The 57,216-nt window shown below is 40.6% G+C and overlaps 1 protein-coding gene across 1 annotated transcript; it reads right to left on the bottom strand.

Annotated features, from left to right (window-relative positions):
- Positions 1-21,099: 21,099 nt before the first annotated feature.
- On the bottom strand, positions 21,100-50,876 carry smad3a (SMAD family member 3a). The gene is made up of 8 exons (XM_006793887.3): positions 50,188-50,876; positions 28,865-29,058; positions 28,396-28,530; positions 27,087-27,212; positions 26,031-26,243; positions 25,689-25,826; positions 24,707-24,851; positions 21,100-23,632 (listed from the first exon to the last, which is right to left on the bottom strand). Exons 1-8 carry the CDS (start codon positions 50,388-50,390, stop codon positions 23,509-23,511), a joined length of 1,278 nt encoding a protein of 425 aa, XP_006793950.1. The 5' UTR covers positions 50,391-50,876; the 3' UTR covers positions 21,100-23,508.
- Between the last annotated feature and the right edge of the window lie 6,340 nt (positions 50,877-57,216).

Genomic DNA, 57,216 nt, shown 5'->3' with positions numbered 1-57,216 from the left:
ATATAAAGACCGACGCATTGAACTAAGCAATGAAAGTAACAAAGGAAATAAATGCTACGATGAAAATTATAAATTCATTGGTTTGGTTTTGTGCTCACACTGAATAATACCTCTAAGTGCCTTTATTGTCTGTGTATGAGCGATTGAAAGCTCAGTAATTAATTTAATTTTCAAAAATAGTCTCTAACCTGACTTATGACCTGCCACGATTGGAAAACATTTCTTAGTAGAATCAAATCAAATTCATATTAACATGTTATTGTGCTAACAGTATGTGCACTGGCAACATGTCAAGTGGGCCATCGTCACTCACATATACTAGTCGTTCACAGCAGATGACAAACCCAATACTGTGGTGAATCAGTGGAAAGCTGTAGTGACGTTGTTGTGTTTGCTGGCCCTTCCTGCCAGGTGACTAATGCATTACTGCCTGTAACATAAAAATTAATAAACATCTTTAATTTTATTTGACTGGGGACAAAGTAGGATGCATTAACTGTGCTGGAGGTGGTTAAATATATTATATCTGAATGTAGCTTCATAATTCTTTTGCTAAGTAAATACAATAAGAATACAATGAAGCTGAAATTTGTTCTCAGGGTTTTATTAGTCTTCATATTTTCTCATTTCACTATCATTTTTATTGACAGTCTTTGTGTTTCATCCAGATATTAGTACAACTTTTCTGAACCATATCTGATTATTTTATGAATTCTATTGTTCTACTAATTCTATGCAATAACTATGACTATAAATATCAGGTTATAGTTGTGGCACACATGCACTGTGTGTCACACATTTTTTCCTGTGCAAAACTGAAAAATAACAAATAAAAATAACTAGCAAAAAAAGAGAAAAACATTATTACTATGTACATATACTGCTGAGTTATTTTCTTTGTGGTAATTTTCATCATATTTGCCAAAGTCTGCAAAGCTTGTGATTCTTTGGTAACTCTTAAATTTCACAAATGGTCATAGCATTACACAGGCTAATAAAAAGCGGTCCCTTTGCATGCATATGATGCAATCCAGACTTTAGAAAAGTGCACGTCCTTGAGAGCCAGCAAAAATGTGGGACATAGTCTCTAGAAGTGGGACGGAGGGGACAAGCAATACAAATGCTGTGCTGTCCCACATAAAGAGGGACGTCTGCTCTGTTATTGTGAGTGAAAGTGTTCAGTGTTACCATCCTTAAAAACATTTCTGTGTGTTTTCTGGCCCATCGTGGCTTCCGAAGTGCAAAGGGGAGATTCATGTGTAAAAATAAATATGTACGATTGCTGTCTTGCACAATCGTACATATACTAGTTATGCATTTATTGCTTCTGGATTACTGCATTCTTACTGATTCCTTAGTATCAGGATGTCCAAAAAACTCCCTGAAAAACATTCAATTGATCCAAAACGCTGCAGCAAGAGTCCTGACAGGGTAAAAGGTCCTCAATAACTAGAGAGCTTCTCGTCCCTGAGCCTGGTTCTGCCAGAGGTTTCTTCCTGTTAAAAGGACGTTTTTTCTTTCCACTGTCACCAAACTTGCTCATATGGGGTTGTTTGATAGTTGGGGGTTTCTCTCTATTATAGTAGAGTCTTTATCTTATAATGTAAAGTGCTTTGGGTGATTGTTGTTGTGATTTGGCATTGTATGAGTAAAATTGCATTGAAATGAAATAAGGTGAACAAAAGAGGATAGCATTCACACTCTTAATTATTTATCACTTACATCTTTTTTTTTAACTATATCCCGCTAGTACATTTTGTAATAGGTCTCTGATGACTGTTAGCCTGCTGCCTGCTGTCCTTACTGTAAACTGATTTGCAATATTTTTTTTATCATATTTACAGTTTGATAGGTATAACACCAGGTACAGTACGCCCTGTGGTACTACTGCTACCAGCAGATTTGTGTTTGTTTGTTTGGGGGGGTTTGGCTCATGAAAGGAATATAATCTTTCTGTTGAGATAAGATCTGTGTTTGTGTGTGTTTCTGTGTGTGTGTGTAAGTCCCGCATGGTAATAAACAGCTGGCTGGAAACAAGAGCACAGATTTGAGCTCAGTTTCTTATAAAACGCAAGACAGATTATACCACTGCTATGCTTGCCAGTAATTTGCACTTTTTTTTCCAGGAAGACTATTTCAGGCCGTTAGGATCAGCCGTCCAGTTGAACAGCTGAGCAAACACTTTCAATGGCTCATTGACTGATGAGCTTCCTTGCATTTTTTTTTCTTTTGCAGGTGAAACTCAGAGATGCTTCTTGGATACATGTGATCGCATACATACGGTAAAGTAAGTCGATCTGTAAGCTTAAATCAGTGCTCAGTAACACAGATTCATTTTGTACCATTCACCATAACAGATGAAATCCACTGAAGATGTTTGAACTAAGCCTAAATTAGTACAAAAAATGACTATAATTATGCCGCTGAGAAAATATTTAAATATTTTATGGGTAATAGCAATAAGACTGTCCTTGATCTGCAAAGAATGCCCACAAAGAACCTTAAAATATCTGACTGCCTGTTTCATGTTTTCACCAAAAAATAAAAAATACAGAGATTCTTTCATTTCCAAAGTTGTATTTGGTGGGCATTTAATAACCTCAGCTGTTTCCTCATATACTTAATGAAAGTTTGGAGACATTTAATATTTAATGTCTGATAGAGTCTTTCAGATGATCAAGGATACATCCAAAATGTGTTTTTTTTTCCAGGGAAATACATGAGTGTTTATCAGCCACTGCTGTAGCCATCATCATTGTTGGGTTAAATCTGCGTGCGTGAGCGCGAACGCGTGTGCCTGTGTGTGTAGATGCGTGCGCTCGTCCACACAGCCTCATTGTGGGTTACAACAAAGCCCTGGAAATACAACCTCCAGGGGTCTTACCTGGATGTGGGGGGCCCCCACTTTTTCATTAAAAATTGCAATCCTGCAGCTGAGGCTCCGTTACACCACAATGTGCCAGAACTATGCAAGGGCAAACATATGCGACCTGGACCCAACCTTCAAATGTGCCCCAATAGATGGATCTTTTGCTCTTCTCTATTTTACAACAAGTTTGAATGCAAATTGATGCAGACCGCTTCCAAAGAATCTGTGGGACATGTGGGGGGTATTGTTGTTGGCCTTGCCGTGCTGTTTTCACAAGCGCTTCTTTAAGTATTGAAAAGTCTTCCTGTTTAAACGGATACTAGAATTTACAAATTTGTGAAGAGGGGTTACAGGTCTTTTTCCCCCCCTGAAAATCATGCTTAACAATAACTAGGAAAACCGTACAATAAGAATAACACCTATGATATTCTTTTTTTTTTTCTTTGCTGTTTAATTGCAACATATCTTTTGTCTCTTTCTCTCCATGTTATGTGCAATAAACCTTGGATCAGTCCATTCCCTGGATTATCATTATGATTTTGCTGGGAATGTGAGAGCAAGGTATTGAGGGCTGGTAATTGAAGTGTCTGAGACCAACCTGCTCTATTGAGATTTGAGAGCAAAGTAGCAATGTAATTACAGGTCATAAGTTGAGCACCTCGGAACCGCAGCGGGTGCGGGCAGAGCTGAGCCTGTCAACCACTCTGACATGCACAAGTATACACACACACACACGCACACACACACACACGCACACTTTTTTCACTCAAAATCAAGTAACATTACAGCGCGTGTTGTACGACCATCCACAGAGCATGGCTGCATAGTCCCAAAGCAGGAATTAGAGTTTTTCAATGGGTGCAGCCTTCAAGTTCTTCCATATAATACTGCCCCCCAGTGGCAAAATGAGAAACTACTAATGCACAGAGTGTTATGAGGTTCAACTGAAAGGGTGCTTGCTAATTAGTAGGACCTTACCCAAGAGTTACCCAAGAAAATAAAATGGTTCAATATTCATTTAAAAAAAAAAAATTAAAAATGCATTTTACATTCTGTAGATTAACCAAATTGTAAGATGAGTGATTCTGAAAGAGTAAGTGGTTTGTAATTGATTCAGACACATCCTCTCTTTGGCGAGACCGGCCCGGGGTGAGTCCAGCATTGCGCACCGTGCACCCCCCTCCATCCCCCTTCGCTTGAGTCATTTGTTATCACCTCATGGCTGCACTGGGCAATTGGCCGAGCTCCTCCAGGGTCGAAGGGTCAAGCCTTTAAAAGGGAATTACTTCATTGACACAATAAGAGATGACATTTTATTTGACATCTTACCACCACTTCACCCTCCCCCCCACCCCTCACTAACATCCAGCCCCCATCCTGCATCCTAACTGCTCCCCGGGGAGCACTGGATCTGTGTGAATGTGTGCAGGCTGGCTGGTGCATCCTTGTTCAGTCATTTTTTGCTTGTTTTTACTCTTCCAACAGAATCCATTGGATCATGTTTTTGTTTTGTTTTTTTACTGAAAAGCCTCTGATATTCTGACCTAATTTTAATCATAATCTGAACATCCCAATAGAAATTAATATTAACATGTATCTGTGATTTCAGGTATCATACCTGTATCTAGTGTTTTCAATCCATTCTGCTATGCCTGCGCTTGTGTCACTGCATCCCTGTCAGGTGTATTTAGAATGAATAGACTGCAGATGTTACTTAGGATTCAGGCAGAGTCCTGAGGCCTCAGTTTGTGTGTGTTTATGTGAAAGAGAGAGAGAGACAGTGAGTGAGCGAGTGAATGATTGACACCAGACACGTGTGTTGCACTCAGGGGGATCGGTAGGGGCCACGCAGCCAGTCTGGCAGGTCATTATCAGTGTGTCATGCAGTGGCATGACGGCTACTTCCTCTGAGACAAAACACACAACACACACCAACTCCTTTCCCTGAGTCACTGAGGAGTGCCTATCCAAGCCAATCGATTGGGCGATCAATTGGGGACCAACTGGCAATCCCCTGCAATCAATATGCCCCTTGTTGCATGGCTCCAGAAATGCCACAATGGCTGTGGCACTTAATTAAGTTGTTAATTGCTGTGTTAAGCTTTCTCAGGTACCTTCCCCAGACAGTAATTGAGAGTGGCTGGACAATTCGGCTATCGGCAGCACTTTGCTAAATTTAATCACAAATCCAAGTAACGACAGAGGGTGTAATAGAAAGAGCCAAACAGCAGCAATGGTGTCAGTACAGCAGAGTCAGTGCAGCCTGTTGCAGTCTGACTTCTGTAGGGAAAACATAATGCGGGACTGTTTCCATTGAACATGCTGTTAATTGCACAATGCAGACATCTGGATGATATCATGCAGCTGTGTCAGCACACGCCAGTCAGCATTCTTAGGGATGATTTGGTTTGTTGTGCGCAAAAAAGGCAGAGACTCTCCACAGAGTAGATAAAATGTAGGTTATTTCAAACATTTCTAAACGCTAAGCCTCAATAAAACTTCTATCTCTGATGTTTAATTTTAAGATGCCTCCCAGGTAATATGATCAAGAGTGAGAGCCCTTTACAAGTGTGAAAGATCCAGCGCGATTCGAGCTCTCAAAACACAGTCGGTCTCCTCACACTCTCATGTTAATATTGCAAGCATGTTTACAGCCTGATTACAAAAAATGTTGGGTTTTTTTTTACCTCTACGTAAACTCTGTTAGTTTATCCTATTATTGAAATTATATGGGGGTAAATCCTTAAACACTTAAAGCTGGGATATCAAACTCATTTAACATCATGGGCAACATACAGCACACCGCTCTGAGGTGAGCCAGAACAGAGAAACTCTCCTTTTCTGTCCGCATGAAGACATTTACATTTAACAGAAAAGAGTAGAGTTAGAGTTAAAAGTCAAAAGTCCTCCTTGCCCTCCTTCACATTTTCCAAAGTGGTGCACTGGGTTGGATTGGAGTCTTTGCCGGGCCGATTCTGGCCCCCAGGCCATGTGTTTGGCATCCCTGTCTTAAAGTAAAAGGCTGCCAGTTTCTTAACTTAACTTTCAACTTGTGACCTCATCATCTACATGTAAACAGGGTCTCAGTTACCCACACCGATGGAATCAGTTTTAAGCTAAAATGTTGTTAATGCATCTCCCACCAACGCAGTTTTGGAAAGTTGAATAGGTTGTTTTTGCTTGTTGCAGTCTCTTTTGTTGCTGCAGAGGTTGACAGCTGAACAGGATCCAGGCTCTACATGTTATTGCTGCCATTTTCAAAAGTTTGGAGTCATTAGTGTGATTCCCTTTCATGAGTTTACAACGTTAAAACAAAATAAACTGAAAACCAGTGTTGGTCAAGTTACTTGAAAATAGTAATTAGTTACTAATTAATGATTACTTCTCCAGTTACTTTACTGATTACTTATTTTCAAAAGTAATTAGTTACCCTATTACTTAGTTACTTTTTAACAACATGATACACAAGCTGAATAGTTACAAATCAATATTGTATTTTTTCTGCATAATCCATCATATAAAATCAAATAATCAAATGAAAAATTCTCTTTTTAAAAACTTGTTTTATTAGTTTTAATCTTTTAACTGTATGCACATTACATCAAGCAAAAATGAAATTATGTGCAACAGTCTTTGATTGAAGAAATTGTTTAACAGTTAAACCTATTTTCTGCATATTCCAGCATATAAAATAAAATAATATTTTTTGTTTACACTCACTCTTTCAAATAGATGCAAGTAAAAAACAGCAAAAAATAAATAAAATCAAAGATTCAGCAGCACTAAGTCCTGTCAGTTATCTAATTTCTCTTTTTAATAGTAATCTGTTACTTTACTCATTACCTGAAAAAAGTGATTATATTACAGTAACGCAACATTATATTTGAAAAAAAGAAATCTAACCCGACCAGTTTACTGACCAGCTAAGGTTTTTTAGACTCCAGTATTATGCAGGGATATATGCTGAAGTGTGGAGTTGCTCAGATCAAACAGAGGGAATCTGCATTTGAATGTCCTTTACAGTAATTATACAATATCAGATGCTCCTGGTAACACACTAGGTCTACTTTAGAGAAACACCTTTCACCTGTTTTCTGTGTGTGCTGGGGTTTTTTTTTTTTTTTTCACAAAAGTGAACTAATTTAATACAATATTGATGTTCCTGCAAGAGTTCTGTGATAAAATAAAACACTCAACCCCCCACGCAGGCCTTTATCCCTCACCACGTGCTTAAACTGCCTCCAACCAGTGTGGGGTTTCAAGGGAGTCAGCCCACTGCTGACTGGCACTTTTATGGTGTTATTAGCACATATCCCACTGTCTCGCCGCCTTTTGTAGCCTAATCCCATTATGTTCAGCACTCAAATGGAATTCAGATGGAATGGTGTCGTCCATTTTAAGAAACGACTCCAAGCGCAGCGGGCGTCTCCGTTCTTATCCCGCTTTGCTGGGAAATTAGAGCTGCACAGGCAGGAGCCTAAAGCGTATCAAATCATCATTACCAAAGAGGAGCTTTAACCTCACACAAAGTGCAAACATTTCTCACTTCTGGAGAGAGAGAGAGACCTGGAAAGTGCTGCCGCACAGCTCCTCGGAGATTTGGTAAGGCGTGCTGGGGCGTAGTGGAGCAGGAAAAGTGGAAGCAGTGCTATGACAATGAGAAACAACCACTGCAGCTTTAGGCTCTGTGAACAGGCTTGCCATTGATTAAAACAGCAAGGTGTGCAATAAAGTGCAAGGCAAAGTGTTGCCTTCCATATGGACCCCCGGACCCTTAGGCTCTGGCCACCAATTGGGCCTTTCTGTCTGCTGCTGTTCCCCCTTTCCTCCTTTCTGCTTCCCCTTCTCTATCCCTCGGTCCCCAGATGGTAAAAACAATTTTCCAGCCCTCTGTCTCTCTCCTCTGCTGCCCGCCACTCTGCAGCCACAAAGGGCCCTGGCCGTGATTCAACCGTTTACTCCAGTAATTAACAGCACCCATACCACAACAATTACAGTCACTAGGCTACTACACTCCAGATATACACTCTCTCACACACACACACAGTCTTAACTGTGTCACAGTGAAGGGAAGGTAATAGCTGGAAGGTGTAAAAATAAAATCAAAATAGTATTAACCAAAAAAAAAAAAAAAAAAGGTGAGAACAACATGCTGGCACTACAGCAATGATTACCTCATAATTAGACGAGACAAAGCTCTCCCCCTGTCTAGTGGCAAAATGCTGTAATTACTGGCATGACAGAAAATCAAAGGCTACTTTGTAAGCAGCAGGAAAAATTAACATTTTAGGCCCCGGAGCTGCATGTCCTGATTAGAAACGTATTAAATCAATGCATTGCTAACTGCCGGACATAAATACGTCCCCTCCTGAAGGGGCCTATAATTGCGAGAGGAGGAATAAAAAAAAGAAAAAAAGTGGGGTTCAATTTCACAGGGATGTGGCATTAATTGTAATGGCAGTATTATGTGGCAAATGTACACCGCCTTTGTTATAAGATGCTGCACTTAAAGCAGCGATTTTCTCAAATGTGTTTTTAGGTTGAAGATCAAAGTGTGTTTTACATAAATTGGTGGAGGGCCCCCACCCGACCCCAGATGCGGTGCCCCGTTCACAATATTACAGCGCACCAAAGCAATAGCATTTTTCCTCTAAATCCAATCTGTTCAGGGCCATCAGGATACTGTACTTTGCTTCATTCTTGGAATCTAATTGATTACGGCCTTTGTTTGATTTTATAGAAATGCCGTACGTAGGCTGGGTACAGGTCCATATCTTTCTCTTTGCAATGACATTTCCTGGAGTTTGACGCGTTTTAATGTGTTTTGTTCCTTTCTGTCAGGCCCTGCAGGATAACTGTGTAAAAAAAAAAATCAGTGACAAAAACTCAATATAAAGCCAGGTCTAGCAATACAATACAATACTAATTCGTGAGCTGTAGTTATGCTTTTATACTTTTTCCTTAACAAACTTTTTGATTTGTTAACATAATGTTTGCTTAATATGAAAAATTTGAAAGCCCGTTCGTTGCTAAATTATGATCTCGGGGTATATTTTGTCATTTTCAATAATTAATTTAACACAGTTCATTAGGCTAAACATTGAAATTGGAGGATAAAAACAGTATTGATCCTATCACGTTATTATTATCGATTCAGTACCAATAGCAGCATTAGTATCAATAATAGGATGGATCCACCCACCTTTATTGCTCAACCCTCCAACATAAAAGTCAGCTCCTGGGCTGTGACCCAGTTAGTTCCTGCTCCTGTTTAAACTGATAAAAGCTGCTATGGTGGGAATGCTGATCCCTACCATCTTTAACATCCCCGCGATGGTCTTCTTGGGAATACATCTAATTACTTCACATCTGTATTTATTTGATCCACGTGGAATTCTTCCTTCTGTCACCAGTGCTGAGCTGTGCCAGCTTGGGCTAACAGTGATTCATCTAAGTGACACTTCTGGCACGGAGTCACATCAACCAAGCTCCAAAATCAATAGGGGAAACACGGGGGTGACGGGGAGGAGGAACTTTTTCCCTTCTTCCTCTTTTTCTTCTTCTTCTTCTCAGCAAAACTGTCATACATAAAAATCAAGCATCGTAAATAAAGCAGTCTTGCGCTTGCAGGTTTGCTGAATCAGAATGGTAGCTGAAGGGGGGAAAAAACCCACACACTACACAACAAAGAAACACAACTGCGACACATTTTGGGAACTTCGGTTCACAGCTCAGGATGTAGCAGATGTGTCGGTTTCACGTGCAGGAGCAGCCTCTGGTGACCTCTGTTGTACACAGACAGCAAGTGAACTGCAAACAGTTGGAGTCCTGAGCAATGGAGCAGCTACTCTAAAGCACTCCGAAACAAAGCTGCATAATTAAGATATCCGAATGTTTAGAAAATACGAAGTGCTCCATATGGCCCCACAAAACATGTGTGCACATAATCCAAATTAACGATTAAAAATGGCCTGTTTTAAGTTAATTGATAATTGCTCTCATTAATAGGTTGAATGCAGTCTGAAGTCCACTAGCAGCCTCTAGAGTTTGCAGTGTTCTTTACACCGCATAAGATAAGGCCAACCCTGAGAGTTCCACATAAAGGAGCAAAACGAGCATACATTTGTCTAACTTGTCATTATATTAAATGTTAACAGTGCCCATTGTGTGACCGTGTTTTATATGCGCCACAAAGAGGCCACAAAGCAGAAAGTGATATGTGACTCGATTGATGAGTTGCTTTCTCCTCCCCAGTGAGTCCTCAGGTATCAGGAAGCATCTCCTGCACGGGGCACCACAACTTTAACACACTGCTTTTCTCCAAAACAAATAAACACACTGAAGTCTCAGAAAATAAATATATAAATAGAATAAAATCTATATCTTCTCAGTAAAGGCTTGAAGATGAGGGCTGCTCCAGGCCAAACATTAATATACTGTTAATTTAAAACAAATGTACATCGTAGTGTTGATATTTAAACACAACTTGGGGAAAAAAACCCCCACAAAAAAACAAAAACAGGACTTTAACTTCTTAATTATTCTTGTTCACACTGCATTTCCCATGCACACCACCGCCTTAAGTGCAAATAAAGCCTCCCATCTGTTTGTAATTACAACTACATAATTTCAGTCGTTGTGGCTGATCATTTTGACTGCACATTCGATTAAAACTAGTGCAGCGATGGGCAGATAGTAGGAAATGTAGAGGGCCGAGGCTCTGGGTGTAAAAGAGGGACCGAAAATCTACAGTACTGATCTTTGCACGCGCCAACAGGGTCAACAGCATCAAATCCTTTATAGTCCACTTTCCATAAGCACCCTCAGAAATTACAGCATTGCAGTAAAAGCTTTTTCCACGAGCTTGTGTGACCCCGTTTGTTTGCCAGATCCACCACCCCCACCCCAAAAAATTGATTTGATGCAGGAAATTTTAAACCTCGCGTCTGTGCGCTCTCGTCATGTCTTATTTCCCTGTGGTGTCCGTGGAATAGGACAAGCAGGCTGCATAGCAGGCTTCTTCAATAAAAGGAGCTGGGAAACGCCATGTAACGCCACTTTTCTGCATCTCTAACGACATTATGAACCCTGGGGCAATGGTGAAAGCTAATGATGGGAGGATGATGGCAACGCAGTGTTGCCATAGAAGCCACTTTCCAGTGGCTTGCCAGATGTTAAACATCTAAATGTGCATTGATCAGTGACAGGATGGCCCAGAGAGATTTCTCCATTTGCCCCAAAGAAAAGCGAGGTTCGAGTGCTACCAGTTTAACAGGAACCGAGCGAAGCATAAATGATACGAGTTCATTTAATTACATATGTAACATCTAGTCTCAATTAATTCTGTGAGCCTGCAACATGATTCCACTGGCAAGGGTTACATCAGATGAAGCAATTAACAGGAAATGCACAGCAGAACGGCACAGACAGGCACAAAAGGGAACAGAATTGTGTTTCCGTTACTTCAGAAGGCATTGAGCTGAAACTAGCCATACATTTAGACCAATTCTTCAACCTGAAATTTGGTTGTTTGCATATAGAGCTTGCTAATGTCCAAACACATGCAGATATAAACTTGTTTGAACCTTTAATAAGGTTTCAGAGGCCTCTTTTTCATTGCAGGTAGAGATTCTTGAGCATACAACTGTGCAGTTGGTGAAGAGATATTCCCGAGTTTTCCGAGGAGGTGAGCAGCATCTGATCAGTGCTCAGTCACACCCATGTCCCCCTAACATCTTCATTTGATTTGGTGGAAAAGAGGACTGTGTGCTTTTTAGGACACACAGTGACACGTCCTCCATCAAAACTCAGACAATAGTCATTCATAATGGCAGCTCCCCCGAAAGTAAGTCAATAGCATCGGGTTTATCTGCTCCCAGCTGACTCCGGACCAAAGAGCCTGACAACAGCAGCTCGGGTTACCATCAAACTAATTTTCCCAGCTACATACAAGATGACAACAAAGTGGCAGGGCACCGCCCAGTAGACACGAAACAAGCAATTAACCCAACTATCACCCTACAATCATGAACTGACTGTGGAGTTAGCTGGTTTCCGTACCCATTTTGGCAGCAGAGCCTTTTGGAAGGAAAGCAGGGAACATCTGGTGGAAGCAGACAGGGGCTGGTGCTACACGATGGGAGAACAAGTGCCTGAAAGCTTCATTATGTCCCAGCTGTTGGGCTTGCTGTTACCCTCAGCAAAGAAACAGCCTCGGCAGGATGATGTTCCTGGCAAGTATGCTGCAGATTATTTGAAGCGAAGACCCTTTTTATGTGGCATTTTTTTAAGAGGAGAACAGGGAGGTAGCTACGGCTGCTTTCACTTCCCAAGTCCTAATTCTCTCTTAATACCTTCAGACAAAATGCAGAAATGTAACAGTCCCAGTGCTTTGTTCAAAAACATTACACTGTAAAGGTGGCAGTGCCAGTGACATCATACCCCACATGATAGTACTAATCCCCTATTTCCTAAAAACGGATGCAATGTAAATAAAAACTACAGTAAATGCAACCCCATTACCTCATATTACTGTGAAAATTTCAAAAATATCTTTAAAAAATACTATAAGCTCAATTTAAATTTCATGACAGTAACACATATCAAATCCTTAAACCCTAATCACGGTGAGACACCTCACAACAGCTGGTTAGATTAACAGGCAACAGGTTTAATGACAGGTCAAACAATCAACATGTAACCGAAGTGCAGATTTTGGTTTTAATTAAAGGGATTGACAAAAAATATCACATTGACTGTTTAGGATTTGTGTCTTATGTATTTTAACATTCCTTCTTCTTCCACTTCCATCTCCTCGTTGGCTGTGGAAGTGGACCCGCTGCTGAATGCTCACCTGTTCCCACAACCTCATAATCTGGACCCTCACTGAATACTCACCACTCCAGTCATAACCCTGTGGACCCAAACCGCTCCTGGACATCTGCTTCTGCTTCAAGCAATCTGGATCAGTCACTTCTCATCTTGGTGGACAATTCTCTGTGGATAGTTTTGGGATTAATTAACCTGTTTTGTAGACGACTCACCTCCATGACCCGTGCATTCTCCCAGAGCTCTGTTAATGCCCTTTGTTAAGTCACCTTTGTGTGAAATAGTTCTTTGTGGAAAAAATCAGGAGCGGTCTGCACCGGTTCTGGGTTTGGGGTCAAAGATCTGGCCACAGTCATGCCTCATATAGTACTGCGTTACCTTACACTGTAATCGAACGTGCAAATCAGACTTCAACAATGGCGATGGATCAGTTTGATAGTAATATAGGACTTTGTAACTGTAACCAGCTCAATTATTTTCCTTATATAATAGCTCAGCTTCTGCTGTTTTTCTCATTTCCACAGCTCTTAGAGCCTGTGCTCTGATTCGGTTCTCAAGTCTTCTGTTCCTGCTTCTCAGCAAAAGAAACTCCAAGACCAACATGAACAGCTCAATTTCACACAGCACAAAAGTATAAATGCAAACATGGCAGTGATTCAACATAGTAAATCTAAGGATGAAAAAGATCCTCGAATAAAAGCTGAAGGTACTTAAATCCCATGCAGATTGTTTGACTTACAATACTCTGTGGTGCTGTCATTGTTCAAAACACATAGATCTAACTGTAAATGAATATCCCTGCAAGGCTGAGATTGAATTTAAATAGCCCCCCTCAAAAAAAAAAAAACAATGATTGCATTCTTTGTCTTTTCCTAAACACTCCACATTGTATGTTACTCACTGAGGTCAAGGAAAGAGAATTCAGGACTGCCACTGCAGGAAAATACATTGTAGCCTTGTAACTAAGAGAATACAAGTACAGTATTTGCTAGTCTGGCAAACTTAATTATCTCCTTTTCTTTCTTAAAGGATGGCCCATTCATAAGGACATAAGAAAGGAAGCAATGAAGCACATTTTCTCAGCATTTAGAGAATTCAACCAGGACACAGCTGCTACTTTCACGTCATTTCAATTGGTAGGGAATCTTCTCAAGCAAAAAGACTGTCACGGGGAGGGGGTTTGTCTGAAGATTGTGAGGGCAAATTGTTTAGCAAATTAAGAATAATATGTCTCAACATGAAAGAGCTGAGAGTTAGAGGATTTCATTATATACGGTACATAACAGCATTAAAAGAATCAAAAGAAGAGAGATTTCAAGGCCAAAAAAAACACAATTAATGAATCGCTGTGACCCTTCAGGGAGCACTGCATTAAAATCAGATACAATTCTGTAGTGGGAGTTACTGTGATGCTGAAAAACGCATCCAAAATATAAGTTAAAAATCGACAATCCAAAACAAACAAACAAAAAAGCCCAGATATTAGTATGATCCATTTAGGATGGATGGCACAGGTCTGAACCATGTATGCAGATGATGTAACCTTGCTTAAATAAACCCTCGCTTATTTAAGCAAGACGACCCACATTCTACTTTCATGTCAACAGCATACAAAAGAGCCCTTGTGACCAAAGTCAAAAGGTTTAACTTAACCAAAATTGGAAGTCTAATCACATAACTGGAAAAGTTAAAACTCACTTTTTTCATTTCTTCCACCGTGTCTTTTGTCCTGTCCCCTCACCCCCAAGCAGTTTTGGCTGATGACTCCCCCTCCATGAGCCTAGTCCTGCTGAAGGTTTCTTCCTTTCAAAAGAGAGTTTTTCCTTCCCACAGTCACCAATTGCTTGCTCATAGGGGGCCTCTGATTGCGTGGGACTTTCTCTGTATTATTGTATGGTCTTTATCTTAGTGTATAAAGCTCATTAAGGCCATTGTTGCTGTGATTTGGGGCTAAATAAATAATAAAAGAATTGACTTGATGTGAATCAATGTGAATCAACATTTAAGCACCATGTCTTAATACAGCCTATCTGTGAAACTGTGAACTTAATGTATTTTTGCCATGCAATAAAAAGTATAGTTCTCAACTAATCTTGTATACTGGTTCTCAGAATCAGGCTTTACACATTTATATGTCATTGCCTTTACACCACCTTTTCTTTCAGCCTCAGATGGTGTCTAATGATTAATTCCCATGTATCCAAATTTTTTATTTGTTGCTCAAAACTTGAGGAACTATTCCTCATGTATTGAGTTAGGACCAAAGTGGGGCCAGGCACGTGCCATTGAGGCCAGCTGTTCCAAGTTCAAAGGCTGCAGTGTAAACTTAGATGCAGTATCTACCCCCCCTCCACATTTCTGACTTTTGTTATTTCAGCTTCTTTGCAGCCCACACTGGCAGCAGCAGAAACTCACTCTCTCAGGTTGGACAGCTTGTTCAAGTCGAATGCTATTAGTTCTGGGTCAGAGCCCGGGCTTTCTCTACACCCCAACAACACCTTTTCACCAGGCAGGGATTCCAGCCACCATTAATCAGAGCGGTGACAGCCCATGGATGTCAGTAAATATGTTTCCCTCACTGCCTCCTTTTCCCGCCACTTTTCTTCCCCACTCTCTCCCCTGCGCTTTTCCGTTGTGTAACATTGACTTTTTATTAATTATAACAAAGGGTTTAACAAAGAAACTTCCCAGCACGAGACAGAAAAACAGATATTTGTGCTCTTAAGTGCAAAGTTTGGCTTCGGGAGACAAACTGAAGCATATTGGCAGAAAAAGCAAGTAGTGCCAAGGAGCAGAAAATTGCTTCGAGGCACAAAATTAAACTTTTTTCGCTCGTTTCCTTCTACACCATACATTCTCTCACAGCCAGCTTGCATCTGAACATTTTATATGCATGTTTTTTTTCTTCACTGAACATAAGTGTTGGCCAGGTGCTTTTGAATGAAGCGTCTACTCAGTTGAGGGAGTGTGACAGTTTCCTCTCCTGCATAGGGTGGCACAGCTGACGGGGGAGCAGGGGATGAGTGCTGGCTAGCTTTGCACGCAGGGTGACGAGCAGGCACAGGGCCAACAGCAGCCAGTTGGAGAAATGGGTGCCCGTCTCTGCTGGCATGCAGTTCTGGGTACCTGCTGCTGTCCAGAGACAGCTGTAGCGTAGCCACCCATGGAAGTGCAATCAGGTTGGAGGCGTCTGAGCGCTGATAATAGCGCGGTCTGCGCTTTTCTTTACAGAGAGAGGCAGCCAATGAACGTGTGGAAAGAAGTCGGGCAGGAGCCAGAGATGGGAGAGAGTGAGTACATGACAGTGAAGGGGATGAAAGACTAAAAATAATAATACAGGGTTCATACGCCTTTTTCAGGGTCAAATTCAAGCACTTTTTAAGCACTTTCAAGGTCCCTTTTCAAGCTTTTCCAGCACATGCACCCCCCCCCCCCCCAAGAAAAAGAATGCATATTTCAATTCGCATCACAGTAAGACCATGTGAAAATTAAAACAAATCATCCTAGATGAACTTAAACACCTTTGTTCACCTTTTGTTAAGAAATAGAAAAACAAACCACACAAATATACTGCAAAAGGAAACGGTTGCCTTATATACATAGTGTAAAAACTCAAAATGCACATTTCACTTAAAAATTAAGCTGTGACAATGTGAACATTGTGTGTGAGGCTTTGAATAGATCACATAGTTCAATTCAATATATAAGACTTTAAGAATGCACAAGCATCTACTTAAAATCTATTTAATTTATCATCTGTGATATTATTATGTACAGTTCCAATGTATTTTGTTCATCTCCCTTAAATAAACAGGCAGCCTTAAAGTATAAAATATTCATATACAAATACACATAAATGTGTGTACCGTCTGAGCGGCTGATAGTGCCCCAGGCCTCAGTGTGAGCTTGAAGACATTTATGAGTTTTAAGTAGTTTAATGTGCAGGTGCTGAAGATAAACACATTGTGAATGAAAGCCGGGGAACTTTGGTAGCACAGAAACAAGTGGCTATTCTTTGTGACCATATGGATCACTCATATTACCATTATTTCAAATACTCCAAAAAGCTGGGGTCCAGGGTATAATTGGCCGTTTTTGACTACTTTTGATTTGGCCTCTATATTTCACCTTTAAAAACTGTCTATCTATCTATCTTGCCAATCTGTTATTTTCTTATTTTGACAAACTGTATCAGCACAATTTATCTAAATTCAGACAAAATTTAAAATACGAGTAGAAAGTGATATTTTTGACTGTAAAAACCCCAGGCATGTTTAACGAATCATTTTCATAACTTGAAATGCAAATAGAAATTGTACATTATTAAAAATATGCACAAGTTTTGCAAACAACAAAGTTATATGGTACTATTTACCTAAAAATGCAGCCAAGGCTCAGACGTTTTTTATATAACCATTTAAAACTATTTACAGAACAATCAGGTGTTCTGCATCAAATAAGAAGACACACAAATTATTTATGCAACTCCAAAAAATAGTTTGTGTTCACTATAACACAGATGAGAACAGCACAGGGGTAAATCCTGCAGGTCTGACAGCAGGTGTGTCACTCAGCGTTTACACTGCAATCTGCCTTTGGTGGCTTTTTTGCAGCAACTGTCACAGTCACTAGTAGAACTGACACACAAAACAAAACAACGACTACACTACACCCTAACTACACAAGACAACACACTAACTTGAGACTCCAAACAGGTAAACCTCACAAATTTCTCATGTATCAAAACTCTCTCTCTCTCTGCTCACTCCTAAAACTTCCCTCTCTTCCCAAACAACCAAATGCCACATGTTGCCATATCATTTTTTTGATTGGTCGATATGATACATTTGTCCACCAATAGGGAAGGAGTGTTTTTTCTTTTTTCACCAATGACTGTTGTTTTTCACTCAAGCGTGTTTGCTAGCGCTCTCCTTAGAAAAGGCCGTTTTTACAGTTTCTTCCGGGAGTAAACGCCACTTGTTTATTAAAAACAAAAAACACCGGTTTTAGTGGCCTATCAACACAATTTAAACACTGGTGTATAGTTTGAGTTGAAATGGAGACTCTGGGTCCGTGGACCCCAGAGGGTTAACCAGAAAGCCTTAAGTTAGCTAGTTATGTATCAGGCTAATGTTTAAAGCTTTCACTTGAGCAAAGTAACTCATATCACTGCTAAGTAATGTTAGCTAAGTTCACAGCATATTCCATAATAGCGCTGCCATACTACATCACACTCAGTGCATTTCAATCATTTCTCCAGCGAGTTTGACAGCTAGCAAAATAATAATCATACTTTTTTAAAAATAGCATGTGTGACGTACACGTACTGGAAAATTATTTACTAGGACTCACCTATCATGCGATTGGAGAGCGCAAACTCCGCCATTGTTGTTTTCCATCAAACACTCATTAAAACAGCAACCTACAGGTATGTTAGCGCACTCATACCTATACAAATGTTGCCTCTACATTTTGCGACTCATTTTATTTCTCTATCTGATAAGAAAACTATTCAATCAGATAGTTATTTTTGGTGAATGAAATACAGTTACACTTTCAAGCACTTTTAAGCACCACATCTGAAATTCAAGCACTTTTCAAACCTTGAAAAGACAACATTAAAATTCAAGCATTTTCAAGGATTTCAAGCACCCTACGAACCCTGATAATAGTAATAAAAAAGGAGAGTGCGAAACAAATGGTGACCTTTGTCAAGATGGATTTGTTTACCAACAAACATTCACACTGTCGAAACCTGCGTCACGGTGACCTTCACATGGAGACGGAGCTGATGCCACTCATCTGTTCCCATCTTTGCGCCCTAAATCACTGGGACACCTCATTTCTGCTGTGCTGGTCGATGTACTGAGCCCTTTCTCTCTGCTGAACGTATTCATCTTCATTTAATCATTGTTAGCTGTAAGCAGGCAGCCCCAAACGATCCATTTCCCTAACAACATCTGAATGAAATGACCTCAGTGTGGCACTAATCAACACCTGAATATTATCACCATTATGTTGTGTGTACTGTCTCACAGCATAAGTCTTAATAATATCACATGCAAAGTAAATGCCCTTTGTTTTCCCGCCTGATAAAGTCACGTGGTTTGCCGTGCCCCGCGAGCAGTCTGCGTCCAGCTGTTTTAAGTTCAAAGGTTTAATAGTTAAGTGAAAAATCTCCTGATCAGTTTTATATAAATCGAGACAAAAATATTCTTTCTACATTGCGTGTGATGTTTTTGTGCACACTCCACTTCTTTGATGGCAAATGAAGGCGAAAAGATTGAAATAAATCAATAGAACAATGTATCCGGCCTGCTATTATTCTGTGCGAGCAATAGGTGGCAGTGTTGAGCTAAAACTATTTATTATTACCGACCCGAGAGTACGTCTTAAAATATTCCAGTCTGTGACCGCTTATTATATCTGTTAGGGTACTCATTTCATTATGGGTGCACTTCTTCTGTATGTGTGATGAAATCATATAAACTCATTTTGGCCCGCTCTTCTTTGCAGCGTTGCTCATTCAGGTTTGTGGGCACAGCTCTCGTCCCACCACAACATTGGTGGCTACAGGTAACATTTCTTTGTGGTTTGTTCAGTTGCTCTTTTGTAAACTGAAACCGTGCTACCACGAGACTCAAAGAAGCCGTAGTTTTAATTCCATTAACTTTAACCTTTTAACACAGCCCTGTAGAGTCTGAGATGCAGCTCTTGGCTATTGTAGTTTCGCTGAACATGGTCTGACCTTGGGGTGAATTTGTTTGGATATTCACTTTTCACTCCTGGGATAATTGTGGTAACACATCTGAATGTTTACACCAGCAGACTGACAGATCTTCAGTTTTTTTTTATTGAGGTGCTTGGTTAGCAACCCCTGTGAAACCTTTATTTATTTTTTTACACATTAAAAAAATGTAAATTTCCCTGTCAGGTCCTCTACCAGAGGCCTGGGAGCTTGAGGGTCCTGCGCAGTATCTTTGCTATTCCTAGGACTGCGCTCCTCTGGACAGAGATCTCGGATGTTGTTCCTGGGATCTGCTGGAGCCACTCGCCCAGCTTGGTAGTCACATTGTCACCTTCCCGGCCATACTCTGCACAGATGTTCAAGTATACTTGGTCATAATGTTCATTCTATGTCCTGTCTGCTAGCATCTTACACCCTGCTGTTACGTGCCGGATTGTCTCAGGGGCATCTTTACACAGCCTGCACCTGGGGTCTTGCCTGGCCTCCATGGATCTTGTGTTGATGGCTTGCTCCTATAACACACTACCACAACTCTGTGTTAGCTGGTTCCACACAAGGACCCAGTACATTCAAATCTTTTAATGCTGCCGACTGTTTTTGGCATTTTGCTACAAGCATTCGCACCACTGTCCATGTACATCTCACAAACTGCTCTATTTATATCTATATTATATGCCCATGTCTTACTATCTTCATTTCTTTTTAAATGACTTGTTCCAGAATCAGATCATGACGAAAAGTGATTATCAGTGCTCAGACACAAGCAGCACTCTCTAGTTTCTATATTAATCCATTCAAGTTTTTCATGTGGTTTGACCTGAAACTAGTTTATAATTATCTGCCTTCAGGTATAGTTCAGATAAATGTGAAACAGGATGTTTAACAGAGGGCTTAATTGTCTGCACAAATTCATTTTGTATCACATACTTTCCACTCCTGCTCAGGTAGAAGGTTATGGTGGAGACAGACATCCACTCAGCTCTTTGTCTGTCTCCTCTTATACAATCGCGAAGAAACAATTAATAACGAAGCCTCACTGCTGTGCTGACTGCCTTTCAAATGCATGCACATACAGCAGACTTTTGTGAGCCAGCTTTGGTCCTTCCACACAAACTATTCGTCACCACAGCGGCAAGGTCTCTGCAGCGACAAGCAGCTTGTTCCGGCCCTTTTCCCCTTGAGGGCATCAACAACAAAGCCTGCCTTCATGTTCAAAGCCGCGCCGCGCCTCTGTGACGGCACAAATGTTTATGGTTTGAATTAGCTCGTAACATAGCAGTAAGTAAAGAAACAAGAGAGGGCTGCTGTGGGCCTGTAATTACCGTCTCTGTCTGCTTCTGAAGACAGTATGAAATTATCCACCGCAGACAAGGAATTCCCCACACTGAAGGAAATGTTAATAAAGGGCTTTAAGTACATTTCATGCGAGCAAATCTCGTTTAACTACAAAACTCAGCTAACTGTGATTCATAATGTTGATTTGTTCCGATGTTTGAATAATTATGCACAGCCAAGAAATAAAGATGCAGTTTGTCATGTAAGATTAGTTCCACCCAGCCTCAGTTTCTTTCGTACTTAGCACGTAGGCTCACGTATCACCACAAGATATATATTTTATTTTCGAAACAACAATAATACACAGAAATATAAAGCATCACATCAACTCTTTATAAGCAGAGAAAAATAAAGGGTTTTGTACAAGACATCTAAAAAGACCAATTCAGAGCACAGAAGCAGAAATCACAACTAATAAAAGCGATTACAGGGTGGGATTTAAACAAAGGGGATAAAAAAAACAAAAAAAAACACAAGCAGAATGTATAAAAATGACAAATTTGCTTTAAAAATAATCCCTACCGGGTAAATACAATGACTATGAGCCCATCAGAATCAGGACTACTGCATTCGAGGACACTAGAAGCTCTACAAAGAGCTGGCTCGTCTCAGATTGGTAGATGCTACTGTTTCTGAAACCATCCCACTAAAGTTTGCAGGTTTAAAAGTCATCATCATTCCAAAGAGATCAAAATCTACCAGCGTTGATGGTAAACTCTCGGGCCTTTGTTGTTTACTCTTCAGTCCCTAAAATGTTAAAGACTAGCACCACTGGGCTGCTGTTAACATCAAGAGCCTGGACAATGTAAATAAGCACAGTACAAAGATTTAAAATGTTTTTCATGCTCACCCACTGAGTCTTTGTCTAGTGTTAGAGAACAAGAAGGAAATGGTTCCACTTCCATCACAGTGGGTGGCTGAAAGGAAACGGGACTAAAGCTTTGACTGTCTTTCTATTTCTGCCATCGCTTTTCCCAACATTTGTTTTTCTTCAGTTTTTGATCTTTTTTTCTTCTTCTGTTTCCAAAACGATCAACATTATAAAGGCTAATGGACGCATTATTAAAACACACGTATATACTATATGTACAGGCCTAAAAAAAAAAAGAAAAAAAAAAGGGAATTTTGAGAAGCTATTGGTATTTACATGCCTCTTATTTATCTCAACATGTCCCTTTGTTAAAAGCTGTGCTTTGTACTTAAACTGTCTTATCCTCACAGATTATTAAGAAAAAAAAATATATAGGGCTACTACCCCCCCAGACCTGCCAGCAGTTATTTTCCACTGTATCGTGTTACAAACCTAATTGGTAGCAAAATAGACTAAAAAGTCTCAAAGGTCATACATCTCTTCTTTTCATTGGTTTCTGTATATTATTCTGTTTTTTGTTTTTTGTTCTTTTACAGTCCTGAGTGCACAAAGTCAGCATGGCTAATTTTAAGGGGACCTTTTATATTTTTGTTATACACACGTACCTTTACAGTGCTGCATGCTGTTATTAAACATGGCCATTACTTCAGATCCTGTAAGAGCACACAATAGGTAATCTCAAGCAGAAAGCTCTTAAGCGCCTTCCACCTCCTATTCAAACCTTCAGTTTGCAAAGGTCAGCCAATCAGAAGAAAGGTGGCCTCGAGAGTAGAGGAGGTAACAGTCTGCTCCTGACAAAGCACAACCAGAGCTGCTGGATGCAGGATCAGAGTGACAAAAATGAGGATTATTTTGACCACTGAGCTCAACAATAAAAACCTGGAGGCAGAAATAAGCATAACGGGTCCCCTTTAACGATACAGAAATGTACAATATGTGAGATGTTTTCAAGTCTGTATGTGTGACACACTACAATATAAATTGGAAAAGCTTCCAGAAATGAATGCAGGATATATTTCACCGATAAAGCACCACCTCAGCTGCTGCAACACCACTTTACTGGAGAATCAACATTTTATAAAAGTGCACCATCCTGAATGATCCCACATGTGAGATATGTAACTGTGATTCAGGTAGTAGTTCAAACCAGCACTTGATTAAGAACCACCTGAATGGCAGCAAGTTTGACTGAAGCTTTGCTTTCCTTTGTTTCTGTTTGAAGTTTGACTGTGCAGCTAAAACATTCTGTTATTCACCCAGACAGAAATATATTCCTATTCCTTCACGCTGTATTTTTATAAATGTTGGTTGACTATTCCCACTATACAATTCTTTTTCAAGCCATCTGACTGGGTCACATTTTCATAAAGTATTAAATGCCCAAAAACAGGAACAAAATCATGTAAAATGCATTTAACATGCGCATACACATGCATTACAAATTCAAAAGTAATGGTTAAAAATTAAATCTTTTTTTACATTTTTTTTTGGATCAGCCGTTTGCTTTAACATCTGTACAAAACAGGTAAAAACTATGAGACTAATGTTTAAACAAACACGACCAGACAGGAAGAAGCTCGTGTAGCAATAACTTCGGTCCTTTAGGTAACAAAAGATAATTGCAGATGTCAAATTTAGAGATCCTTCTAACATTTAACTGTTTTAATGCACTCGTCCCCTTTCAAAACAGACAAGTAAATAAAAAGTGCTACTGACAGCTGGTGGGGAGGAAGAACAAAGTAACAGTGGCTGAATGAGGGGGTTCGTCATCTTTCAGTACTTGTGTAGCCGTTCTCGTCCGTGTGCAGTTTGTGTGTTTCTAGTCATTGACAGGAAATGAGCAGGTGAATGGTCTCCCTAAGAGACGCTGGAGCAGCGGAGACTCGGGGAGCCCATTTGTGTGAGCACCTTGTCCAGCCACTGCAGGGGCCCGTTCAAGTGCAGCTCGATCCAGCAGGGGGTGCTGGTCACCGTCTGTCGCCTGGGAGAGACCAAAGAGGCACAAAGGGATGTGAGGTAAACAGACACAGCTGTTAAGAGTGTGAGCAAACTTACAAAGTCACATTGCTCTGCTTTCATTACAGCGTTGATGTAAGACAGACAACTTTCACAGCTTCTCTGAGTTACACTTTAACACACTGTGTCACTAAAGATAGCATGCAAAAATTCTAGTGACTGAAAAACCAACAACGGCAACTATTGATTTTCACCTCTTAAGATATATATTTGTAGTTCTAATCAATGACACATACTTCTTGAATCTGTACAGTTCAAATAAAGAAATCATTTGGAAGACTTACAGCAACTGCAAAAAAACTAAAACTACAAAATAATGCAGTTTCTTAAGCTTTTTCTTTAGTTTTTTTTCTCAATAAAGACAAAAAAAGGACCATAACATTTTTTCCTTTACTGCTTTTCTCACAGCAGAAAGAAGTGAACAGACACAAGGGAGTAAAGAGTTAAACAGACACAGCCAACAATGGAAACAGGCAGTGAGAGTGAGGTGAAGGTGGAGGTAGAGAAGGAGGGCCTGGCTGCTCCAGTAACCTGAATCCTGTGTTTAAGTGTCTCCACATGTGAGCATTTGGTCTGGACAGGACTGCTGAGCAGTCACTCCCAGCTCAAAGGTTTCTCCCTTGTGGAAACCGCCTGAGCACGGCCAACTTTCAGCCAATCATCTGCTTGCCTTCAATTCCATCTCTTCCTTTCTTACTATCAGTGAGTCAGACTGTGTGGAAAAAGGGGAGGGAATGGAAGAGGGAAAGTCTGACATCTCTTTTTGACACACCACATGTGTGTTTGCTTAAAAATAGTCTGGTTTGCCAACTGGAGCCCGTTTCTATAGACGAGGGCTCTGTGACATCACTGACCGGATTCACCAGTGTGTGCACATGCCAGCGAGCGGGGGCGGGTGGATTGTGGGATGTAATTCACAGTCTGTTTGTGTCTATTGTCTTCGTTTACATGCAGACCTCGTATGGATTTTACACTGCTACACTGTTGCAGAAACAGGAGACGAGAGAGTGGCTAGCATTAACTCAGCGCTGCAGCTTACCTGTACTCGGCTCCCCAGCCCTTCACAAAGCTCATGCGGATGGTGCACATCCTGGTGAGCTGGTACACAGCCTCGAAGCCCTGGTTTACTGACTGTGCGAGCAGCGCAGCAAACTCCTGGTTGTTGAAGATCTTTAGGTTACATCCTGATGAGAACAACAAACAATAGCTCAATTAGAGGTGCTAGAAAAAAAAAAAAAATCAAGATGAAGCTGATCTCTAGCTTCTACAAAACACAAACCATTTAAATTTATCTTACATGAGAGTAGTCAAACTAACATTATTAATCTGATGGCTTTCAACACAGACTTGTGTCAAAAGTGGAGGAATATCTTTCGTGGTCCTACCGAATCAGATTGCAGTGATTTGGATGAAAACAGCCAAATTAAAGGAATGCGTACTTGAATGCGTCACTGACTCAACTAAATGCTGCAATGATTGTATAAACATCTTGTTTCAGACAACAAACTGTTAACATTTACAGATGTGCTTGGGGAAAGCTTTTAACAATCCAAACCGATTACGTGGTAAAAATAAAGAGACCAGTGAGGAAAGGAAAAACCTTAAAAACCTTATTTTTAACCTGACCACAGTTTAGCCAAAGGAGACATTGACGGGCTGGCTGGTGATGAGGTACGCGATGTGTTGTAGCCTCATTTCATGATTGAGCCTCAGGGAATCATTTCTGAATCATCAATCAATTTGTTTTTGTGTATATTGGCCTCTGCCTCTCTTTGGAAAACTGAATGGAATCATATAGCACTTCAATCCCAAATTACTTTACACACACACACACACACACACACACACACACACACACACACACACAGCAAACACAAGTTTTGGGGATCGAACTGCCAATTCTGTGAAAAGTGGACTTTGGTCTTTTTCTATTGCACTGTCTTCCGTCCTACTCATTTGTCTTACTCCCTTTCCCTGTCCTGTATGTCTCTCGATGCTCCCAGTGTTAGCTGGACACATACCTGGAGGGATCTTGCAGACTGTAGCAGGATGCCAACCATAACGTTGATTACAGTTGGGGCTCTGGACAAAGATTGCACTGTCACTGAGACATTCTGCAAACACTTCTCCACCAATGTAATACAGTCTTACGCCACGACCTTGAGGTAAAGAGTGAGAGGCAGAGAGCCAAAACAAGTCAGCAACAACAATCATTAAAAGTACAATGTTGTATAACAGGTCTAAATCAATACGTAATCATGTTTGTTAATAAGCCAATAGTCTTTCAAGAAGTCAAGTGAATAAAAGTGTTCTGAGAAGGCAAAGGAGTTATTATCCAAATGGAGTCATAAGGCCTGGCCTACCAATGTGTCTGCGCGTCAGCTCCACAGCTGCGTTGCGGTTGACATTGGACAGAAGACCCAGGCAGAATCTCTCTGAGTTGGACGGGTCCGTAAAGCCGTCCACTGTCAGCGAGGGCTGCGAGGCGTGGAAGGTCTCCCCGACTCGCTGATTCAGCTCGTAGTAAGAAATGGAGCACCAGAAGGCCGGCTCACAGTACGTCACTGGCTGGAGGTCTGAGAGAGAGGAGGACCCCAAAAAAGAAAGAACTGAGTTCAATACTGTTGCTAATACAGCGCAGGACAATTAAACTAATGCAATGTTTGAACTTATTCTCAAAGTCAAAGTAGTAGAATAGTAAGACAGAATTAATAGACAGAAAACCATTCAGATGGTAAAGAAAACCTACATTAAGAGCAGTGATAACAAAGAAGAGGCAAATATATGGAGAAAAGGGCTGAGAGGCTGCAGACAGAGACAAAAAAAGAGAAAACCAACAAAAACACAGAGAGAGCCTGCGTCACAAAATGTCAAACCCATACACTGTTTCCCAGAAGCTTTAACCAGACAAAATGTGGAAACTCAACCCTCACTTGAAGGATTCTGCAGCCCAGTTGGACTTGTCCATGGTACTCTTCAGTAAATTCAACTGTTTCTGGTAATTTGCTCCTCCCCCCCCCCCCCCCCTCCCCCCCCCCTCTACCAGCTGAGAAACATTCTGTCCTTTGCTTTGAAGTCCAGAACACAACCGGACAGCACTGCCAAATGAAACTGGTGTTGCTTTATTATTTCACCAACTGCGTTCCAGCCAAGCCTCCCGGCGCTTTTCCATCTTGATAGAATAAACCTAGGATATTGTTATTGATGTTAGTGTGGGCTTCGTGGTGTCTTGACCTGTTCAAAGGTTCACATGGTGAGCGGGGAACACAAAGGCTTCTTTCATCATCTGGTTTCCTCTTACAGAAATGAGTTAAACCAAACAGAGAATTCCCACTGGGGAGATACGCTGCTGAAACATTTGTTTGCAAATCAAGGCAGACAAACAGAAAAGTACACAAACAGACACACGTATTTCTTACCCAAGTTATTGTGTGTGGGTGAAACTGGGTTAGGTGACAGATTTGGGGAGCTTGTGTCCATGCTATGAGTCATCTGGTGATCACTGGTTTCTCCATCCTCACTGAGGTAGCCTGGTGGAGGTGTTTCTGAGACAAAGACACAAACACTCACTCATACTGACATGTTGGTGGTCCCTGATCACTAACCAAGCATTGTAGCTGCACTGAGGGAAAAATAACAGATTGAGATGAGGAATGAGAGCAGCCCAAAAGTACTTTTATTTAATAATTTGATTAAATCCAGTATGTGTTACTACTATTATTACAGTTGGCCTGCTGTGCTTTAATTATTCTGAAGTACAAGATAATTAACGACGCAAAGAGTGACCGTACAATCACCTACACAGAACTTCCTAAATAGTGAGAAGGTTCTAGTCAGTGAGTAAATGAGTGAAAGGAGTGTTTAAAATTTAATAATCGTTAACCTGTTGAAAAACAGCTTATGTAAGTAAATCCCTTCATAAATTCATAGTCAAAAGGCCATTTTCTCAATTCTCTCACAATACAGAACTCGACTTTTGAACAGAAAAGCCAAAAGAAAAGTAAGTCAAAGGATCAATAACACTTCAACAGCTACCGGTTGACAATAAACATACAGCCACATTTATAATGTGGCTGTATGTTTATTTATAATGTTAAAAGCTTAATCTTGAAACAGAAACAGCAAACCAAAATTGTACATTGTGGGCCACATGAAGCACGCTTTGACCTTATGTGGGCCAGTCATTCAGCTGCCCGATCTCTCCATATAAAGAGAGAGAGGGAGGTCCTTAACAGTATGAAAAAGTGTAAAAAGTATGAAAATGCAGTTAGGAAGTCCAATGTTTGTGCCCTTCTTCACATATTCCAAGCTTTCCATAGGACCAGATTGGAGTCTTTGTCAGGCCAATTCTGACCCCAGGTCCTATGTTTGATGCTCCTGTCCTGGGACGATGTTGTAAAAGCTTTTCATCCAACTCAAGATTCAAAAGGAAAATTATAGTAAAGCTAGTTTAATTACACACTTGGTCATCACACACCTTTGCAATCACAAACTAGGTAGGTCTCTTCCAAGAGCTGTACTTCCGCCTTTTTTGTGACAAACAACCCACAAGTGTGCACCATCATCCTCATGTTTTAACTACTTTACTACTACTCCTTCTCTGTTACAGTCAGATTTCACCAAACTCTTCAGTACAGCATAAACAGCCCACCTTACAAACTAGTTCTCACAAAGCATAAACCATAAGGAGGTACTTTGTGTGAGTCATGCTAGGAGACACGCTGGTACCTGGTATATAGTTGCTCTGGGGCTCGATGCCAGCAGGGAAGTTGGTGTTTTCAGGGATTGAATGGCTGTAGTCATCCAGAGGTGGGAACTCAGTGGGGATTTCTGTGTGTCTGGGGACCAGCACTGGTGGGAGTACTGCATAACAGACACAAACACACAGAAAGTGTTTTTCTCAGAATATAGTAATAAAGCAATGACTGATTTCATGTATGGATAAAATAAATATTTATTGGAACAGAAATTAATAAACTGTTGATCAGCTGATAAGAGGAAAGGTGTTTCACAAACCCTGTGGATACAAATAAACCTATAAAAACATCCAGTGGGAGAAAATAATAATAATAATAACAAAGCCTATTCCACTAACCAAGAGCCATTAGAGCACACTGGACAAAATGTACTTAACTATTTTCTTCAAACAACACAACAGTGAACGACGAAAGCACTCTGTTTTTCCGAGCTGTCGTACCTGGTGTCTCTACTCTCTGATAGTGGTATGGGTTGACACACACTTCATCCTTCTTCGTGTGGAAGGCGTACTCGCACAGCTCCACCGCCCGCAGCTCGTGGTGGGACTGCAGGTCGGGCCAGCGCCACAGACGGCAGTAGATGACGTGGGGCAGACCTTTTCTGTGGGAAACTTGAAGACGGCCATCCAAAGATCTGCAAATACACGAAGAGGAAGAAGAAGCATAAGTTTGAGACATTTGGTTTGACTTTCCAGTTATCCACCGCTTTTTTTTCTTTTTGTGTAGGCTTGTATTGTTTTCTGCTGTGTGTCAGAGTGTGTGTTGTGACTAAAATGAGAGGGAAGTGTGCCTGGGCACGACCTTATACTTGCCAGCAGAAAAATATCTGAAACCTCCAACTGAAAATAGAAAATAGAATAGTTACTAAAAAGAAGAACTGCTGAATTTGTTTCTTGATAGTATCTGGCTCTAATGTCATTTTTCTGAAAGGGCTATGTCGATACTACCACTCTGAGGCTGGTTACGGTTTGATCCACTTGTCCCTTCCCCTACTGTGACCTTTGGTTTATAAAAACAAATTTATGAACCTAAAATTAAATATTCTCATCCATTGTTGTCATCAAGTAGTAATTGTGTGACACCGCTCCTTTTGATTAATTGTTACAGTATTTTTGGTACTTGATGATATCCAAATTATGGGTATACAGTCTTTGCCTTGACAGTCCTGAACAACTAAAATATATTTCTTCTTTTTTTTTTAACTGGTTTTCAAGCAAAAATTCACTGTACACAGCTCTGTCCTCTAAATGTTATCAAATGCTGGATTTGGTGCTCACTACTGTGCTATGCAACTACTTCCCCATGATGAGGGTCCCAGCTGTTAGTGCAGAGGCGATATGAGGTCACGTCTAATAATAAACAATCGGCAATGACATTACAGTATGTTTAAAAGGAATTTCATTGTGTTGTATAACATCTGCACTCATCTGGCATGCTTCTGGCAGGATGATGATTTAGGCCGGCAGATAGTAATGAGCGACAGTTTGACATTGTGGACTGACATAACACGGTTATAGGCTGTAATCTTGGAGCACAATAACCCTTGACAGAGGAAAAAAAAAAACAAAAACAAAAAAAACCTCCAAAACAAAACAAAAAACCCTGCATAACATCTTACGCAAGAGGCAGCAGTCACATATGTCCCCTCATTTTCTGTGTCCCACCCACTCACTCTCTCACACAGAGTAAGGGTCAAAGGCTTAAGATAAAGCCCTTTAGAAGGACAAATATGACTCTCTAAATAAAAACAAGGCCACGCCCAACTGTGGAAAGCTCAGTTGAGCCTCATCTAGGTCAACCAGGGCACATCGGGCAAGTGAATGGTGTATGGTGTGATGTGGTGTGTATTGGCAGATACCCAAAACCAAGGTACTGGTATCATACTGGAACTGGGAAAGCAACGACAGAAGCTTTTATTGTTTCCCATGCAGAAGTCGAGAGCTATGAAACGAAGCTAATGTCTGATCAAATAACTTTTAAAACTTTCTTTTTAAAAAGTGCTGTGAATTAAACATAGAAAACTACAAAGACCTGGCAATTTAAACAGCAAACAAAGATCTCTGGGTTACTATGCAAATTGAGTAGAAAACCATTTGTTCAATATTTCTTTCTGAATATACCAGTGTTCATTTAGTCAACAAGATCTATAGTGGGTGGCTCCACAGTGCACTGTTTAACACACAACATGTAAAAGATCCCCTTTTTGGAGGAAACTATCCCCGGCAGGATTGTGACCAGAAGAGCATCCGGTGTAAAGATCTGCCCATTCAAATCTGCTGAAGCAACCCCTGAACAAGAGAGCAGCTGAAAGAACCTGTTTATCAAAGCTATATAGCAATCTATAGTAACGTTAAGCCACATTTTGCATAATCTTGATTCTATGGGGGTCTGCTTGCAAACACAGTTCCTCTTTTCTTTTGCGGTTTTCCTGTGTTGGCATCTATTGTCATGACTTATTGTGGCTGCTTCCTTTTACCACACTGCATAAAGAAGTCACTTAGACTGCTGTTAGACCTCTATTAAACAACTTAACCACGCACCCTCATTCAATAAACAACTTGGGAAAAACTTAACGTTACACAGAGCTGATGCTGAAATAGTGAATCACTGAAAATTAACCAACAGTGATGATGACATGAAGGAAATGCATGGAAAGTGCATCTACAAGGAAACCACATTCACATGTAGGCATGTGAATGTGGTTTCCTTGTAGATGCCTACATTCACATGTAGGCATGTGAATGTGACATTTTTCACTGTGGATGTGTTGACTCGTGAGAGAGGGCTGATGTGATGTCACTGGTATGTCTGCTACTGGGTGGGTGGGACTGTGTGGGCTCAGACAGACATACAAACTATACTGGTCATTTGGTGCCCTACTTACTGTCCCCGTTTCCATTCAGTTTTTTTTTTATTAGAAAATAGTTATAATGTATAATAATATATAAGCCACAGTAATAACGTCAACCAGGAAAAAGGAATATGACTTTATACTGCAGTAATTACAAGTGACATCACCTATGTATAGGCAGGCATTAACTAATAGTCAGTTGAAGTTATTTGATTTATAGCATATATGTGCTGAACAATGTCTCAGTGACATGGACATTGTGAGTCCACGGACATGGTTTATAAACTGTTGCAAAAGCAACAGTTTATAAACCTGAAAGAAAAGGGAGTGGAGTAATAAAAGTCAGGACAAGAAGAAAATGTCAGGCAGGCCTTTAGTCATTACTGAGAGACATAATGAAAAACTTAGAAATAAACTGTGAGCTGGCATGCTATGTCTTTTGTGAAAAAACACTAGTGCTCACATCTGGCCAATAAGCATGCTGAACATTTTCAGTCGGTCTGTAGTGACACATTTTGGTTTGCTTGGAGTCCACTTGGAATTTTCTTGTGTGAAAACAAACCAAATCATAAGGAAAAGCTAGGTTCACAAACTCATCAACTGATTAAAACCAGAGTAAACAAACTATAGCTGTGAAAACACCCTTAATATAACTTTTAACACTGGCTTCTACTCTATATTTAAAGTGCGCATGGCTTTTGGTGTAGGAATAACACTTTTTTATGGCTCTACGTCATCCTGATTTAGGACCCTGAAGTTAAAAGGATGGATGACACAATGTTGTATAAACTAACCAGTTTTATTTAGACATGTAACATAGATTTTCCTACTGCTATAGACAGTGCAATTGCTGATTTGTGTTGAGATGATAATCTTGTGGTTGTTACATGTGCCACTAAATAACTTTTCTCCCAGCACTGACCACCAGTAGGAGGCATTCTACCAGAGGCCCATACCACCTCAACTGGGTTCTTTTAATGTGGAGGAGCAGCTGTTTTACGCTGAGCCGAATGACCCATTGAAGAGCTCGGTCATTAAGGGAGAGCCCTGCCACCTTTAAAGGACACCCATTTCTGAAGCTTGTATCCACGACCTTGTTCTTTCAGTTACTAAGAGCTTGTGACCACAGTTGAGGCGTAGATTGACCAGTAAATCAACAGGTTCATTTTTATGCTCATCTCTCTCTTCACCATAACGAAACTGATACAGCATCGCTCCAATCTTTCTGTCAATCTCAAGCACCACTCTCCCCTCTTTTGTGAACAAGACCCTAAGATACCCCAACTCCTCCATCTGTAGTAGTAACTCATCCCTGACCTGGAGTGGTGTATATGTACTAGAAATGTGTAATCACAACTTACATTCACAGAGGCCGGAGAAAGGAGATTGAACTCTCCTCTGCTCAATAAGACACAGGGCAAATCAGCCTGGATAACCAGGACAATTATCTCCCACCTAAGCTCGAGACCTCTCATTTAAAAATGCACGATTTGTTGACAGGAGCCTCAACACCTCCCAACTAAGAACTGAAATCAGATGCAGATCAAAGTTTGCGCCAAGTCCATCCTGGTCTAAGTTGACCTCCTACTCAAGCATACTCAAGCACTCAGGATTTTATTTTTCCTAATACTGAAGCTACAACTGTTTAGTTAGTTACTGAAATGTATGAACCTACTACTGCTGTCAGCTGTTTTACACATACAAATACACCTCAAAGAAAAATGAAGCAAGAGATTTAAAAGATTAATACTAAACCATATCTGGCAGTAGTTGTGAGTTGATGCTGTTTCACTTGTCAAGTTTCTGCCCACCTACACTGCCAGTCAAAAGCTTTGATTACTGCTTTGCACACTCTTGGCATTCTCTCGATGTGCTTCATGAGGTAGTCACCTGTAATGCCTGATTGGTTCTGGCCATAACAGGGATTCTTGCACTTGTCAAATAGGGCTGTCAGCTGTTTACCAACCTGACTTCTGCACAACACAACTGATGTTCCCAACTCCATTAAGAAGGCAAGAAATTCCACAAATAAACCCTGACAAGACACACCTGTGAAGTGAAAACCCATTTCAGGCGACTACATCATGAAGGTCATTGAGAGTCCGCCAAAGGTTTGCAGCACTGTCAACAAAGCAAAGGGCTGCTACTTTGAAGATATAAAATATACGGCATTTTTAGAGTTAATCAATTTTTTCTTTGCTACATAATTCCATATATCTTGCTTCATACATTTGGTGTCTTTAGTACGCATCTACAATGTAGAAACTAATCAAAATAAATAAAAAACATTAAATGAGAAGGCGTGTCCAGACTTTTGACTGATAGTGTATATCCACTAATCACGTTAGTTTGCATCAATCTTTGCTACCCATCAACAATATTAACTGAGACTTGATGCTCTCTTGCTGTTACAGGCTGTAAATTAAGAAATAAACTTCCCAGTGTTTTTCTCTTTGCCACAAACAGTCTATGCAGAGCTGTACCTCAGCCAAACACCACACTCACCACATCATTATAGTCCATTACATTAGGGATGCACCGATACCACTTTTTTGGAAACGAGTACGAGTACTTGCATTTCAGTACTCGCCGATACCGATACCGAGTACTTAATAAAAACATGATTTAAATTTACAGGTAACAGCTTTAGTCCTATAATTTAACAAAAAAAACCCCAAAAAACAAGGGACTGGTTTGGAATTAAGAACATTTATTTAAAATGAAAAGCATGTTGTATGCAACATATTACAGAATAAATAATTATGAAAAAAAAAATTTAAACAGTGACAGTGCAACTCAAGTATTTTTTTCAGTTTATTGTAAACTCTGCCGCTTTGGACAACACAAGGGGCATTAATAAACATCTTTGCTATTTAGTGCACAATATTTGAATAAACTAACAACATCCACCGACATAGAACTGTGGCAGTCAGTGCAACTGAGGTAGGTATTAACATCAAGTCTAAGATGACTCACTAAATGGAGAGAAAAAGTGAGTGGCAGGATTTTTTTTTAAGAAAAGTAGCTTTTCTGCATTATCAGCAGTCAGACTGTTTCTGTTTTCATCTATAATGTGTGACACTGAGCTAAAAAGCCTTTCACTTTCCACACTGCTACATGGGGCTGAGAGGTATTTACGGGCTATTTTAGCCAAAGTGGGGAACCTGATTTTGTTGACATCCCAGTACTTCAGAGGACTGTCTTCACGAGGGCTTGGGGCCTCTCCGAGGTATGTGTCGAGCTCAATGGCAGCACCTGCTGCCAGCGGCTGTGCTGCCTGGGGCTGCTCCTTAGCAATTTTGTCAAATACAGTGTCCAGACTGCTGCTAGTGCTGGCCTGGGCCTTGAGGAACAGTTTAGCAGGAGGTTCTGCAGCTTCTGCCCGACTCCCCTCTGCCTCAGCTCTGGACATCATCTGCAGCTCCTGCTTCAGGTGCAGCTTGGACTCTGGAGCAGTGTTGTTGGAGAAGAAGCGATGTTTATACCTGCACAAAATTCATAAATGTATTAATATGTGGAAAAATAGGACTGATTTTAGTTTCCCCTAAACCACTGTGACAAATACCAGCCATTTGACTTTCTGGTAAAAATAAGGGAAATGTATTTCATATTATATATATTGCATACATTTGTATTTGTGTATTTTAGTTAAAAATGTATAATATTTCAGATGTAAAATAATCTTACATTTAGTACTGTAGCTATACTCATTGAATACCTATAGCACACAGACTTTACCTTGGGTCGAGTATGGTGGAGATGAAGTACAGTGGGTTGGTCTCGACGTCACTGAAGCGCTTCTTGACAGCTGCCTGTCAGGTTGCTTTCATTGTCTTGACGCCGTGGTCCTCGTCTGTTTCTCTGTTTAGAAGTCTCACTAGCACAGTCACAGCTGGGATGACATCAGAGGCTAGTGCGTCGTAGCTGCTCACTTTTTTAGTTAGTTCCCCAAAGGGGGCGAGGATGGCAACAGTCGTCTCCATAAGAGCCCATTGGTGAGCGGTGAGATAGTCAGGGAGTTCGTGCTCGGACACATACACGCCCAACACTCGCTTTTGCTCAGTGAGGGACTGGAGCATGTAATACGTGCTGTTCCAGCGCGTCTGTACGTCCTGCTGCAGTCTCTTTATTGGCTGGTTGAGCTGTCCCTGAATGTCCTCGAGGCGGGAGTAGGCTAAGGCGGAATGTTTAAAATGCCCAACTATTTTCCGTCCCACTGCTATAGCATCAGCTATGCTCCTCTGTGCTAATAAGCGTGGGTAAACTCTTTGTACTCGTTGTCGTGTTGGGATTTTAGGTGCTTGATTAAATTACTTGTGTTAAATGCGCTACCTTTTGAGCCTCCTCTGGACAATTTCGCTGAGCACAATTTGCAGTCCGCCTTTGTTTTGTCGTCTTCGTTCACTTTGAAATAGTTCCACACGGCTGACATGTATCACCTCCCCTTCTCCCCCGCTCTGAGCTGCAGCCGGGGCCTGGGGGCGGGCACTCGGCGCCTGTGATTAACCCCTTACATGCCGCTCAAACATAGACAGGTCTCAGACCATGGTATCGGTCCTCGGTATCGGGGGACTTTTAACGAGTACGAGTACTTTAGAAAATGTGGTATCGAGGCCCATACCCGATACCGGTATCGGTGCATCCCTACATTACATCATAAATGATTATATCTATGTCTAACATCAATTTCCACATAAAAAAAAGTAATTTCTTTGTCACCTGATCTGCTGTTTAATTACCAAATTAATCAGTGAATTATTTATATGGGCACAGCTCTACCTCTATTACTACACCAGAGAGTTTATTACCCAGTTTCTGCATGAAGAGTAAGTCAGATAGGTTATACATGTGGGAGAGCACCAAATCACAGTCCGTGTACTTCAAACTGTGATGAATCATTTAGTCCACGATAGCTACTGAGCTCAACTCTGTGGTTCTCAACCCTTTCGCTTCTTCTAAACCCGGAACAAAAAGCTCACATTCCACAGTTTTTATATAAATTATTAACAATAAACAAGGGATCCAGGTTGAATTTTACTTGAACAAAGGTCAGCGAAATAGGATCAGCAAACTCTTCTTTAGCAGATGAACAACTGAGGGTAAACAAGCATTAGATCATTACTCTGCACTGCTGACAGGCAAGTAACTCTCCTACAAAGGTGTTTGTATGATTTAAAAGTAAACCAACGCTATCAGCAACAGACAGTATTGCGTATGAGACAAGTCAAGACACACTATATCCTGCTCAATGAGAGTGAGTCACTTCAGAGATTTACAATGGCCCACTGAAAGAGACAAATGAGAAACCCTGCTCTGACAGCAAAAACCACTCCTGTGAAACCATCAAGCCTCAGTTTGTTGTTTAGTGGCAGTAGTAGCTCTATTTAAACAGCCAACCTCAGATATTGAAGAAAAAAAATGATCTGGACCTCAAAATACTCCAGACATGAGGCAGGAGGTAGCTGAAGGGAGAATAATCATGACCCCAAATTCCCAGCTGGGCTGGCCTTTGCGTGTGTGTTCCAAACTGGAGATCTGAAGTACATGGGCGGGGCCTTCAAGACTTTATACAAGACATTTTTCACTCTTCAGCTTCTCTCTACAGGATCAGAAACTAATCAAATCAGCACTGACTAATTTTATCTACAAAACCAAAATGTGAATTGAAAAAGTGAACATGGGCACTTAAAATGAATGAATAGCATTATTGACAGTGAATGGATCCAAAGCTAGGGGAGTCACATTTAACAATATATCACAACATAATTCTATTTTTACAGTATATCCAATACCATAATGCTATAAGCCATGATTGATTGGCCTGGTTATCAACTCTAGCTCTACAGGTTAATTTGACCTTAAATTCTAAATAAACTTTTGTTAAAAATGACTAAGATTTCTTAAATCTATCAACTACATTAAGTATTAGATAACTATTTTTTAAAAATCAAATAAAACCAGTGGGTGTATATTTTGCTGTTACATAACATAATCAAGCAAATCCTCAAATCAAGTTTCTATTGAAGGAAGTACAATGAAAAAATTATAATGGATTTTTGGTTCTTTTAAAAAAAATTTAAAAAAATTACCTGTGTAATAATTCAATTATCTAAAAAGAAAACTAAATTCAGCTGAAAGTTAACTCCAGAGGGGGAGTATTTCCTTCAGCAAGGCCAATCCTGGAGCACAAAATTTAAAATAAAGTGATTCAGATCCATATGTATTCTTCCTTTGCCTACACTTCATCTGCCCCAAATATTGCCCCATGAAATCTGGGGCAATATTTGTGTTTTTTCATGCAAGCTGATGTTGCTCTCAGAATATAGACCGGAACTGATGTCTAAAAATAAAGGGGTAAATTGGTATAGATTTTTGCCAGAGGGGTAAATGTGTCAACATCATTTTGGCTCATGACCCAAAGCTGAGACTGAACATGAGCTTTACATCCATCCAGCATGTATGTTTGCGTGAATGGTAGAGCTCCACAGATGGACACACGTACAGAGAAATGTAAGAACAGAAGGGATATAAAATAATTAAGATAACTTTATATTTGAAGTAGGCATTAATTTAGCATTTGCCAGTGTAGCAAAAGTAGTGAAATAAAAAATATATAAGCAGATGTTAGTGGCTGTGAAGGTTAGTACATACATAAATTTTGAATATATGCGCTTTTGGCTGACTCACTATACAGACTCAGACAGAGCAGATTGAGCTTCACTAAGCTGGGGAAGGGGGAGGGGGCAAAACAAACACCCTGAGGCATACCCAGTTACGCTCAGACACAAACATATACAACTGTGTGTGTGTCCAGGCTGGCAATAGTCCGAGAAGTGTTGAACACACACACGCCTTCCTTGTGGGCTTAACATGGACTTTTTTTACTCTCTTACTGAAAGCCTAACCTCACTAAGAAGATGCCAGCACACACAGTTAGAAACTGAAGGCCTTGGAGAAAGATTTGTTCTCATCCAATGCTGGTTATTAACTATGTAACTAAACTTGCATGTTTAACTTTAAAAGTAGAACATTTTCACCATTTTAAGGTGCCTACAAACACATCACAAAGATCAGAATCAGTCACAGTCTGTCCTTTAAAAGCATGCAAGGGTAGAGGACAAAGTGGGTGATGGATAAAGAAAGGAGGGCTGCAGCTGCACAACAGGTCTGCCAGACCGTCTCAACAGCTCAGGGCAGCTCAGAGTGTCTGTGACTGAACCCCTAAACCCCCCCTTTCCTTCTCCTCCGTCTGTCCCACTATCCTGATCTCACAGCCTCCATTGCAGTGCTGAGTGCGGGATGAGGGCGGTGGGGGTGAGGGGCTATTGGGCTGATATGGCCTTTGTGCCTTTCATAAAGTCTGTGGCCAGTCTGTTGAACCCCGACCAACAGGGCTACAATCTGGTGACATTTAGCAGAGGCTGGTGCCTTCCAACAACAACAACATGTAAAGAGACAAATCATTCACCAATTCTACCTTCGGTTAGACACGACTAACTCAGGTCTGTGACCTTTAAATAATTATTTTGTTAGCCCTGTGATGAAGCGAAAAATAGTTTAATTTGCTTTTCCCTGTAGCAGCTGTTTCTGTGAAAGCGTCATCACAGATTAATCCTTTGATATCCCAACAGTTTAAGGATCTGAAACTGCAGAATCACACAGAGTCAACAACATAACACAACTGGGAAAATAAAGTTGGTTACAAACTGGACTGTCTCTGCAACCAACCTCTTTGTAAAGTCTCTTTGTCTTCCTCGGCCACTGCCAGCCGATACGAGGGAGAATGCAGCATTATCTTTTACATAACTGAAAGAAAATTAAATAATCCATGAAGGATCATCCAGAATAACAAATTTCTAAGTTGCTAGTTCACTAATATACTTGTTTGAACTACAAGCCCGCATGTGTACAATGGTATTCCTTGAGAGTGTGGTTGCTAATGTCCTGAAAAACTTATGCCAACTGCTAAAAATACAGCACACAACATGACCGGGGCCGGCAATATTATAAAGTAAGAAAAGCAGCGATTCTGGATCACTGTAGAGTTTGGAAGAGAAGTTCATGTATAACTGAGATGCCCAGTTTCTCTGCCACCATCTCCACATCAGCAATAATGCAACAACCTCCAGTGTTCACATGGAAGATATTTCAAATTTGGACTGGGACAATTAAGTCCCAATCTCTCCAGTAGTGGATATGCTCTAATCATCCAGATAAACACAATATATGCAACCATGTGAACTGTGTCGACATTAGAGGTATTGCAACACTTCTGCAAAAAGTTTTCCTTATTTTACTTTACATATCCTGATATCATCTGACCCCACTTGCCACATAATACTTTCTGTGGTTGGTTAATCTATTCTGGTTTGCTAAAACAACTGTCAGCTGCAAATTTTAAAAAACTACAAAAACAGATTTCACCATGTTTTGGTTTTTTTTAATCAAGACTAAATTGTGTATTTAGTACAGCTGAAATAATAATTTTTTAGTCAACAAATAGAAATGTGTTAGCTAACTAATTTCATAGCTGACCAGTTATTTCAGTTTCAAGCTAAGTCTCTGAACATTCATCGGTTGTAAAGTCTGGTAACTTTCATGTTTTGCAAAGTGGTTTGAGCTACAAAACAAGACATTTTATAGCCTAAACAATTAAGTGAAAACAATCAGAAATTGCTGTAAATGACCTTTTTCTTGAGTTGAGTTTGTCTTCATCCAAATGCTTTAGTTTACATATATTTAATCACTGATGTCCAAACATATATGGACTTGCAAATGCATTCCAGCAGTGATGAGGCTCGGGCGGAAAAACATATTGCGCACACACAAAGACACACACCAACCTCCCACTCTCTCTGGAAAAGCCATCAGACTTCTCTATTTCTAACAAAGGTGGAGGAAGGAGGAAAGGAGGGGGTGTCTGGCCCATAGGTGATATCATAGGGCTGAAGTGTGCTGGGACCAGTGAAGGAGGGCCTAAAGTGAAATACAAAACCAGCAGACAAACGACTGGCAGGGCTAGACGACAAATAACAGAGTCTGGACTCCAAAAATCTTGGGAGACAATGGAGGACTGGGAGCCATTAGTTTTACTGCAAACAGTCAATGAGCAGAGCAGTATGTCTCTCTCTTTCTGAAGCATGATGATGAATTACAGAGAATATTCCAGATGCAAGTCATCAATAAATTTCTCTCTACAGTCCACAGCTGCATTTTTTCCTAGGGAAGGGCAGAGTGTAGGCTGGTTTACCTTTCATGAAAAATTAATGTTTATTCTTAAAAACATACCCCCATGCTGTGTCAGCCTCCGACTTGAGGTGATATCCCTCAAAGAGAAATTTCCACTATAATTTATTTTTACAAATTTCACAACTGACCTTAACTTGTTGATTCTTCAGTGGCAAAAATCCAAATGATGATATCATTAAAGCTCAGAACAATTCAAATTGTGTCATTTTTCTTGTTTTTCCAAAAACGATGTGTATGTAAGCTTTCTAGTGTTGGTTAACTGAGCTGAGGAACAGGAAAACTGTTTTTAAATGACACAATTTGAATTCTAATCAAAAGCCTAATAAAGAATAAGCAGTCAGGATAACAGACAAACACTCCAGCATCTTTTAAACATTTCTGACATGTATGAATTCGAGCACACAGGTTTCCAACTTTGGCGAGGAAAGCATCCGGGGTTCACGGCACACACATGCACCGTAATGACCTTAATTTATTGCACAAAAGAAGACAGCTAAGAAAACACCAAACATTAAATACATTCATAGATACTTCAGGTTGAGATCAAAATCAGATAATAAATGAATAACCTGGCCCACATCTGCACCACTTACAGGACACGCACCTGAACACTTTCTCCAAAATCTGTCTGTCCTAGTGGCAACAGGACCGACAAAATACTACCCACCTCATGCCACCTGCATTTATTTGGTAGATTTTGCTTCTCAATAGAACATTCAGTCTAGGTATTGATTTAATGAGCTCTTCATTCTTTACTATTAACTTTGTAACTGATCTTTGTTTGTAAAACGTATCTTTTAGATGTATTTTGATTTTTTCTATATTGAATTTACTTTATTTAGTTGTGGTATAATCATTTCCTCCAAAAGTTGGTTCTGTTCATCTGGACGTAGCGTTTTGTGGGAGAAACATTTAGTCACTCATCCAAGTGACTTCTTCAGTCTCAGCTGACTGCAGTTTTCCCCAATCTTATAAACAGTACATTTGCATAATGACTGAAACCAGCCCACTGAAGGAACAATGGGCTGGGAGGTCAGTTCCTTAATCTTAATTATGCAAATTCTCATGACCATTGATCAACAACCACTGACCAAAACCCACTGATCAAAGCCCACTGATCAATGGCCATGAGTACCATTCACAGAGTTGGGGAATGGCTGCAATCATAGCATTGTAAGATGGCGAAAGATGTACCCTTAGGCCCCCTCCTCGATTCAGAGATGGTCTTTCCCTTTTCACGTAAATGGCCTCCTTGACTCCGTGCTCAAACCAGCATTCCTCCCTGTCCAAGATGTGTACATCCTCATCCTTGAAAGAGTTTCCACTGGCCTGTAGGTGTGGGCTGGTTTCAGTCATTATGCAAATGTACTGTTTATAAGATTGGGGAAAACTGCAGTCAGCTGAGACTGAAGAAGTCACTTGGATGAGTGACGAAACGTTTCTCCCACAAAGCGCTACGTCCAGGTGAACAGAACCAACTTTTGGAGATTTACTTTCCTGGATGATTGAGAATGCATCAAGACATATAATCATTTCCCAACACTTGGTACAATTATAGCGTAATATATCCATCTAGACACACGATACAATATCTAAAGCATTTCTTATCATGTTTCTGCCCAAAGTTTCTTGTGTCACTATTTCAGGTGTCATTCACGGTAAAGTGTAAGAAGACCTCACAGTCACTGCTCATCGTGATAAAATGTTTCAGCCTATCAAACCTTACAAATAGTGGCCCAGTGGCCAAGAAAGACTCATGTTTCTTTCCTGTTTCTTGTGTTTTTAGCAAGTCCTGAACGACTATGGCAACTTCAGTAAGAAACACTTATCACACAACCTCCTTGAAAAGTCATTGCGTAATTTCTGTATTTTATGACTTTCACCTGTACTTCCTCTCCCTACTTAAAAACCCCTACTCCTTCCAATCAACTGACCTTCCCCCACATACCCAGCTTTACCCTAGCACCTGAAGCAGCAGCAGCGGCAGCAGTGGTGGTGGCAGTGGCCAGTGGAGCACAAAGGCGCATTTGTTGTCTGGAGAACACGTCTCTGTGTGTGTCTCTGTGTGTGTGTGTGTGTGTGTGTGTGTGTGTGTGTGTGTGTGTGTGTGTGTGTGTGTGTGTGTTTCTGCATGTGCACTCCCCCGCAGATAGTGAGACAGGCTAGGGCCAAGTCGAGGCAGAGCTGTGTCTCTAACCCTTCCACCCGTGGTGCAAGCCACAAACCAAACAGCAGCCCACACCCTCCTCAAGGCCCCAGCAGTCTGAAAGAGCATTCCTCTAAGCTGACTAACTACATGCACACACGCACACAGAGTCATGTACAATGGCATAAAAATATATTTATATCTATTAACGTATGGTTAAGTAGCCTGAATTCTACAGTCAGTATTCTGTTTATTTCCTTTGAAGGAAAAAGAAAACAGAAGCATGATGAACACAAAGCTTCAAGCATGGCATATACACTAGACCTATAATTGATCAGGATCTTAAATAAATCCTGTTATTGTTTGTACAACCAATGATACCCTCAACAAAAATGCAACAATATTAGGATGACATCATCATGTGACTTAACTAAGAAATTACTGCCCAACAGTAGCGAGGACACTAAACTCTGTTTTTAAGGTCCAAACAAAGTAAGCACAACAACACAGTTACTACTGTCTACAAACAGACTTCAGTCATGGCTCACAGCAGTAATCCGTTTCAGTCAAGTAAATCAAACAATGACAGGAATCCTGAACCCAATCCTGAAGAAGCAGACTTGTCACAGTCATTAGAGACGCCAACCACACACAGACAGACAACACACATAAACTCTCTGTGACCCGTCTTGAACCGAGTCCTGTTGAACAACACTGTCTCGGGTGACCCAGGTGTGATACTTGACATGAAAGTGAATGACAAAGTGTGTGTGCTCATTTAACAAAGTGATGACGCATTTTGTTAAATCACGCCTACAATATAAATCTAATGTTTTACATTCATTTGTCATTTTAGCTTTCAGCTTCCTACCTTGAAAACTTGGTGTTCTTCATTCTCATAACTTTCTAAAAAGTTTGATTTCCTTGAGGCGGGGTTGGATTTTTAATTGCATAAAAAAAGATGAACTTCTTACAGTTCTGAAATCATACAAACCACACAGTTGATTTGATTATGTGAGAATATAAGTAGCTAAATAAACAGAAAATTACAAAATTATTATTTGAGAGCAGAGGAATCAGAACGGAACTACCAAAACAAAAGTTTAGCAGGCACAAACCTCTGTGCTTTCACACTCATGCCCTTTAGTTAGGGTTTCCCCTGTGCTGCGATTTCATTGAGCAGGCAATCACACTAAAGTGCAGAATAGAACAACCAGAACCTTCATAAGAGGCTCAAGTCCATTCAGCTTTAGTTATTTTAGCTGTCTTACTTAATCCAGTCCCAAAGAACTCTGGACAGGTTGTTTGTAGGAGGGAAAAATGTACTGCACAATTCTGTAGCCTGGCGTGCTTTGTATTCTGGAAGGTAGCTGTGCACTCAAACTTTTATTATGAAGCAACATACTGACTGTTAATTTGATGAAAAGATCTCCCTGGTTCTGCTCAGGTGTCTGGCAGCTCCATATCATCTTTGCAAAGTGTGCAGCAGTAAAGTTGTTTAAGACACTTCCATAAAGTGCTTTTAGCACGCTTCTAGAGTAGTTTTACCTGCTCTGCTCATATAATTAGCACAAGAATGAGCAAAAACCAGCTCTGTTGTTGTTTCACTTTAAAACTGCACCACATCTCTCTCTAACAGACAAGATCCCAAACCACGAAGGCTCATTATGTTTTCCCTTTCAGGCTCCCACCTCAGACACATCGGACTAATCATCAACATGCTTGCTCCTCTGTAGTGACACTGGCCTACGCTTACAAAATCACCAGATGATTTGAATGAGACAAAATTAACTCTGAGTATGACAACAGCACAATGACATGACAGGGCCGAGGTGCACACTGTATGACTTTGGCAGTGTGTGTCAGTGTGCATTTAATGAAGTCTAGTCTGTCATCCAGACACATGCAGACATCTCTTTTGATGTTCAAATGCTGTCTAGAAGGTAAACAAACCAGTTCTATTTCATCTATTAGCGGGTATGTTTTTTTTGTGTGTGTGTGTGAATCCCACTAACCACTGTCTCCCTCTGATAAGCCTGAGAATCCAAGACGCTGCAGCTTGCCAAAGAGACTGCTTCCTCAGTGTCTTTCATCTCAACCCTTGGCTTTCTGTTTTACCTTCTACTTTTATACTTTTCTCATTTGTCAACTGTGTTTTTGGTCACCCATTAATGCCTCATCTTCCCTCATTAAAGCACATTTTCCCCATTATAACAACAACTTCCTTGCAACACTGGGAATTCCATACTTCTCTTCTGCACTTTTTTCCTCTACATCTCTCTTTCAGTGCAAGTGTCCACAGCTTTTATAATGAGGCAAAAAATAAATACTGCTTTAATTCTATTGACTAACCAGAAGGACTATTAACCAAAAGTAGCAAATATAAAAAGACACCAAGCATACAGCAAAAGTAAATCTGTTTGTTTTCGGTCTACATTTCAGGATTCAAGTCTGCTGATGTGGATCACAAAGCCATCTTTACATAACTGCTGCACACTGATAAGGTGGAAAACATGACGGTCTGACAAAAGTCAACAAAAGGAATTTCCTTAATCAAGAACTGTATTGTTGAAGTACTTTCAACAGTGATGTATAAAGAAACAACAGTGTGGATGCAGTCCTTCTCACTCTTGGTCCAGTCCCTGTCTTTCTCATTTTATCCCATCTTTTACTTCTGAACTTGAAGATCCTACACTCCCTCCTGCCCCAACATGCAGTGTGAATCAGACTGTAACCTTAGTGCCAGGAGAGATATGTGTACATAAGACAAACCCTCTCACCACCCCTTGCACAAAGTCGGAGAAAATTAAGATAAAAGGTGAGGAATCCACTTCCCCAGGCTCTGTGAATATAAAACTCACACTGTCCAAAGTACACATATCACACATGATATTAAGACAATGAAAACTGTCTCAATGTCTTTTTGATGCCAGTGTGCAAATGTTGGAACTCATTAACCCCAAATATATTTTTTAAGCACACACACAGAAGATGCAACTTTGATGAGTGTGTGTTTCTAAGGATTATTTGACTCCCATTAAGTTTTGTCATTGAAACGTTACCTCTGTTCAAACATGACAGACCCTATGTGCACAGGTGCATGATTGTGTCATAATTATTACAAACAACTAGACAACAGATTGAGTTAGTGTGATGTTGTCTACCTATTGTCACAACAACTATCATACACAAAGTACAATCAGGTCAAAAGCAGCACTGTATCTTCTACAAGTTTTGTTTGTGATTAGTTCACACATTATACTGTACATACAGGAACTACTGATTCCTCTAATGACAACTTGTATAATTGGTCATTTAAAAAAACTTCAAGCCGATATCTGATTCCAGCTTCCCAAAAACCAACACTTTTTGTCTTAATTTCATTTATATTATTATAATCTGTATGCTATACGCTTCTAAACAAAACCTATCTGAAAGTGTCAACTCAGACTGCACAAACAAAGTGTATTTTTGTTATTTCTATCATTTTATAAATCATCTTAATTACTTGCGTAACCAAAACATTAACAGATTGATCAACACGGCAACAGTTATTAGTGGCTGCCCTAACTGACAGTCACAAATTAGTATTTACAGAAGACAGTCCATCTCTAAGGTCTGTCTCAGAGATCCTCCTATTCCCAACAGCAAAAGTGGTGTGTGGTGAAGGTCAACTGTTTGCTTGTAGACTAATCTATGCAATCCATAAAAACCACAAACAAACAAATAAAAAAAGACGCTGTAGTAATAATAAATTTCAAAGTAACAGCTAGTTTAGGGTATGGAATTGTATACATTGGACTGTTCTCTAGTTTATGAATGGATTCCCAGTCATAGATGACAAGAACAGAGTTTTCTATACTTCACCATGATTTATGCAAAGTAGCACGACTTGTCAGTCATAAAGCATTAGCCTGTGAGTGTGTAGTACCATAGTTAGACCCCCTGTCCTCATCACATCTGTTTTGTTTTGTTTTGGTTTGGTTTTTTTGCAACCAAGATAGCAATGAAGGAAACACTCAAAAGGCTTCAAAAAGGGTTTAAAGCAACCAATAGGTGACCTTATGGTAGCAATGTCCTTTTTTATACCTTCTATAGATATATCTCTAAAGGAGGTACAGGGAGAGATTATATTGGTTTTAATCAATATGGCATTTTTTTGTTACACTGTTTGCAACTGTTTGACTTGCTCAACCACTGCCTCCCAATTACCTGCACCTAAAATTCACCCTCAAAAACTTTAAGTTTAAATGTTTACATTAGGTTTGACTGTATGGCAATAGTTGACAAAGTTTTTTCATTTGGGGGGGTGAAATGTGGTAGTGTCTCCCAAAACAGTAACAAAACAAGTCACTTCTCTGAACAGAAAACCACTCAAGAATGGACACCACTATGGTTGGAGTTTGAGAGAAAAAAACGTGACCTTGTTAGGGTTGGCAAAAGGTCAGGGGTTTAGGTTAAAATGTGAAATGCAATAGTTTGCTTTAAAAATGTGGTCTGGGTAAAGTAACTACTTCCTTAAGGCTAAAAGGCCTACGTAACCTTGGTTGACGTTAGGAAACAATCATGGCCATAGCTCAGGAAAAAAAAAACTACATTTACTACGCTTAGGAAACAGGAAGCATACGTACATGTTTGGTCTCAAAGCCTGAGGCTTTGTTGACCTATCCAACCAACCTGACCTCCTCCCCATACTGACTTTGTAACTATATTTAACTCTGCTCCCAGTTTACCCTGGTATAACGGAAACACAACTTGGCTCCTGTTTATAGATACAGGTCTTGGTAAACAACAGGACACACATCTGTTAGTCATCTTGTCACACTCAAACACACAGCAGGCTGTCACACTACACATCCATCCCTCATGCATCAGAAACTCATAGTGGCTTGACGCACTTTACACACTAGTGTTTTCGGCTAACCCAAGTTTACAGCTCACAGGAAGACAGGACTTTAATAGGGCCAATGGAGAAAAGAAGAGGGTAGGTCAGTACCACAGCTGCTCGTTGCTGAATGAGTCAAGCTTGAACTTGGACAGAGGTTTAAACTTTTACTTACGTCTTAAATGAGTAAAACTGCTCATTGTCAAAAACCACTAAAAGGCAAGTAGAGCAATGGCACTTTCTGAGTAACAGTCAAAGCCTGCAATACTGTGTTTTGACCTCAACTGGGAACATGACTAATGTTTTTTTCATAAGATAAAGGCACACCTACACCTACATGCAGCCCCACTGACCACGTCAATGACCTCCAACCCAAAAATAACTTAACCACCAAACTCACCAAGCTGTTATACAGTTTCCACAGATAGTCCTGTAATTGTTGTAAGTGTTATCTAGCAGACTGCAGCCATTCAAAAACAACTAGTCTTTCCCAAAGCTCCCCAGCTGATTTGAAGATTCATCTGACAGACCAAACTCACATACACAAAAAGAAATAAGTGTGCTTGACACGACAGGAAAAAAACATAGCCTTGAGATTTCAATATAATATTCTGTCACTTGGCCCGCTGAGATCTGATCCTTTCTTTCCTCATAACTCTATCTCAATGTACACCACTGAGATGTGATATAACTTTCCTGCTATTCCCCCACCATATACAACTATTGATTCAATCAATATACACAGAGCCCGCTTCCTTCGACTCAGCATCACTGCAAACCACCATTAAGACGGGTAGCAATGAGCTTGAACAGGGAGTTCATGTGTCAGAGAGATAGAAGCTGACCTCCCTGTGGACAGGCCTGAACATGCAAGCAGCTGCTGTCAGCAAGCCAAAACGTGGGGGAATTAATAGAAACAGCAGCTCTCCAGGGACTCTGTTAGCCAACACTGACAGCCAGCTCTGATCTGGGGTCATCTTAATGCACTCCACCTCTTCCCTTCTGCATTAGTGGTGGGAAATATGAAACCTGGATCATGACAAACATTATTTAACTTTCTGGGTAGGCTTAATTCTGAACGCTGGCCCAGGCCTGTGCAAGCCGTGATATGCACACTTGTGGCAATGAAGAATGTGGGAGTGCCCCACTGAGGCTCAATTTTCATCTGACAGTATGCTATTAAATCTGAATAGCCCACAAACACTAGTGAGATTTTGCGGATGCAAGCAAAAGTCTGGAGAGTTTAGTTGTAGTTGTAGTGCAGAAAGCAGAAGAAGTAAAATACATGTGAGCACACACTGTACTTTTAATACAGGTTCCACCTGTCCATCCATCCATTTTCTTTCGCTGCAGTTGGACCTGGTTAAAACTAATTCAATTTGATATGACATCTCCAGAGCAAAATGTATCATGTGCAGTTTTTAGAACTGTTACAGGGACGTGTAACAGGCTCTTTATAGCTATTTTGGAGGCTGCAGACCACTCGCTTCTTCTGCACAACAGACTGGAGGCATTCTCCATCTGTAGATACTGACAAAGCTTTTTATTACTGACACAGGTGTTAATTATATGCCAAGTATCTTATCTCAAAGGGATGCCCCTTAAAAACCACATCATGTAAGCTGACACATGTGAGTATGCAAAATGACTCAAATTGATTATCCATGTAACGGACAAGAACTTTCAAGTTGACTAATCAGTTTATCTCTGCTCATTGGGTGTATTAAGGTGTACTAAAACAACTGGCAAATGAGAGTTACTCGAAAAATCAACACTGCAGTAATACCACACATACATTTTAAAGAGTGGCAGGGGTAAAATCCATGATTTGTGTTTACATTGTGCACCTCAGAGGCTTTTACAAGCACAGCTTCTCATCGGGAGGAGAATGACTGCTCAGGAGAGAAGTGACTCACAGAAGCTACCAGCTGTGATTTGCTGACAAATGCCAGTGTTGGTTATTTGTTCTAAATAATGTGTTGATGGACAAATGGCTGTGCAGGCTGAGAGCAAGAAGAAGCCAGCTCCACGGGCTCGCCTACGCAGTAAGAACGCTAGAAAGCGTCCCAGATTAAGGCCAAGTTATATAACTTGGACTCCATTAATGCTTTTGCACTGCATGTGCTCTGCTGGCTAGTTAATGCATGGACTGTACCCTTTTTATTCTCAGCAAAACACCCTCAGCTGAATGCTGATGTGATAATAACAAAGTGCTGAAGGCAGCTCGCTTAAAGTGAAGTGTGCACACGATGACAGCATGATGCCCCAGCAGCTCGTCGCCGAGATGTTTCAGACATGATCTGCTAGCTCTGCTCATGGTCCAACGCTAGCTCGTTAAGCAGCACCTTAGCCACCATGTTGCTGCACAATAAACACGTAAAGGAAATCAACAGTTTGAAATATTGACGCCAGAAAGGAAGTGGAAATGTCAACTTCTCAAGTCGAGCAATGATGCCATACATGTGCAAGGCGCCGAGGATGACAGAAACCAGGGAGGAAACCTTTTTGAGTTTTCTGTAACAAAGCTGTAATAAAATCAGCTGAAGTAATAACCCCCGGGGGGAACTACTAAGTGTACAGCTAGCTAGGATGCTGATTTCACGGTCAACGTCAACGCTCAAACTCTCCTTACCGCGGTATAGTGATGCATTTCGTGTTGATATTCTGGGTGGTGATGGCTTTCTCCAGTTCGTCCAGTTGTCCCGTCTTCTTCAGCTTCTTCACCAGGCTCTTCACCGCTTTTTCACACCACTTCTCCTCCTGGCCGTTCTGCTCTCCCTTCTTCCAGCCCAAAAGTCGTTTGACAATGGGGGGAGTGAAAGGCAAAATTGACATCTTTTGAGTTCAGCTGAAGTCAGTCCAGTGTCGAGAAGTCCGTCAGTTTGGAAAAAACACGGAGGAACAAGTGTCCCTAAAGCGCTCCGAGTAGTGGAGACGACGGGAGTAAAGACAAACTGCTGCTGTTGTTGTTTTTTTTAAAGTCACACAAAACACATCTCGGAATCACACCGACCACTTTTAGCGGACTCGCTCCGTCTGTCTCGAGCTCAGCGGTGAACTGTGCACCGGTAGTCTGTTGAGCTGTGGATTTAGTGCTACTCCGCCAGAAAACCTAGTTCCGTCTGCACTCTTTCAGGCCAGAGCTAGTCTAAATACACCTCACTTGACTCACACCCAAAACTGCGTCGCTAGCTCAAAGGCAGAAACGAAAGCGTCGTGATAGGCTTTTTACGTCTCTGAATGCTCTAGCCTTCCACGAGCAAAGTTTTTGGTTAAGTTCAGAGTCATCCGCGAGTGCTGGATCCTCCGACTGAAGTCTGCTAAGAGTCTGCATCAAATGCAAATGCATGAGCTGCTGCTGAGAGTCTCAATTCAGACTTTAGACTGCACAGCAGACCCATGAAAGGCCAGTCTGAGCAGCTGGCCAAATGTGTTTCGCTGATATTGCGCAATCTCCATCCTTTTCCCTGTTATTGCTGATAAACCTCCATGTGGCTGTGTCTAAATAAGCAGTCACAACAGATCACTTGATTTAGTTATGTAACACTGGGCAGTTTTTGTTCTTTTGCATGTGACTTCACTTCAAAATTTCTGATGAAATTAGGTCCTTGTTTTCCTTCTGTTTTTCTTTTGTTTCAGTAGGCTGTATAGGACAGAGCTGTCTAAATAAAATAAAAAAACGTTGGCTCTGTTGTGTTTCAGTTTAGACTGTGAGACATAATTATAATCAAAAGAGCTGTTCTTTTTAAAAATAAGTGTAGGTTTCCAACTTCAGCTGGAAAACATACTCTATGCTTCTTTTCCATTTTACTTTTAGAAATCCACATATGCTTAATTGCCTGGCTGTCAGCCACATAACCAAGGTTGCATAAGAATACAGCCGTGCCTGTGTTTTTGTTGAATAAAGGCTTGAGGTTTGACATTCAGCATCTCTAGCGCAAAGGGTTTCCAGTAATTGCTACTGGCTTGTTTTGTCTCCAGATGGGTGAATAACTCTGGAGCTGCTGTAAAGATGGAAGGTGATAGGAATCGTACATGAATGCAGGAGATGAGCCACTAACTTGCCTCGGCTTGTTTTACACGTGAACACAGGAATCAACGAGGTGGCAGTTTGGCTTTGCAGCTTGGCTCAGCTCCACTAAAGCACAAGTACAGCTTGACACATGCACATGTAGGCCTAAACACCCCCACCACACCACCTTTCACACACACTCCCTGTTTCGGTGTCAAGGAGTCAAGTGGCAGATGTACAATGGGCCGTGCAGTGCCGCTGAGCTCACCGCAGAGAGAGTGATAGCGGGACTGTTTAGGGTGTGAAGCTGCCTTTGTTCCTGCAGCTTCAAAAGAAAGACTTTACTGCTTTCAAGCACAGTTTCCAAAGTCGGGTATCTTATTAGCAGGCACTTGAAAGAGTCGTAAAATGTGAACGCTCTGCACAAAGAAGCCGGTGCACTTGCTTGGATTCAGTTTACAAATTTTCTATAGTCACACAGAAGAAGAACTTACACAGCTGGAATTCAAATGGCCCACAGTGGACACATATATGAGGATTGTGATGGTAGTGAGGTGCCAACATTTGCTCACTGCCTCCACTGACTGTTCAGAATTATACAACTATAGTGCCATTGACCTGCTGTTACCATTTTGGTATGTGTGTACAGGCGCATTGACCTGCATTCAGCCAGCAAGCCCCCTCCTCCACTCCTATGCACAGTGTGAAGTTTGTGCTAAAAATACAGCTGGCTTTAAGCTCAGCAGGACATACCCGTCTCCTTTCATCTATTTTGGTTGCACAGCAGTGTGTATTTTTATATCTGCTACAGGCATGTCAAGGTTTCTTCATACATGACATCTTTGTTAAATGAATTCTCACCCTTGAGCAAAGATTTTCTAAAAAAAATAAACAAAGGACTTCTCAGATCAATGACTGTGAGGAAACTATCACAAGCACTTAGTGTGAGCAGCTGCTTTGACCTGTAGAGATTAGGTTTTATGTGCAGTCCCAGATATCAACAGCTCCTTGTCTGTAGTAACAATCAAGTCCACAAAAGTGTAAAACACACCACTCTCTCGCTCTGTGGTGGGTTGGCAGGTTGGAGGAGAAGGCCGGAGGAGCGTGTGGCCGTGTGTCACACGCGGAGGCCCCGCGGCCCTCTCGACACCTGTTTACGCCCCCAGGGACACGACCGGCCAAGACAGCTGGTTTGTTTTGGAGAAGTGCAGGCCGAGACGGGGCGGATATGGGGGTGCGGGGCGGGGGGATGGGATTACAGATGGGCCGCAGTAGACAGGCGGGAGGACGGGTGTACGGGTGGGGGTTGGGGGTGGAGTTGTGGGCTTCTGTGAGAAGAATTACTGAGCACAAAAGGAACGTCAGCGAGACTCAATGGGCAGTGGCCACTGCAGTCCGATGGATGATAATGACATTGTGCTGGCAGCAACCTCAGGGGACTTGGTCCAATGTGTGTGTGTGGGTGTGGGTGGGTCTTTGACGTCATAATGTCCCAGTGGAGAGGCATTCAAACTGTGGGACTCTGGATGGATGTGATAAGGAAGCAGATGACCAGTTATTAGCCAATTTAAAAAAGACAGATGCTGAAGATTATATCATTTGAACTTAGATGTAAATAACTGCTTAAATACAATCAGCATCCCCTAGAAAGTTTAATTCATCGCTCATGTGTACCAACCCCAACTACATCTAAAATTATCGCACACTTTTATTTCAGTAAATAAAAAAAATCAATTTAAAAGTTATATATTGGACACAATAAACACAGATCTTTTTCTGTTGGTTATGTTCTGCAAATTTTTGTAACATATACTGTTTAGAGTTTTCAGAAGGTCCTGGTTTTGGATAATCACATATAAAATTTTGTATTTGACAGTTGCTACAGATGTTTGAAAAGCAACAAAAATACACAAAAAAAAATGTAGGTAAATGTCACAAATCCTGCTTAAAAACCCCTCACAGAAGTGTTGCAGCTCGAACGCAATGGATTACTAATAAAACTAGTAAAACCAGACCATGAAATAGAGTGATTGCTCCAAATGTTACATATTTTACTGTTCATAGTTTGTCAAAGAAGATCACCAACAACCCTGTGTATGATTTTACAATAAAATCCACAATTATTATGTCAGAAGATTACACATTTTTAGGTGTTAAAAATGAAATAAATAATTTTAAAAGACAATATTTTAACTGGCCATGAAGATTATACACATCTTTCTCAAACTAAATGTGCAAAGTCTACCATTCCCCATTCTCCATGAGAAACAATCGTGTTTCACCACAGATTCTCAAAGTTTTTCTGGTATGCCCTGCTAGAGAGAGAAAAAAAAGCATATTCCTCCAAAAAACTTTTTCTGTCATTAAAAATGAAAAAGGAACAAGTTTAATTTTAGTTTAAAAAATGGTGCAATATTCTTTGACTTCTTTTTTTTTAATTCCTTCTCCTGATCCGTCACACCAGCTTCTCCCCCTGAGAACTACTAACATATACAAAGTTGGCGTGACTGCCTGCATACGTTTGTTTGTGCGTGTTTGACATATACCAGTTCATGAGTGAACAGAGCTCAGGGGTGCCATATAAAAGTGTTAACACTGATCCTCTTGGCAATAACAGGACACTGTGTTTTCCCTCTGAGAGAGCCATCAATCGTTCAACAGCTTATGACAGCTCCTCCAGGGATGGTAGCGCGAGCACATGGTGTACCAATCAACACCATAACTATCACGCACACACAGGCAAACCCACACACACCCTTCCACATGCAGTAGGCCCTTCCTTTCTCACTTCACTACTCTATAAATGACAGTTCGTTGTGCCTGCTTGTGCTTTCACTTTTGTATGCAGACCCATCAAAAGTGACTCTGTTTCCACATTGGTATACAGATTGTTTTGTTCCGGCACTTATTTTGTGTGTGACGTCACTCTTTTTACCAGCTCATCTACTCAAACACAGGAAATGGTGTTCGGTCCAAATCCCTTGTGACAGATCTTTTGAAACTTTGTGCTGTTGCGCAAGTCACTCTGCTATGAATAACAGGAAGACAGCTATTTTTCATGTCAGTCTAATTGCCTGTCACTCGGCTAAGTCTTCATAGTCAGTCTTCATAAGCAGGCCCTTATTGGTTGTTTGCAGTTACTAGAATTATATATCACACAATTGCAAGAAAAACTTGAGAGCACATTCTTTTTAAAATATTTGCAGCGTTCAATCTGACTGAACTAACACACAACGCAGGTTAAAAAACAATCACATGAGTGAACTCTCGCCAATATAACTCATAGAAAGCGGCAACAACCTCCATTTCCTGTAGCTGCTTATGAGAATTGCACACTGATGATGATTAAATTAGGAAGGTTCATTTTCGCGGAGCTGTTTCAATTCAATATTTCTGCAATGCCTTAATAGAGCAGCTGTCTTCAGGTCCAGAAATAGTATTTCAGTTGGGCTAAGGGGTCAGAATTTAGTCTTGACTTGATCATTCAAAAACATGCGGGTTTTGTTTTTTGGGGGGGTGGGGGGGGTGTCATTTACTTCTGTATGGTTCTCCTCATATACTCCTAAATAAAATCTGGACACAATTTTGAATGTATGCTGATCCGTCCACCGTGTACAGACCCACTTTTCCTTCAAATAAAGTCATGTTAAACTTTAAACTTGGTCTTAGGACTTTTTTAGTGAGCACGCTTTGTAGTGACACCTTTTTATAACGACACTTCTGCAATCCTAACGTCTGATCTCATCTCCTTAAATTAGAGAAACTGCCAAGTAGCTCTAGGGGCATTTGTTGCGACAATGACTGTCTTTTTTTTTTTAAAAAACATCTTGTACTGTAAGTTATTACTCAATATGTTCAACAACATTGCTTGCCTATTCTATTCTGTTTATCCGATTTAGGCTCACAGGAGGGCTGGAGCCTATCCCAGCTACCATAAGGCATGAGGCAGGGTACACCCTGGCTAGGTTGCCAGTCTGTCGCAGGGCTTACACAGAGAGAGACAACCATTCACGCTCCCATTCACACCTACGGGTGATTTAGAATCACTAATTAACTTGCTCACACTAACTGCATGTGTGTGAGGAAGCTCGAGTACCTGGAAAGAATATGCAACCCCCACACAGAAAGGTAACGGCCAGAACGTGGATTCAAACCCAGGACCTTCTAATGAGGCAACATGCTCCACATAACATCCAAAACTTATGAGATTGTGTTGCCTTTCTTTATTTTTGCATTGCTAGAGAAGCAGTTTTTTATTATACAGAATGTTTAAATTAGATGACAAATAAACCTCAAAACAACCCAATGTTGCTGCTATGAATTTAAAAAATTAAATTAATGAATTAAAGTCATTGTAATGTCTCTTTTTGCCAGCCACTATAACAGCCAATGCATGTTATTTGTTTGAAAAGGGCAATAGGAATAAAACTTCACTGTCTGATGGCACGATGACTCAAATTGGTAAAATAAAGCAGAAGCAAAGAACATTTCCCATAAAGCCAAGCTTCCTGAGATAGATTTCCTCTCAGCGCAAATGTAAAATGGTAATAACTGCTTGTATTACCCCCTACGCCCGCTGAATTATGAACTTTACTGCCCAATAGTAGCTGCTGTTGTTTTTCTCAAAATAAAAGTTCAGTATTATATATATTTAATTTTAAACTATTTGTTAGATATAGATAGATAAAAACAAAGGATAGGAACTCAGTAATAAATATTTCCTTTTAGTTTTTCAAGTAGGATTGACAGGATGACCCTGCAGGGAAATGGGTCCGTGTGAGTGTCCTGACTGGTACCACAGACTCATGTTTGTTGCTCATCAGCACTGTGTGACTCTGCTCATACGACTTCTCCCTGGTACTACATGAACACACATGACTCACAGTCCAGGTGGGTCTTTTCTCTTTCCTTATATAGCTGTGGTAAACCTAGTCTTTGTATCTGCAGTGAAAAGTTTATCTCCACTTGAGCTATGACTCACCGTATATAACGATAGCCCTGGTGATAACCCGTTGTTCCTACTATGACTTATTATAAAATGCAAGCTTGTACAGTGTGGTCTGAGGCAGCACTGCCATGACTTACCTCTGAGTCATGAGTCACTATAAATGGCTGTTGGTCAATCCCTGTGAGAGCAAATTTCCTTTTGTTAGCATGCCTGCATAATCTCATTGATAGCAGACAGGATATTGAGTTAAGGTCACTCAGTTTGAGACACTGTTTGGAGGCAAAGAGTACTGAATACTGTGCCATATGACACACGGAGTCATTAAGTATCCTCTAACAGCCTTATTAGAGCACTTTCACTTGTAATTCGGTAAACTTGATAAGTAGCAGAGTATGTGGCCAAATATAATTGGAAGAATAATCCACTGAACGTAGACATATTTGATGACAGAAAGTCAGATAAAATAAGCTTTACAACCGATTTCTCATCATATTGACATACCCACAGTGTAACACATATACTTGATATTCAATGAAGGAACTAATCAGTTCTCTTAATTAAGTCTAAAAGTATTACTTTGAGCAAAATCAGATTAACCTAGAATTCTGACTTATTTTCATACTCCTTTACAACGTATAAAGCTCAGTTATCCTTAAACTAATTTTTCTCAGATAACTATACTGTTTCAAAAGAAACATGAT

This window comes from Neolamprologus brichardi, chromosome 1 (genome assembly GCF_056152115.1).
Source record: "Neolamprologus brichardi isolate AB-2024 chromosome 1, ASM5615211v1, whole genome shotgun sequence".
Lineage (NCBI taxonomy): Eukaryota > Metazoa > Chordata > Actinopteri > Cichliformes > Cichlidae > Neolamprologus > Neolamprologus brichardi.
Note: the sequence above shows the minus strand (reverse complement) of the source record. Positions and strands in the feature narration are given on the sequence as shown.

Excerpts from the sequence above, each read along its gene's own strand:
- smad3a (XM_006793887.3), bottom strand. The coding sequence starts at position 50,390 with ATGTCAATTTTGCCTTTCACTCCCCCCATTGTCAAACGACTTTTGGGC. Across the intron at positions 25,827-26,030 it reads GCTGACGCGCAGACACATTG|GTCGTGGCGTAAGACTGTAT; the intron begins GTAGGCCAGGCC and ends CTTTACCTCAAG. Across the intron at positions 23,633-24,706 it reads GGCTGGGGAGCCGAGTACAG|GCGACAGACGGTGACCAGCA; the intron begins GTAAGCTGCAGC and ends GGTCTCTCCCAG.